This window comes from Medicago sativa, chromosome 5 (genome assembly GCF_051527215.1).
Source record: "Medicago sativa cultivar Bolivia chromosome 5, Bolivia_mono, whole genome shotgun sequence".
In the NCBI taxonomy this organism is placed as follows: Eukaryota; Viridiplantae; Streptophyta; class Magnoliopsida; order Fabales; family Fabaceae; genus Medicago; species Medicago sativa.
The window spans coordinates 1,361,592-1,431,792 of NC_140753.1; the positions used below are offsets into that span (position 1 = coordinate 1,361,592).

At 33.2% G+C, this 70,201-nt stretch overlaps 8 protein-coding genes, 3 long non-coding RNA genes and 1 pseudogene across 24 annotated transcripts; 4 read left to right on the forward strand and 8 right to left on the reverse strand.

The window, feature by feature from the left end:
* Positions 1-10,806: 10,806 nt before the first annotated feature.
* Positions 10,807-12,514, reverse strand: LOC146918945 (uncharacterized). Its single transcript, XM_085712191.1, has 4 exons — positions 12,370-12,514; positions 11,938-12,068; positions 11,294-11,578; positions 10,807-11,161 (listed from the first exon to the last, which is right to left on the reverse strand). The coding sequence occupies exons 1-4, from the start codon at positions 12,385-12,387 to the stop codon at positions 11,107-11,109; spliced, it is 489 nt and encodes a 162-aa protein (XP_085568317.1). The 5' UTR covers positions 12,388-12,514; the 3' UTR covers positions 10,807-11,106.
* A 5,348-nt stretch (positions 12,515-17,862) lies between these two features.
* LOC146918946 (serine/threonine-protein kinase 52-like) lies at positions 17,863-22,453 on the forward strand. 6 transcript variants are annotated; one of them, XM_085712192.1, is made up of 7 exons: positions 17,863-18,354; positions 18,893-19,246; positions 20,587-20,708; positions 20,835-21,043; positions 21,135-21,309; positions 21,692-21,826; positions 21,943-22,453. In XM_085712192.1, the coding sequence occupies exons 2-7, from the start codon at positions 18,922-18,924 to the stop codon at positions 22,147-22,149; spliced, it is 1,173 nt and encodes a 390-aa protein (XP_085568318.1). In that variant the 5' UTR covers positions 17,863-18,354; positions 18,893-18,921; the 3' UTR covers positions 22,150-22,453. The 6 variants fall into 6 exon arrangements, with proteins under 6 accessions (XP_085568318.1, XP_085568319.1, XP_085568321.1 ...); XM_085712193.1 differs by having other exon boundaries at positions 17,863-17,997; XM_085712195.1 differs by having other exon boundaries at positions 17,863-17,910.
* A 2,721-nt stretch (positions 22,454-25,174) lies between these two features.
* LOC146918947 (LOW protein: PPR containing-like protein) lies at positions 25,175-27,939 on the forward strand. The gene has a single exon (XM_085712189.1). It carries the CDS (start codon positions 25,376-25,378, stop codon positions 27,893-27,895), a length of 2,520 nt encoding a protein of 839 aa, XP_085568315.1. The 5' UTR covers positions 25,175-25,375; the 3' UTR covers positions 27,896-27,939.
* A 476-nt stretch (positions 27,940-28,415) lies between these two features.
* Positions 28,416-29,331, reverse strand: LOC146918948 (uncharacterized). Its single transcript, XM_085712190.1, has 2 exons — positions 28,922-29,331; positions 28,416-28,781 (listed from the first exon to the last, which is right to left on the reverse strand). Exons 1-2 carry the CDS (start codon positions 29,007-29,009, stop codon positions 28,552-28,554), a joined length of 318 nt encoding a protein of 105 aa, XP_085568316.1. The 5' UTR covers positions 29,010-29,331; the 3' UTR covers positions 28,416-28,551.
* A 2,040-nt stretch (positions 29,332-31,371) lies between these two features.
* On the reverse strand, positions 31,372-38,357 carry LOC146918949 (uncharacterized). Of its 7 annotated transcripts, none has more exons than XM_085712200.1 (9): positions 38,236-38,357; positions 38,064-38,128; positions 37,851-37,955; positions 36,988-37,051; positions 36,792-36,839; positions 34,479-34,616; positions 34,145-34,378; positions 32,849-33,013; positions 31,372-31,979 (listed from the first exon to the last, which is right to left on the reverse strand). In XM_085712200.1, exons 6-9 carry the CDS (start codon positions 34,612-34,614, stop codon positions 31,600-31,602), a joined length of 915 nt encoding a protein of 304 aa, XP_085568326.1. In that variant the 5' UTR covers positions 34,615-34,616; positions 36,792-36,839; positions 36,988-37,051; positions 37,851-37,955; positions 38,064-38,128; positions 38,236-38,357; the 3' UTR covers positions 31,372-31,599. The 7 variants fall into 7 exon arrangements, with proteins under 7 accessions (XP_085568326.1, XP_085568327.1, XP_085568331.1 ...); XM_085712201.1 differs by having other exon boundaries at positions 36,988-37,056; positions 38,230-38,333; XM_085712205.1 differs by having other exon boundaries at positions 37,908-37,955; positions 38,230-38,316.
* A 1,560-nt stretch (positions 38,358-39,917) lies between these two features.
* On the reverse strand, positions 39,918-43,202 carry LOC146918950 (protein RDM1-like). 2 transcript variants are annotated; one of them, XM_085712206.1, is made up of 3 exons: positions 43,047-43,202; positions 42,723-42,904; positions 39,918-40,542 (listed from the first exon to the last, which is right to left on the reverse strand). In XM_085712206.1, the coding sequence occupies exons 2-3, from the start codon at positions 42,889-42,891 to the stop codon at positions 40,163-40,165; spliced, it is 549 nt and encodes a 182-aa protein (XP_085568332.1). In that variant the 5' UTR covers positions 42,892-42,904; positions 43,047-43,202; the 3' UTR covers positions 39,918-40,162. The 2 variants fall into 2 exon arrangements, with proteins under 2 accessions (XP_085568332.1, XP_085568333.1); XM_085712207.1 differs by having other exon boundaries at positions 42,723-42,900; positions 43,047-43,168.
* Positions 43,203-44,776: 1,574 nt separating this feature from the next.
* LOC146918951 (uncharacterized) lies at positions 44,777-53,838 on the reverse strand. Its single transcript, XR_015011309.1, has 3 exons — positions 53,540-53,838; positions 52,559-52,789; positions 44,777-45,088 (listed from the first exon to the last, which is right to left on the reverse strand). It is a non-coding gene; the product is annotated as an uncharacterized LOC146918951 (long non-coding RNA).
* On the reverse strand, positions 45,269-46,849 carry LOC146918952 (uncharacterized). The gene is made up of 2 exons (XR_015010651.1): positions 46,619-46,849; positions 45,269-45,545 (listed from the first exon to the last, which is right to left on the reverse strand). It is a non-coding gene; the product is annotated as an uncharacterized LOC146918952 (long non-coding RNA).
* LOC146918953 (uncharacterized) lies at positions 50,354-51,934 on the reverse strand. The gene is made up of 2 exons (XR_015010652.1): positions 51,704-51,934; positions 50,354-50,630 (listed from the first exon to the last, which is right to left on the reverse strand). It is a non-coding gene; the product is annotated as an uncharacterized LOC146918953 (long non-coding RNA).
* A 2,979-nt stretch (positions 53,839-56,817) lies between the features above and the next one.
* LOC146918954 (Pentatricopeptide repeat (PPR) superfamily protein) lies at positions 56,818-58,746 on the forward strand. Its single transcript, XM_085712209.1, has one exon. It carries the CDS (start codon positions 56,854-56,856, stop codon positions 58,501-58,503), a length of 1,650 nt encoding a protein of 549 aa, XP_085568335.1. The 5' UTR covers positions 56,818-56,853; the 3' UTR covers positions 58,504-58,746.
* Positions 58,747-58,860: 114 nt separating this feature from the next.
* Positions 58,861-60,849, forward strand: LOC146918955 (triacylglycerol lipase 2-like; annotated as a pseudogene). The gene is made up of 6 exons (XR_015011310.1): positions 58,861-59,181; positions 59,345-59,447; positions 59,680-59,820; positions 60,204-60,314; positions 60,409-60,552; positions 60,667-60,849. The product of XR_015011310.1 is annotated as a triacylglycerol lipase 2-like (transcript).
* Positions 60,850-61,954: 1,105 nt separating this feature from the next.
* On the reverse strand, positions 61,955-69,937 carry ATSUV3 (ATP-dependent RNA helicase). Its single transcript, XM_085712208.1, has 16 exons — positions 69,750-69,937; positions 69,348-69,480; positions 68,874-68,995; positions 68,581-68,771; positions 68,236-68,376; positions 67,858-67,980; positions 65,968-66,045; positions 65,423-65,591; positions 64,485-64,597; positions 64,235-64,315; positions 63,459-63,524; positions 63,218-63,282; positions 63,030-63,075; positions 62,832-62,948; positions 62,369-62,460; positions 61,955-62,287 (listed from the first exon to the last, which is right to left on the reverse strand). The coding sequence occupies exons 1-16, from the start codon at positions 69,805-69,807 to the stop codon at positions 62,173-62,175; spliced, it is 1,710 nt and encodes a 569-aa protein (XP_085568334.1). The 5' UTR covers positions 69,808-69,937; the 3' UTR covers positions 61,955-62,172.
* Between the last annotated feature and the right edge of the window lie 264 nt (positions 69,938-70,201).

Here is a 70,201-nt window from a genome sequence, read left to right on the forward strand (position 1 = left end):
CAGAAACAACAAATGAAAACTCCGAATTTTCCCTCAAATCTAAACTGAAATCGAATCTTACTTATGTTCAGTGATTAAGAAAATCGTATCAAAAGACTAATTTCTATTAAATAATATTAGGATAATGCTTAATATTACTATCATCATTACAATTAATTTGACCATGAATAATCAATGTTTTTAGAAAATTATTATGGATGTTAAAACACTTTTTTTATTTACATTTGGTTCAATTTAGTCACCTTGTGGATGCCCCTCCGCTAAAAAGACAAAATATATTTTTTTTTGACCCAACAAAAAGACACACTGGCTGTGTTTGGTAACACAAAAAAGCTAGCTTATAGCTTCTTGGATTAGCTTATAAGCTTGTTGGATGAAAACGTGATGTGTTTGGTAACAAGCTTTTCTCATGAGCTTATAGCGTTTTTTGAGAAGCTATTTCAAGTAGCTTTTTAGCTTATAGCTGGTAGCTTTTTATATTTTCTTCCAAATTTAACCTTTTATTAATATAGTTTAATTTAATTTTAATTAAAAAAAACTACCCACATTCTTATTCAATTGCCCACGTTTAAAAAAAACTACCCACAATCTTTTTCAAATTTTCTTGTTCACTTTCTTTTTTACATACTCTTAATTCAATAATAAATAATTTTATATAAAATTTACAATAAAAGTTTAGAGTAAAATTCATTAAAAGAAAGTTTTGTTAAATAAAAAATGTCAATTGAATTCATAAATACATTTATCATTTGGGAGATGAAAATATTTTGAAATAAATTTAAACATTTAAAAAGAAATACATTAATTAATAAAAATTGTATATATGATTTATAAAAAAAAAGATTGTCCTTTTACGTCATTTTATATTTATCAGCCACTTGAACAGCTAATTTTACCAAACACTTTTTATTTTAATAAGCTAACTTTTCAGCTATAAGCTATCAGCTATCAGCCATCAGCTACCAGCTAGCTTTTCAGCTATCAGCTAGCTTATCAGCTATCAGCTAGCTTATAGCTTCTTTTTACCGAACACACCCAATATATTATAAGTTTATAACTCATTCTCCCATTCACGTAGATTATGGTCGGACCTAGCTTATCTTATTTCTCATATCATCACTAATAATTCTAATTCATTTTTTTTTTCGAACTAGGATTAATTCAAACCGTGGTCATAATTGTATAATCAACAATACATTATGCACCCAAGTGGATAAAACGTACGTGATGTGTAAATATCTATTAATGTGATTGGCATATTAATACTGGTCTTACACAACACACGTACTATTCCTACTACTGACAATCATCATTACTTCTAAGAATATACTACGGATCATGTTAGTTGATTATTGTCAAAATCATCACTAAGCTTCATCGACTTGTCCTATGAACTTCTTGGATTAAAGGTGTCTTCATCGATATGCATCATGTCTGATATCAACACATTACACATATGATAATATTAAATTAGGTTATTTTCTCATGTTATTATCTGCATCAACGTGTTCATGTCATATATATATGGTATCCGTGTCTGTGCTTAATAAGACTTTGACAAGTGGACGGTATGATCGTAATAAAACTACCAATGCATTTATGTTAGTGAGATGGGTGGTGCAAAATTTAAGCTGCTCACGAGTATGCCCTGCCTTATCATTCTGTTTCCAACTTCCACCGTTTATTCTCTTCCGTAGAGGTCCCCTTTAGTAGGGTATGTGGTCCCAAAGTGTGTAAGTCATACAGTTAAGTGTTCTCCTCACGTGATTTATCCTACCCACATCAATACAAAAGAGAAGAAAATAGGGGTATGGTGAAATAAATAATGATGAAAGAGTGGAGTGGTGAAATGTGTAAATGTGTTGGTTTCTTTTCCAACCTACTCCCTCCCCCACATTCCCTGAGATATGAAGTTCATGCGAATACGAAATCATAGTGTTGACTATTTGAGTAACATGCGTACTTTGTCTGTCACGTGCCATATGCCTGTCCATTGCACCTTAATTTAGAGCTTTTGAGATCCTCATCATTATATATAGTACTGCTACTACACTACACATTCACACAATTAACAAATGAAGACTTTAATTAGTCTTTCTATACAAATTACCATATTCAACGCAATCTAGATAAAAGGATTGATTTAAAAAATAGATTCTATTAAACAAATGGATTTGTCCTTATTGTCTAACTTAGTATTATACCTCAATCTCAATTGTTAATGAGTGTACCAAAACATTGTTTATTCTAAAGAAGTTGTCATGGAGTATATTAGAAACATACTCCCTCCGGTCACATTTATAAGCAAAAAACAACTTTTTAGGTACATTGAATGTACTTAAAAATGTGACCGGAGGGAAACATTGTTTATTCTAAAGAATGTATCTAACCACGTTTATAAACTAGATACATTAGTTATTCAATGTACTTAAAAAGTTGTTTTTTGCTTATAAATGTGACCGGAGGGAGTATATACTTAACTTTTTACCCCATGTGTCCCAAAATAAGCATTATAGTCCGACTTTACGTATATCAATATACTTCTTTCGGTCCTATTTATAAAAAGCATTTGACTTTTTTGATTCATTGCATAAATGATGTATTTGGTCTATATTCTAGACAAAATACATTAATTACACAATGAATCTAAAAAGTCAATTTTTTCTTATAAATAGGACCGGGGGAATACAATTTTAATCGTTAATATATTTAATTATATATTATAAAAAATTAAAATTTTGAAAATATTTACTGATCAAATGACATCGTATACACTAACATTTATCTTTATATATTAATAAAAAAAATATAGTCAAAATAGATTACATAAATAATACACATCATGATACCTTGAGACAAATGGTGTAATAGTTATTGATTAATTACCTTTTTAGAAACCTTAAAAACTACCCTTTAAACGCTTGCTAGCAAATATATTACCCTTATAGTCTAAGTCAATTGAAATTTAATTGTCTAGTTTTAATTCAATGGGCGAGATTATTCATTGGACACCAGATATTTTTTCTTCTCATGATATAATCATATTTAACGCGTCAAATACTAATTTTGAGTATCTCTTCCACCAAAATTTGGATTAATGATTTGTCATGAGAGTTTATTATCTTTTTCTATACCAAAGTTCAGTTAGTAAAAGAGTGATATTTGTCGTTTGGAAATAAAAATTTAATTACCTGATCATAGCTTCTTTCTAAGCACATGGCAATGGCAGTGGCACTCGCGAGGGTGAGGGGGTCAGGAACTCTAGCTTTGAAAAAACAATGAACATAGTACTATAGAATAAACGGGGTAGTTGGATTCTTTGTTTTTTAATTTGTGGATACCATTTGCCACATATTGGATATGAACAATATATTGGCCAAAAGTCTCAAATCAAAAAAATAAAATATGGGTGGAAGATCAAATATCAAGGATGGTGCAGGGTTGGTGTCAATTGTTTGTAACAGACAACAAAGGGATAATATGTTTCCTTGTGTCAGGAAGGATATATAAAAAAAATTAAAATCCATCAAATATATATTCATTTTCGAGAGTATATGCCAAAGGTATCGATACGATTTTTTTAATTTTTAGGTTGTATATATATGTATTGATTCATGTACGTTTCTGGACGAAGTTTCTGTAGGTACGCTAATTTTGTTCATATAGATTAGGTTGTCGTCTTCTACAAATCTCACTGTTTTCATTTTCAAGCTTAAAATAGTAGTATGTGTTTAATTATTGTGAGTTAAACTGTGAAAAAGGAGATATATATATTTTTAAAGACTGATTCAGTTAAAAATCATGTTGCCTATTGCGTATTATATGACCATACCAGTTGTTTCTTCTTTTGGCTGGTAATGTATGACCAACACTTCTTAGTCATTTTTTAAGATAAGTAAAACAGAAAATTATATTACTGCATGAGAGTAAAAAAGCAATTCAGACCATTACTATATAGATATGCAAAAGAGACTTGATAAGTTTTCTAAGCATCCCAACAAAAACAAATACCAATAAAAAAAGTAATAACATGTAGAGCTGTCAATTTTAGGAGTGGGAAGTGGAATTTGTCCTATGCTGAATCAAATAGAGTTTGTGCTGCTGATGGAGCCGGGTTGCAGTGCCTCCGGGTGTCTGGACTCTGGCGTAGTTTTGTGTTGTCTTCTCTCAATTGGTTGGATTTTATGCCTCATAGAGCGTTGGTGTTAGGTGCCTAGGGTTGGAAATGGGCTTACAAAAGCCTACAACCTGATTTAACCTGTTGAAGGTTGCTTTTTTGACAAGGAATACTTCCAATTGACACATGAAAATGACCTTAATGCCTCCAGCGGTTGTTAACTGCCGCTAGGATACACGCCGATCGTTTACTACCGCTGGTACCCAGCGGTTGTTAACTACCGCTGTGTTCGTGATATATTCACTCCAGTGGCCATATTCCAGACAGTCCCTCCATCATCACTATCACCATTTTTTCTCTCAAAATTTCACTCTCTCTCTAAGAAAACTCTACCAAATCATCCAAAATTTCTTCCACTAAATCACAAGTAAGTTATCACTTATGCTATTGTCATACATTTTAGTTAGTATATGTGTTTATATGTTTATAATTTTAGTTGTTGTTTAATTATTAAATTTTGAATATTTGTTTTTAATATAGTTATGTTGTAGATCTGAAATGCTATTAACATATATTATAAATACATGTTATAATGAAGTTATATTGATTGAATTTATAATGTTTTTTCGAATTTTATAAATTTTTTAGGGTTTGTTTAGCATTTTTAGGGTTTATGTCAAATTTTCACTACAGGTGTTTGAATGAGTTTTTCATTGATTATTTTTAATTTCTATGTGTGTAGATTTAAAACAATGGCCGGGTGGATCGACGTTCAAGCAGAATTCAACGGCGGAGAACCTCAGAGGTTGAAGGTTCGGTGCCTTGATGTAACGTTAAGAGGTCTCAAGGATCAACTGAATGAATTTTACCAAGGAGTCAACCCCAGAGACACAAGGAGGGTGCAAAATATTATGTATAAACGTCCAAAGCTTGACGAGGGGAGCGTATCATTCACTTGAGTGGAGTTAAAGAATGACGAAAACGTGACGAGCATGTTTTGGGAGCACACCAAGTTCCAGTGGATCGATATGCGGGTGACGTTGCTGAGATCAACTAAAGATATCATCAACAGCTTGATTCCGCCAGAAGATCGTCATTAGTTAGGGTAAGGTGCATTCAAACTACAACATTTGTCTCACCTCTGAAATGGGGTGATTCAAACTTGCCAAACGGCGAGGACTCAAGCATTTCGCTCCGCGTTCATGGTTTTCCTTTGAAAAGATTAAATTTTTGTGAGGCTTGCTTAGATGATGGTATTAAGTGTCTAGGAATGGACCTCATTTCGTTGGCACTTGAATGCCATCATCTAAATCAAGCCTGACAAAAATTTATTCTTTTCAAAGGAAAGCATGAATGTAGAGCGAAATGCTTGAGTCCTGTTGTTTGGCAAGTTTGAATTTACCCCATTTCAGAGGTAAGACAATTGTTGTAGTTGGAATGCACATTCCAATTGCAACAATTGTCTTACACTGGATGGGGCAATTCAAACTTGTTAATCGGCAGGACTCCAACATTCAATGAGCATCTTGAACGATGGTATTCAAGTGTCAAGGAATGGACCTCATTTCGTTGGCAATTGAATACCATCGTTCAAGATGTTCATCGAACGTTGGTGTAACATCCCAATATTTTCTACATGCTATTTTATAATTTTCTCGATTTTCTCCATTTAATTAATCAATTTGGTGTGACAATGATAAAATAATTATAATTGTTCTAAATATTTATTTATTATTTTGATGAGTTATTTTTATCAATAAGTCTATTTTATATTTAATTATTTGATGGTTTATTATCATTTCAATTATTTAATTTAAGAAGAAGTTTTTAGTGACTAGTCGATGGGAGTTGCAAGTGTGCTAAAATGTAGCTATACTAAGATGGAAACAAAGTCATGCCAAGTCAAACATTTGTATATAAATAATTAAAAATAATAATAATAGGGAACTAAAGAAGTGGTAGGGCTGGACGTGACTACGGTTAAATCATGTAACTTCTCTTCATATGTATTTGGTAATTCCACTCCCTATTTCTCTCAACTTTTATGTCATACGTTCCCATCTTTTTCTCAACTTCCACATCTTTATATTTCCCATACCAGTACACAATTTCATCTCACGTACAACATTGAACCAAGCTTTCTAAACTCAAAAATAAAGTCATTCTCCTGCCAACAATTGAAACTACAAGCTATCGGTTCTATTAAAGTCCTTCCATTTATTTATATAAACACTTCATCTTAATAGAAGTCTAGAGGTAAGAGCTATTCAATTGTCTGTTTCTTCCATTCTTTCTTCAATTCCTTTAATTTCATTCTAAATAAAGTCATCCTTTTGTTCTTCCATTAGCACTCTCTTCAGTGAAGAATAATTCATGAAGTCTTGTTCCAGAAATTGGGTAGATACTCTAAAAACATTAGGAAGTAGAGCATTTAAGGTAAGGGCTTTTTCCCCATACGTTCATACTAAGTGCTAGGGCTTTGTTATGAAATAGTGGTAGCAATTCTTGTCTTTTGAAAAGAAAAATAATTAAAAATGTATTTTAAGGTTAAAATTTAATCTTTTCTAAATGTGATTATTTAATTATGTTTTATATGATAATTGTGTGATGTGGAATGATAATTGTATTTTATTTTATTATGTTTATATGTTTTTGTGATGCTGAGAAAGACATGTTAGATTTTGATTAATTAAGGAAAATGAAAAGAGATGAAAATGTGAGTTTTATTGAAAAGATTGTTTTTGATCATGTTCATGGTGATGTGAGATATATAATTATTTTCTATGTGGTGCTTTGTGGCGGGTAAATATCATATTGCATTGTGGTGCCTAAGTGGCGGGATTTAGTTTGCATTTCTTAGTGGTGCCTAAGTGGCGGGATTTAGTTTTCATTATCATTATCATGCATGTCATATGCATCTGTGTGGTGCCTGTGTGGCGGGAATTGCAATTATATTCTGTGTGGATGCCTGTGTGGCGGGAATTGCAATTATATTTCTGTGTGGATGCCTTAGTGGCGGGAATTATATCCGGATCATATAGTTATAAGAGCATGCATTTTGCACATCATAGCATTGCATTGGGTCTATTATACCTCTGTGTGTTGATAAGTGATTAAACTGTTATATATATATAAAAGAAATGTGTATGAACTTTACCTTAAAGACTTAAATGTATTTTTCTTATTTCTTTTTGATTGATAAGTTTTGATATTATCTATTTTATGACATTGTTTCTGGTGCTTTGAGTATGAACCAATTTGGATAAGGAAATTGACCCTTACATTAATATAATGTTGTAGGTACCAAAGATGATATATGAAGTTTGATGTGTGATGAAAGCGTACGCGGGGACAAAAATTGGGTTTTTATTGAATTGTAATTTTAGAAGTAATTTTGAAGGATATTAGTTTAAGAATTTTAATTAAATTATGTTAAGAATTTTGTATAGGTTTTGCTAGAATATATATATTATTGATGAAATAAAAAAAAATAGTAGTGTTTTTCAGAAAAAGAAAATGATGTAAACGTAATGTCTTGGATGAAAAATCCGGGGCGTTACAGTTGGAGTCCTGCTGCTTAGCAAGTTTGAATTTGCCCCATTCAGTGGTAAGATAATTGTTGCAGTTGGAAGGTACATTCCATAATGTAATGTAATTGTTGACATACATGTCGTTTATGTAATGTAACGAAACCTCTATCGCAATATTTATTCGAATTCACGCTATCGCAATATTTATTCGAATTCACGCTATCGCAATATTTATTCGAATTCACTCTATCGCAATATTTCAAATAACATAAAATAATTTCTAAACAATTCCTAACATTTTCTAACACAATTCTACTCTAAACAACATAAAGCAAAACCTCGGCATAGAATGTACCTTACGTGTATTATGTCGCATAATGTGGAAAATTTGATGAATTTCAAACAATTGTTAAACGTTAACGCATTATCGGTTTGGTGTAATGTAACCGAATAATTGATAAACTATGAATAATTGATAAACTATGGATGTTGTTGTTTTGGTTTGATTTCCTCCGGAATTGTCGTTTGAAATTACAGGTCAAACAGGACACATTTCCTGGGCAAAACCAGTTACAGACTGCACTGATTCTGTAACTGGTGTGAGCGGTAGTTAACAACCGCTGGGTACCAGCGGCAGTTAACAGCCGGCGTGTATACCAGCGGCAGTTAACAACCGCTGGGGGTACTTTGGTCATTTCCATGTGTCAATAGGAAGTATTCTATGTCAGAAAAGCAACTCTCTAACCTGTTTATTTAAAAGGTTTTGAAAAAATCTATTTAAGTAAATAGGTCTGGTTTATTTCCACCCCAGGGTGCCCTCCTGTGTTTGGGAGCTTTTTGATTGATTGCTCACGACCTTCGGGTTTTTCTTTCTTTTTTTTTTTAATTCGTTTTATTGTTGGTGTTCTTATGTGTTCTTTTGGAGTTGGGTACTCCTTGTAAAGAATAATAATTTTCCCACCCCAACTTTTTTTCCTAAAGAAATTATCCTCAGAAAAATCTGGATCTTTTTTCTTAAAAAAATAAAGAAAACTCCAACAACATAACTTTTTAGAGAATTCTTTTTTTATAAAATTTTGAAAATTGAAATTGGGTCAAAAGTTGGGCCTTAATATACAATCCAACACAAACATATTAATAATTATGAGATTTGAGACTGATAAAGTATTTATCATTCTCCCTACTTTCAATTTATTCATTCATCTTCCTCATAATATTAATAAAGACTAATTTTATAAAATTAAACAAAATTAATTATGTTTCTAAATTTGTGTGAAATGATCAAGACGATTTATAATTTTGAACTGAAGTAACTTGTTAATGAAAACAGTTTGGCATAATTTGTTAAAAACTAGCTAATGAACCAAGAAGCACCTTAAAGTACTACGTGTAATCGAGACAGATTTAATAAATGAATTTATTTTTCTCATCTGAATCTTTGCGAAATACCTACTTACAATTAGGAGCGGGAATAGGTTAGGCCGAGTTAGACTTTGCAAGGTCTAAGTCTGGCCTATCAAAAATGCCTAAGCCTGCCTTGCGGCCTGTCAAAGACTTACTTTTTAGGCTTGAGTCTGACCTTCTGAAAGCCTAAGATGGCATGCTAGCCATTTTAAAAGTCTATTTTAATATGAACATCTTTAAATAAGTAAAATAATCTAAGGTTAAATAGACTAGCGAACTATTATAGCAATGAAATTAATCTCTCCCTTGATATTTAACATAAATTTTTAGAGAACTTTGTTATATATTAATATCATATTTTAATTCTAGTTTATAATAATACCTTTAAATATGCAAAAAAAAAAAATTAATGTAGACTAGTAAGTTTAAATTTCTGTAACGCTTAACAAATTTACACTTTAATTGAAAGTATAAAATATAATATAATAGTCAATAATATTATTCATAATTACTCCCTCCGTCCCAATTTATTTGACCCCTTAGCTCATTTCACACAGATTAAGAAAAATGTATAAATAAAGGGGAAAGTGGAATATATTGTATTGGGAATGATAAAAGTAGTATTATTTAGTGTTATATTGTATTGGGAATAATGAAAGTTGTATTGAAAATTGAAATGGGTCAGTTATTTTGGGACATTTTTTTTTAGAAAATGGGTCAGTTATTCCGGGACGGAGGGAGTACCTACTTCCTCCAGTCACTATTATAAGCAAATTTTCACTTTTTTGATACAGTGAATAATAAATGTATTTAGTCTTTATTATAGGCTAGATACATTAATTATTTAATGTATCTAAAAAGTTAAGTTTTGTTTATATTAGTGACCGGAGGGAGTATATAAGTCAGCCTAATAGGCTTTAAAGGCTTTTTTAATGTCATGTGACCTGACTTTTTAAGTTAAATAGACTACTAAAAAAGTTTAGTCTGAAATGATCTGTCATAGATTAGATCGTAGGTCTTTGTAAGTCAACCTGACCTATTCCTATCCTAACTTACAACCCACATAACGCCAATGAGAGGGTAAAGGCACCAATGACCAAGTATTTTTCTTAGTAAGAGCATCAAATTCATGCTTTATAAATATAATCCAAGCAGGATCTGCGATTAATTGTTTGATTATTGTGGGTTCAACATGGGTTATACATATGGTAGGATGAACTATAGGTGACGTGACACAATGTCGGTTTTACACCCATTCATAATATCATAGATGAAAATGACTCATAGTTTTTTTTGTTTTGTTTAGTGATAAATTCAGCATGACCATAGAAGTATAGAGGTAAATAAATAGAGACAACTCTCTAATTTGTTCAATGAACTTGTTATTGATTGATCATTGCATGAATGAATGTTTGAGCCTCTTTAATGCTTAATCACTTGGTGATGATCCATATTTATAAAGCTCTACATTTCGCTAGAAGCACACTTAATCACTTGGTGACTCATAGTTTTTCTTTAATGCTTAATCACTTGGTGATGATCCATATTTATAATGCTTAATCACTTGGTGTATATGCTTCTAGAAATAGTAAGATACCCTAATATGTATAGCTAGAACATTCTAAAAATATAAGGTTGTCCTAGTTATTATGTCTTTATTTTGTATTTTGTAGTATTCTTGAATGTTTACATGATATTTTTCACTTCTTAAAAGTTCCATAATATTCTTTATCATTCTCCATCATTCACATAATATAAGTTATAAACATTGTGGTGACTTTATTTCATTAGTTTATTATATTCAATACATAGAGATGCTGAAGTCGCATCATTAATTTTCCACTCTAAAGAGTGGACGAGGACTAAATCAAATACTAGATAAATTTACAAGTGTTACATAAATGAAACACAACCCAGAAAAACAAATTCTCTATACACAAACTGGACCTTCACATCTTGCATTTTCATATACCAAAAATTAAAGATGGAAGCAATCATCATATACAAATTGTGGCCACCAATATTTGTCAAGGAGGAAACAGAATCAGCAGCAGATCAGTTCCTGCCGGGATGCACGCCGACGGACTTCAATGTCTCAGCGATTCGAGGACTGCAACAAACCACATTCATAAATTAACATCTCTAAAAATTAATCTCTAAATATTTAAGTATCGAAATCACTTTAATTTTTTTATATAATCTTTAACAAAACGAGACCTTAGAACGGTTTATTTGAGTTTACCGGGTGAAAGGATTAGGGTGGACAGGATCATGGACAGTGGGCTTGCTGTCTTGAACATGAGCCATTTTCCTCAAGAAGGAGCCATTGATGAATTTATCAGCAGAGTTAATAGTGCGATCAGGATCATAAGCTTCTGGGAAAGATTCTCTTCTTTTCTTGTTCACATGAACATTTGGAGAACGTGCCAATTGTTGATAAGCAGTGTGTGCTGCAATTGTCAAAGCCACACCCACCATTCCACACACAATGTACACTGGTGCTAACTCTGCCTTCAGAGTGCTCAACCTACATGTACCATCATAAATTTACATACAAAAATAAGCATCTAATCATTTTTCGTACGCCTAGTTGGTTACTTCAATTCTTGTTGAAAATTGTGATTAATTCATGTACTGTAGTTGAATTAACCATATATTTGGCCGTGAATTCAATTAATTACTACTCAGTTAAATTGATGATGTTATTGAATGTGATTAATCAAGTGTTGTCTGAGTCTGAGTGTATAAAAAATGAGTGTCCATTTGACATTACTTTTTCTATAATCTCTTTCAAAAGAATATCATAAAACTTTGTAATGCTTTTTATATAAATACAAAAAATAATGTAGCTAAAAATGAAGTATAGATACATGAAATATTGCACACCTAGAAGTGGAATGAGCATCATGTGTAGCATCTATGGTTGTGGACATGGGTTTCAGTTTTGGAGTGGTGGAGGTAGCAAATGATCGCTTTCCAGCTCCTCCCAATTGAGTCAACATCAATCGCACATTCTTCTACATATATACCAAAATCAATGTTACAACATCAGTGGTATTTCTGATTCCAATTGAACTCATCAAAAAAAGATACAATGATTTTAAAGAAGGAAATGATTATACAAAATTTTCATTTCTGTATTTTTTTTGTCTGGTATCAATGCATCAACATATTTTGTTTTCTACAAGAACTGATAGTGTTCTTATCATAGATAGAGAACTTATCATAGAAGTAATATTGTAAAAACAAAAAGTAAAAATTGTTAAAATCATAACCGCACTTTGAAAAGAAAAATTGGAAAAGGGGATTGTTTTTTACCGCTGCCTTGAAAGCCATTTCTTGTTGTAGATGAAATCAAATAATAAATTAGATGAAATTATGTTTTTTTTTAGGTGAAAATGAAATGATGTTATTGTAGATCATAAACGATTTATATAGGACTTGAGAAATGTATAGGCCTCATTGTAACCAAACACATGGCTTCCCTTCCGCTAAAGTGATTTAAATCTTAGGGCTCATTGTGTCATAGTATTATAAATAAAGGAAATATTTATGACCGTAGAAGATAACATTCCTAGAAAAACACTTTTAATTTCTATTTATGAGCTTACTTTTGCCAAGTTTGAAATACTATCCAAATAGCTTGATGAATGTGGTTGTGGATAATGCAAAAGGCTATAGAATCGGCATAACCATTAACCACTAGGTAATTATATCAAACCAAATATCTCAAAGCTAAATATGAGAGAGGGTTGTCAACAAAGTAGTTTGATCTTCGATCTTTCAAACTACGTTGATGACCGCAAATTTCTCGGATCATATACATTGGTAACATAAGACATTTTAAATTAAAAGTAATAATAATAACAAGGTGACGACTTTGTGAAATATTTACGATTAATTGTAGTGCTTGTTTTATAGAAAGTGTACAAATAACGAATGGTTGATTATTAAAAAAAAAATGAGAATGGTTGAAAAACTTAATAAATTTTATATGAATTTGTCGTATAAAATATTATTTGAAGTACTTTAATAAACTTACAAATATACCTTATGAACTCGTGAGTTCATAAATAACCCAATTCATATATTTTATAGGTGTAAATTTTCTTTTCTCAATTTCTACGCTAAACCAATTTTAATCGACTGATTATTAAAGTTTAATTTTAATTTTAGAGTGAAGAGTCATTTTAGTCCTTGACAAAATGTGTAGGGATAAAATTACTCCACGACAAATAAAACTATCCTATTTAGTCCCTTTAAAAATTAAACCGGAACAATTTAATCCCTGAATCAATTTCTATCCGCCACATACGACCAATCACGATTTGAAAATAAGAAGTAAAAAAACTTGTTGGAGAAAAATACTAACATAGGACTAAATAAGGGCAGTTTTTATTGAGGACTAATTTTACCCTTAACATTTTATCAAGGACTAAAATGAGTCTTCACTCTGAATTTTACCACTTTTTTTTCAACTTTAACAATAACTACTTCTATATCTATTTACTTTGGAGCTAAAAAAATATCTAGATTATTTTTTCTCAATTCATTTTATCATTTTTCCGCTAACAAAAAAGATCTATTTAGTTTGGAGCTAAATAACTTGATACTAAATAGGGTTTAGTACCGTTCTCGTGGGCATCATTTAATTGGCAAAGACGTTGTAATTTACATGGGTCGGAATTTCAACTCCAAATTCTTTACTTATTCACCTTAAGGGGTGAATTTCTAATCATTAGGCTACTTAGAAAGATAGAAAGAAAAAAAAAGGTCAAGTCCCACTCTTGTGGATATTCTAAAATGTTGTGATTCATGAGGTTGAGTAACCAAACCCATCCAAATTAAAACCGAAAACCAATTTAAAAAATTGAAAAACGCACAAAACCAAATATTATTGGATGTTTTTGAATGTTATTGGATTAAAACCGCTTGTATCAAATCGAATTTTGGATTGATTTTTTAAAACCGGACCAACTGCATATTTCCATTTTTATAAATATGATATATTATATTAAGGTATTTATTTATTCTTTTAATACTACATATTAGTTTAATTTAATCTATTTTGTTACTATTTCATATGTTTCAAAGATAATCAATCAATGTTATTCTGCACTATTAATTTTTAATAAATTATATGTTATATTTTGTATTAAATTACTAATTAAAAAGTTACAATTAATAATTTGGATGTTCAAAAACCTATCCAAATCAAACCGCATTAAATTGGATTGGATTGATTGTTTATATTAGGTATCCAAACTGATCAAACCACATATAATTATATCTTTGGATCAGATGAGTTTTTGCGTCAAAACTGATCCAAATTGCACCATGAACACCAATAAACTCGACTAGTTTGAACTAATGGATAAAGAGTTAGGGGTCTTAGCTTAAAACCCAGATAAAGTAGAAAAAACAAATTTGAAAACTAACTACTAACATTTACCTTAAAATAAACGTGCTGATTTTTAAGGAAATGCTATGATTATTTGAAGTAACTGAAATAGCCCAAAAACACACACACACATATATATATGTGTGTGTGTGTGTGTGTGTGGGGGGGGGGGGGGGGGGGGGTGGGGATTAAATTAACAACCATGGAAAGCGAATGACAGTTAACTGACGTTGATGGTATTTTGATATTTTTAGGGAGTCAAAGAGCAATTTATGAAATTAAAAGACAAATTTTCTTGTTTGTTTTAACTTTGGGCCTTTATCCTTCTTATGTACCAATTTTTTGGAACTTACTTTTCAAACCACGTTTCTTAAAATTCACCCCATCCCGATTTGCCATCACGATTTTCGTATACAGAAAATATTTTCAAATATTTTCTTTTACTCCTAATCACTCAATTCACCCCATCCCGATTTGCCATCACGATTTTCGTATACAGAAAATATTTTCAAATATTTTCTTTTACTCCTAATCACTCACTATATATAAAAAAATATAGCAATTTTTACATATACAATGATATCAAATATTTTTGGTAGATAAGATTAAAATATGCTCTATCTAATATTGTTTCTATCGTAGTGGAGACGTTCATATTTTAATGAAATACAACTATTTTTCAATTAATAATTTAAATAATATCATGAAAACAATAAAGTAGTAAGTAAAATAGTTTAAATGATGATTATAAATGAAAAGATAAAACAACCTATATTGATGTATTCGTTTACATATTGTTATATTCAAATGTGAGAAACTTTTTTTGTCAAAAACAATGTGAGATTTTTTTTTTACTGTCGAGATTGATAAATCTAGAGTGTTTTTACTGTCGAGATTGATAAATCTAGAGTGGTATGTTTTTTTTAAGAAATTAGTGAAAGAGTTACAAGTCCTTTTTTTTCTTCTTCCAATCGTATAACCAAATCAAGGAGGTTAAAAGTATTTTTCGGACTAATTTTCCACTGTACACTTATTAAAAGACTACACAAAATTTAGAAATTTATTTTCTAAAACTGTAAATTTATATGAATATATACTTTGATAAATCTAGAGTGGTATGTTTTTTTAAGAAATTAGTGAAAGAGTTACAAGTCCTTTTTTTTTTTCTTCCAATCGTATAACCAAATCAAGGAGGTTAAAAGTATTTTTCGGACTAATTTTCCACTGTACACTTATTAAAAGACTACACAAAATTTAGAAATTTATTTTCTAAAACTGTAAATTTATATGAATATATACTTTTGAACAATATGTTTTTTTTTTTCAACGTCATATGGAGGATGAAGAAAATCTCTCCCATGTTTTCTTTGTCTATAAATAAAGTGGTAACTCACCTTAAACTGACACACAACTACGAGTAAAGACATATAATTTAACAATGTCAACATTGTCAATTGAGATAAATCTTATAAACAATACACCCTCTGGTCATTATTATAAATAAAAATATATATTTTAGATTCATTCAATTAATGAAGTATATAGTCTTTATTATAGACCACACATCACATACATCATTTAATGAATAAATCTAAAATGTTGATTTTCGTTTATAACAGTGATTGGAGGGTGTATATATTTTGAAACCAATTCACCAATATCCTTCGAGGAATGTTAGCAACACACGTTTCTCATGTGAATTTGGTGGGATCCATGTGTGTTTTTTTGAAGAATGGTGAAAAATGTGTGTTAAAGTGTATGTTGCTAACATTTCTCATATCCTTAAACCAGTTCATCAATCGAGAAGTGTTTATTGTGAGAGATGAGATGAACATTTGACATTCATCGGGTTAATATCACCTGGTATGATAAACTAATCATTAAACAATGCACCCACACCCTATCTCTTCATAGTCTCCTTCAAAAAATAATTTTACATAAACAAATTATCTACTAATTTTTTTTTTTTTAAATTTTACACTACCAAAAAAAAACCTAAACAAATTATCAATCTCAATCCAAAAAATTTAGTAGAAAAGTTTGACTCTCACAATCTTTCAAAAAATAAAGTTTGACTCTTACAACCAGGGACGGACCCAATATAGGGTCATATGTATGGTTTTAGCCACACTTCCAATTCCCTCATTTTTTAAATTATAAATAAACACACTTACACATGTGGCACAATACAATTACAATTAATAATGAGTGATCAATGACTAAATAACCGTCTTGTAACTTATAGAGAGAAATGTTCTTTTAACAATGATGCTATTTTAACTTATTTTCAACAAATAGATATAAAACAATTTTTATTGTAATTGTATTGTATCAAACAATGTTATTTCTTATTTTTAATATACTTTACATTATTTATTATTCGAAATATTAACCACATGTACATCAAATATCTAGATCCGTCTTTACTCACAACATAACAAGATCATGTTTACGGTAGAAGGTACCTACAAGAAATTAAAAGGAATCCCTAAAAAAAACAAAGAAATTAAAAGGAAAAAAATTCCTTACATACCTAAAATCTTTTCATATCATCAAAAAAGCAAATAATATTTAAAACCTTCCCTTCTAATAAAGTTATATATTGCTGTCAATGAATTGGATTCATGTCATATTTTTACTATTGTTTTGACAAATATGGCACACTTTCTTTGTTGAGGTAGATAGGAGATACATACATTGTAATCGTAAACCGTAATTGTAATCAACTTTATAGTACTCGTAGTAAAGTGAGTAAAACGACAGAAATTCCATGTAACCTGACAAAACAACATAGTAAGCAAAACAATGTGTCCTAGATTTGTCCTTGTTTAGTACAGATGCATTATAGAGAAAAAACCACCTGTCCTTTCCAACCGAAAATTAAGGAAAAAACAGAAAAGACTTGTCGTCAACGGACAAATAAAGACACAATTTAATAATCAAGATCTCATTCTCTCTATACATACATGCTTTTGATCGAGAAAAAAAATCATATATTTCCTGAAAAAACAAATATCATATCATATACTACTTCTATAAATACACATAATATGTTTTTTTAGGGGAATCATACACACAATGTTTTATTAATATCAGAATTTGGTTAAAAGTTTTAGACACATCATGTTATCACATTATTTAATGAGGTTTAAGTTGCGTGTCTTTAACATGATAAATGAGCAAAAAAAAAAATATTTGACTTTTTTTTTCAAATAGCCAATGACTTACGCATTTAATTGTGAAGAAGTAAAGTGTCCGGATTCGAACCCCAACCTTAAATATATTATACATTGTCCTTAATATCTGAGCTTAGCTTACGCGGACATTTTCTCCTTTATTTTACTCATCCAAATCCAAAACTTTTTATACACTAGGGATTTATATATATAAATTAAACTATTTCTAAAATGAAATATTTGTTGTTTGACTAAAGTATTATAATCAGAATTTGGAGCAAGGTAAATGTCTGGTTTGTTTGTGTTTTGCTTGTTATAGGCTTCTCTTCAAGGTGCCATTGTTTGAGGCTTTGAGCTATATTTGAAACGGTCTCTCTCTCTCTCTCTCTTACTCTGTTTTGCGCCACATTTTAGGGAAAACACCCGTTTCTTTCTGTGATCCTTATCGCTATTTTTTTTCATATTTGGGTTTATTTGCAAGTTGGTTTTGTTTTGTTTTTGTTTTTGTTTTTTGTTTTTGTGTGATTTTCACCTTCAAAATCTATCCTTTACCATTTCCAGTTTCATCATCATCATCATTCATATGAATATGAATGATAAAATGAACAAAATGTGTTGTTATGATCTCAAACTTTGATGATGTTGATGACAGCAACTTCTTCAATAGCTCATTTTGTCTCTTGTATCAAAAACCACAACTTTTGATTCTTACAAAAAGCTAAAAAGGTATCCAAATCCCACCCTTCACGCACCAATCCTTTTCTTTTTTCAATGGCCTTAAAATAAGTCAATTTTTCGTCTCTATTATGTAGCCTTGCGTGATTCTTAATCTGATTTTTGTTTTTGCCATCTTTTATTTGATGCTTTTGATGACAGTTTTATAGTTGTTAGCACCTTTCAATGTTTGTGCTTTGCCAGATACTCTTTTTTTTTTTTTTTTTTCTGATTAAAAAAAATGAATTTTCTATCTCATTTGTATTGGTGTTGGAATAATTTGAATTGGGATTTTTTATTATTATTCTGGTGAGAATTTTTCATAGTCAACAAAACAAATTGGTTGGTGAGGAGAAAATTCTGTGAAATTTGAATCATGTGAAGTCAATTGTTTAGGAAGGATATTTCAAAGAACATACTTTTGGGGTGCTCTGATCAATTTTTTATATATGCATGTGTATTTTAATCTCTTTATTTTTTTAAAAATAATAATTTTGCTGTTGATTTATTGATTTGTTTATTTATTTTTTATTTTTTTTTTGTGAAAAAGATCTGATTTTGAAGCTGCCATTGGTGAAGATGGATTTTGAAGGTGAAGGTGTTAGGACACCAAAGGTGGAATTGGAAGAAGGAGCAAAAAGTGTGATGAATTCAAAGATGAAGGGTGCTGGAAACCAAAGCAGTAAAGATATGATTTTCAGAGCTGATAGAATTGATCTCAAGAATTTGGATGCTCAATTGGAAAAGCACTTAAGCAGGGTTTGGTCAAGAAACACCAATGAGACAAAAAGGCCTAGAGAAGAATGGGAGGTTGAGTTGGCCAAATTGGATTTAAGGTATGTTGTTGCTCATGGTGCTTATGGTACTGTCTATAGAGGCACATATGATACTCAAGATGTTGCAGGTATTTCTTTGTACTATTTATATGAATTATATATTTTTTTTCGTTTTAAATTCAATATGTGATTCAATGTTTTCAAATACTGAAATGTTACGTGTTCTTGATTTAAGAATTGATTGGTTTACTCAGCTTGTGAGTCTGGCAGGAAATAGATTTCATGCGGTCATGAATTGACGCAGTCAAAAATCTCGGTCATTGATTGAAAATCGTGCGACTTGTATTTCAAGTTATGTTTTAAAAGCATATTTATTAGGGTTTAAATATAAGCTGTCCGGTTTTCATGCAATGGCTGTTATTGACTGGCTGCCTGAATGCAAGATTCCCCCCGACCACAGGGAATCAATGTTCGAGTTTGGAGCTTAATTTTCGCCGCAATAGATTGGATCTGTTATAATAAGATTATTAATTGAATGTTTGCATGAGTTTGTGATGTTGCAACTTAGAGAACATAACCCCCAAAATAGTGTTTGAAGTAACTAAAGATTTGTCGCGCGGCTGTCTTATGATTTGAGTTTGAACCGTTCTGACAATTTTTTATTGTCGTTATCTATTGGCCGAATTACACATCTGCATTTACATCAAACCACATTTTTTTAACAAAGTTGATTTTAAAGGTTGCAAAAGGTTTTGATAAACACATAATTGTTTGGATAGAAACCGTGATGAGAAAAACCGATTTTGGATGGATAGAGCATGTGTTTGGGAAGCTTCTTTTTCATGATGCTGCAATGTTGGTGAAACCATCATATCGCGGTTCCAAACACAGGGAGAATCGACTTTGATAGAATCGAGAAATTTTTGCTTTAGCATCAATACTATTTAAACAAAATTGATTCTTCCAAACTCACTTTTAAAATATCTTTACACAACACATTTAAATTTCTTTAACCTCGATTAGGTTAAAATCAATTCTTTTAACATCATTTCATTCCAAATCATTACTATTAAAGTCTAAAACAAACGAACCCTAGAGCTGCTTGCAAATATCCTATCAGCTAATGAAACTCGAGCTTATATTCACTTTATGTCAAACTGTACTTTTAGGAATAATCAAAACTAATTTGTGAGGAAAAGAAAAACTAGCTATTAAAGTCTAAAACAAACGAACCCTAGAGCTGCTTGCAAATATCCTACCAGCTAATGAAACTCGAGCTTATATTCACTTTATGTCAAACTGTACTTTTAGGAATAATCAAAACTAATTTGTGAGGAAAAGAAAAACTAGTAATGTGAGGAATATAGCAGTATGCTGCCAACTCTATTATCCTTTTGGGTCGGTAAGAGCATTGCAGAATAAGGAGATATTTTCTCTGACATTTGTATTGTCATCTTGAATTTTACAGTGAAAGTGTTGGATTGGGGTGAGGATGGTGCTGCCACCGCTGCAGAAACTGCCGCTTTACGTGCATCTTTTAGGCAGGAGGTTGCCGTCTGGCACAAACTCGACCATCCAAATGTCACTAAAGTAATTACTCACTCTTTCAAATCTCGTTTATTGAAATTAATGACTGCTACTGGATACAATTTTGTATTGGTGAATCATGAATAACTTTGTATATTAGTGATTGTTTTGTATTTAATTTTGCAACAGTTTGTTGGAGCTTCAATGGGAACTTCAAATCTCAAGATTCCTACAAAAAACTCTTCAACCAACAATCAAGAGAGCCTTCCTTCTAGGGCATGTTGCGTCATTGTCGAGTTTCTTCCTGGTGGAACACTGAAGCAATACTTGATAAGAAATAGGCGGAAGAAACTTGCGTATAGGATTGTGGTTCAGCTCGCTTTGGACCTCTCCAGAGGGTAAGTTTCCGTTTTTACTATCCCTACAGTCTAGAAACTGCAAATCTTATACTGATACAATGAAGGCTAATTCGGCCTCCCTTATATGCAGTCTTAGCTATCTACATTCGGAGAAGATTGTTCACCGTGATGTTAAGACGGAGAATATGTTGCTAGATGGTAACCGGAATCTAAAGATAGCTGATTTTGGAGTTGCTCGGGTTGAAGCTTTGAATCCATGTGACATGACTGGTGAAACTGGAACCCTTGGATACATGGCTCCTGAGGTATTAATGCTGCTTTGATAAATATTATATGATACGCGACTTTCTGTTTCCATGAGATTGCCTGTGTTTGGACAAGCGCTTATAGCATATAAGCTTATCAGATAAGTGCTTATGTATGTATATGTTATTTCCATAACAAAAGATAAAATAAAGTCAAACTGTTTTCATATAAGCTATCATGAAGAGACTATGGAAAACAGCTTGTGGACATGTCATAAGTTATTTGCATAATCTCTCCTAAGCAGTCTCACAATTGCTTATTGTAATTTTTTTGTGATTTCAATTTTTAAGTATACATATGCAAGTTGTATCTTACGAATTAATCGCATGGTTTGTTAGACAGGCACTTGAAATATTAATCCATGCATTACACAATGTGTAGGTTTTGGATGGTAAACCTTACAACAGGACATGTGATGTATACAGCTTTGGCATTTGCTTGTGGGAAATTTATTGCTGTGATATGCCTTATCCAGATCTAAGCTTTGCTGATGTGTCTTCCGCTGTCGTTCGTCAGGTATGATTACGTTTTCGGTGTCATTTGTGGAACATTCGAGTTCAGCCGTAACATATTTGTCTATTTTAATGTTACACGTGACATATGGATTTCATATTGATTGTGTTCTTGTGCAGAATTTACGACCAGAAATTCCAAGGTGTTGTCCAAGTGCATTGGCGAACATCATGCGGAAATGCTGGGATGCGAATCCGATCAAACGTCCGGAAATGAAGGATGTGGTGATAATGCTAGAAGCACTGGATACAAGCAAAGGTGGTGGAATGATTCCTGAAGATCAAAGTTCAGGTTGCTTTTGTTTTGCACCTCAAAGAGGTCCTTAATTTTCCAGAATCCTTGATCATTGTGTTCAAGAGATGAGGTGAAGTACAGAAGACTGGAAATCGGTATTTTATGGTTTTGCCAGTTTTTACAGTTTAACCGTTACCATTCTTTCCTGCGGAGGAGAGAATGGTTGTAAACAGAAAGGAAGATTAATTGGTTTTATTATTGACATTATTGGTTTTTTCCCTTTTCTTTCTTAACAAAGGCTGAAGTAGCTAATTTATTGCATTTTAGATGTTGTATGTAGTACTGAATATCTGGGTGCATTTATGCATGAAAAAGGGTTAAAATCTCTTACAAAAATCTCCCCAATCACTGGTTCTTGGCTATATAGAGTAATGTTTTCATGCAGTTTTTTTTCTCAAGTTTACTCAATTTTGTATCGAATGTCGTTATTTATTTGAAGAGCCAGGCCGACCCAATAATTTTCAATAGTTGGTGAGTCGTAAAGAAAATTTTAACGAGACATTTTTGTTTGCATATGAAGTCTTGTTTGTTTATAAAAACTACTAACAACTAATACTTTGTTGGTGGGGCCTAAAGTTAGGGTTTTGGTAGTCTTACCCTTAGGCCGATCTAGAACTATATTTGATACTCTTCCGATACTTTATATGAAGATTTTTTTAAAAGTATTTGGTCCTATTTATAAGAATTTTAAGTAATAACTACACCTTAACATTTTTGACATTTTCTTATAAAAATATGAATAATTTTTTTTTTTTTGTTGGAAATCTTTATAATAAAGACCAGAGGAGTAAGTTGTGATTTTGTGAGGGACTAGGTGGTTTCTGATTGAGACAATAGATGATGGAAAATTTAACATTTTATAATTTAGAGGTAAAATTAATAGCCTGAAACTCGTTGTCTATTTTACATGCACTTAATAGTGTATTTTAACATGTTTTTAGAAACTTTTTCTTATTAAATGACAAAAACATAAAGACGGATTCAATTGAGAAACTTTTGACAAAGATATGGATCAATTTAAAATATTAATGGAGTTAAAGACTAATTTGAGAGTGACTTACAGAGATAGAGAACAATTTAATAGTTTACTCTTTTGCAAATCTTTAGGGTATTTTTGTTGGGGAAGGGTTTGGTTCACAGGGATATGAATCATCTCCTTCACTTTAAAGTACATGTAAAGGGAGAGAGCTAGATGGAATTTTAACGATGGAAGGAGAGAATCTCCTTCGCTTTACATGTAAAGGGAGAGAGCTAGAAGGAATTTTAATGATGGGAGGAAAGGAAGGAAAAGGGGGGATTTTAATAGATGAGAAGTGTAAAATTACATTTTTACTATTTCATATTAAATAAAATGGTATTAAGTCTCTAGAACAAAAAAAAATGGTATTAAGTCTAAGAGCCGTGTTATGAGAACACATATTCTTGACATCATATCTAACATCAGATCAAATACATGATGGTCTCGTGAGTACATTATTCCTGAGGTTTGAAAAACAAGTGTAAAAAAAACATATACATCAACCTACAAAATAGTGTAGTTTGTTGAAATATGTGTAACAAAAATATTTTGACCAAAGTACTTTTGTGTAATCAAAGTATTTTTGTAAGCCTAAATATGTAACAAGCATTCTATAGATTCTAAATTCTTCACTTATGGAAGAGAGATAAAATTAACTTGGAGATATTTTCTTCCATTCTCTTAAGCTCTCATCCCTCCAAATAATTGAATTAAAAAGTAGTCAAATTTAAAATATTTTCCTCCTCTTCTCCATTCCCTCTAACCACACACTTTTAGGGGAAATACTTTTTTAGAGATGTATGTTTCACGCCACTTCAATTCACGCATAATTGATTTAGGACAATATCATTTCATCATATTTTAGAGACTATTAAGATTTAGAACACTCCCTCAAAAAAAAAAAAAATTTAGAACACCTTTTTTTTATAGATGTATGTTTCACGCCACTTCAATTCACGCATAATTGATTTAGGACAATATCATTTCATCCTATTTTAGAGACTATTAAGATTTAGAACACTCCCTCAAAAAAAAAAAGATTTAGAACACCTTTAGCATAAAAAAAAAAAAATACTTCAGCAAAAAAACAAATCAAGATTAGAAGATACTTGAATAGTCATCTCACGTTTACTATATCGTGCATATAAAAATAGTGGAGGAAGCTTATATATTGAGACCTAATTGTCACCCACACGTATTTTACATCTATATATAGGTCGTTTCTAACTTGCCACACATTTGATAAATACATTTCACTCGAATGAAATAGAGTTAAGGACACATATATTTTACAGCAAAAGATTGATAATTACCAAGAGGAGACATGCAAACAAGAACATAAACAACATGTCTATTATGGACACTGACACACTGATTTGGTACGAGATATGTTACTCTTGATTATATTGACACACTGATTATGGACACTAACACACTGATTTATTGCTGTTAATTTTTGCATATATCCATTTTATCATTTGTTGTCATCTCCAAAATTGAGGAGACCAAGAAATTTTGACTTTTCAATGGGTATCTCGATTAACTCTTTTAGATTAACTACAAGACTAATATCCGTTAAGGTGTTTAGATCGAAGTTTAAAGCTTTTTATTTATATCTCAAATGAAAAAATATATTCAACAACAACGATTAAACTTTATCCCACTAGGTAACAACAACAAAAAAATCTTATCCCACTATATGAGGTTGACTGCATGAATCAAGTTATATCATAATATTATATTATAAACTATATTTTAGTTCAATTCATTAATCTCCAAGTCTTTTTTAACAGTTTCTCCAACTTATTAAAAGATAAAAGATTGAAAACCCAATTTGATCTCTCACAATTTTCTCGCACCCTAATTCATTTCTTGACAAAAAAATAAACGCAACTTAGTACCTAACATCAACATTTTCATATCATGAGCAAATTAATCGCTAACTCATCATATGAAATGACTAATTTGTCAGCAATATGAACATGTTATACATTATTTTAGATTTATGTTTTGGTCGGGAACTGATTTAAACTTTGAGAAGATTGTGAGACTAAATTAAATCATCATTTAAGATAAGATAACAAAAATTCTATATTTTGAAAAACTAAATGCATATCTATTTGTTATTGAAGCAAAGATAATGAAAACATTAACAAACAACTGAACACCATACTTATAGAAATGGTTTCAAATTTCAGACAGACATATATGTTTTTCTTCAATTTGAAAAGATACTAGATATGATTGTGTTGTCTCACCCACCAAATCCAATACCAATGGCTACTACTACAACCCTTCATCAATCTTCATCTCTTCTCTCACTTCCCACAACAACACAAAAGCCCAAAAACTCATCACTTCAAACCTGTAAAACCCTCATTGAGCTCAAACAATTACACTGTAACATGTTAAAGAAAGGTGTTTTTAACATCAACAAGCTCATTGCTGCTTGCGTCCAAATGGGTACCCATGAAAGCTTAAACTATGCTCTCAATGCTTTCAAGGAAGATGAAGGAACCAAGTGTTCACTTTATACTTGTAATACTCTGATTAGAGGGTATGCTGCATCTGGGTTATGTAAAGAAGCAATTTTTATTTATCTTCATATGATAATAGTGATGGGTATTGTTCCTGATAAGTTCACTTTCCCATTTTTGCTTAGTGCATGTTCGAAGATCATGGCATTTTGTGAGGGTGTTCAGGTTCATGGGATGGTTGTTAAGATGGGTTTGGTGAAAGATTTGTTTGTTGCTAACTCTTTGATACATTTTTATGCGGAATGTGGGAAGGTTGATTTGGGACGAAAGGTGTTTGATGAAATGCTTGAGAGAAATGTTGTGTCGTGGACTAGTTTGATTAATGGGTATAGTGGGGTGGATATGGCTAAAGAGGCCGTGTGTTTGTTCTTTGAGATGGTTGAGGCAGGTGTTGAACCGAATCCTGTGACTATGGTTTGTGCTATATCTGCTTGTGCTAAGTTGAAGGATCTTGAATTGGGTAAAAAAGTATGCAATTTGATGACGAAGTTGGGGGTGAAATCTAATACGCTCGTGGTGAATGCACTGCTCGATATGTACATGAAATGCGGAGACATGTGCGCTGTAAGAGAAATTTTTGATGAATTTAGTGATAAGAATTTGGTTATGTACAATACTATCATGACGAATTATGTGCAACGTGGGCTGGCTGGTGAAGTGCTACTTGTTTTGGATGAAATGCTGCAGAAAGGACAGCGGCCAGATAAGGTGACTATGTTATCTACTATTGCAGCCTGTGCACAGTTAGGTGATCTTCCTGTTGGGAAGTCATCTCATGCTTATGTGTTCAGGAACGGACTAGAGAGTTGGGACAACATTTCTAATGCCATCATTGACATGTATATGAAATGTGGCAAAAGAGAAGCTGCTTGCAAAGTTTTTGACAGTATGTCAAACAAGACGGTGGTGACATGGAATTCGCTAATTGCAGGTTTGGTTAGAGACGGTGACTTGGAATTAGCTTTGAGAATCTTTGGTGAGATGCCAGAGAGTAATCTTGTATCTTGGAACACAATGATTGGTGCCATGGTTCAAGCAAGCATGTTTGAGGAAGCAATTGATTTGTTCAGGGAGATGCAAAACCAAGGGATTAAAGGAGATAAAGTGACAATGGTGGGTATTGCTTCTGCCTGTGGATATTTAGGAGCTCTTGATCTTGCTAAGTGGATCTATACTTACATCGAGAAAAATGACATTCACATTGACATGCAACTTGGCACGGCTTTGGTCGACATGTTTTCTAGATGTGGCGATCCTCTAAATGCTATGCGTGTTTTTGAAAATATGGAAAAATACGACGTGTCTGCCTGGACTGCAGCCATCAGAGTTAAGGCAGTGGAGGGAAATGCAAAAGGAGCGATTGAGCTTTTTAATGAGATGCTCAAACAAGATGTTAAAGCAGACGATTTTGTTTTTGTGGCACTATTGACAGCATGTAGTCATGCTGGATATGTGGACCAAGGGAGACAACTTTTTTGGTCAATGGAAAGAATCCACGGAGTAAGTCCTCAGATCGTCCACTATGGATGCATGGTTGATTTGCTTGGTCGAGCTGGGTTGTTGGAAGAAGCTTTTGATCTCATGAAAAGCATGCCAATGGAACCTAATGATGTTATATGGGGATCTTTTCTAGCAGCTTGTCGAAAACACAAAAATGTCAAATTTGCAAATTATGCAGATGAAAAGATAACTCAATTGGTCCCAGAAAAAGTTGGGATTCATGTGCTGCTATCCAATATCTATGCATCGGCTGGAAAATGGAATGATGTAGCAAGAGTGAGGCTGCAAATGAAAGAGAAAGGGTTCCAGAAAGTGGCTGGATCAAGCTCAATAGAAGTTCACGGACTGATTCGCGAGTTCACCTCTGGTGACGAATCACCCACTGAGAACAACCAAATTGGATTAATGCTACAGGAAATAAACTGTAGGCTAAGCCAGGTGGGGTATGTTCCTGATACAACCAATGTCTTCGTTGATGTTGATGAGCAGGAGAAAGAGCATTTGCTCAGCAGACATAGTGAAAAACTAGCCATGGCTTATGGATTAATCAATACCGGTAAAGGAATACCTATACGGGTAGTAAAAAATCTAAGAATGTGCTCTGATTGTCACTCATTTGCAAAATTAGTGTCAAAACTATACGGTAGGGAAATAACTGTTAGGGATAATAACAGGTATCATTTCTTCAAGGAAGGATTCTGTTCTTGTAGAGATTTTTGGTAGTATAGAATTACATATATGAAATTTTAACCTGGTTTACAAATAAACTCCACTCCTGTCAATTTAAGTTAAAAATGAACTGATCATATATAGTTTCTTAATTGATTTGCCTAATCCCATCCATAAGGTAGATGGAATGACCGAGCCTCGACTAGTCAGGATTGGGATCTGCTCCATGTAATTTTGATACATTGCTGCCCGTCTGATGAGCACATCTGCATATAAGTATGAGCCTGCATCACTTTCAAATGTGATTGGTCTGACAGTGGAAAAGTGTAACAATGTGCCTTAAAACAGAACTATTATTTTCATGTTGATTTCCCTGAAATCCTAAATCAGTAACATTGTTTCCCTCAACTAACTGACTTCTTTCTACTACACTTACACTTGTGAATGCAATGATTTCTCCATGCCCTCTTCAATTTGAGGCTGACTGTATGGTTAAGTAAAATAATCGACAAACACTTAATTAAAACAATCAACCAAACAATTAAGCAAAATTATAAACAATGATGTGAAAATGTCAAACGGAAAAGTAACAAGACCAATAATATTTTTCTAATTAAGCAGCAAATTCAGAGAAGAACATTAATAAAACAACCAGAAGCTGGAATTGTAAATTATACTCTTAATTAAACTATATTAAAACATATTAATAATTAATTAAAATCTTTTTTAAGGAATGGTCCTCCTAAGCGATCGTGCCACAAACACTCTTCATCAACATTGCATTTTTTCAAAAATTTCTCAATCTCAGGTGGAGGGTTCAAATTCCACTTTAGTGCACGTTCATAGCGTTCTAGTCTAGTCATACCAAAACATGGTCCATACTTTGTATCCATGTCAAATTGCCGCAACATCATCTCTTCCCTATTGTATTCAGGACCATCTGACAATAATTAAATAAATAATACTAATCAAATTTTATAAGGTCAACTAATAATCGTTGTAGTATAATCTTAGTTGACAAGCAAATAATATATCATTATTTGTGCAATAACAGCTAGTACTAGAGATTACATTTGTTACCTTGGGATTTAGTGGTGACACGAGATTTCTTATTTGATTTGGATGGCTTATTCAAAGTCTTCTTTTTCACTTTGAAGAAGTTCTTCATCTTTCTCCTTTTGATTCCCCTCAACCTATTTCTCTCAAAAAAAGTTCTTCATCTTTCTCCTTTTTCCCCTCAACCTATTTCTCTCAAAAAAATTGTTTGGTCTTTTCAAATATATACACACCTATCTTTTCTCGCAAGTTAGGTTTGGATAGATTTAAAAATAAAAAATAAAAGTCGCAAGTTAGTATTGGCAAAAAAATCCACTTCTTGTTAATCACAAACAAAGAGATACATAACAATGTTTAGTTCAATTTTAACACCAAAAAAAGTTTTCTTAAAAAAACACAAAAAAAAAGTTTAGTTCAATAAAAAAAACAGCAATTTTTAGTTATTGTTTGCGCTACAAATCACCACATAGATTCTCGCCATATTTATTATTTATTTTCCCTCAAAAAAATATATTTTTTATTTATTTAATTTTGAAACTTAACAACTATCAAAAATATATACAATCTTACTTCATTCTAATTATTTGACACGTCAAGATCTTTCGCGTCTTTTATTTCAACCCCCTTGTTATTTTTCTCTTTAAAAGTTGTCGATTAAATCAAATTAAAGTAAATTCAGCCAATTAAAACAAACCTACTTCCAAGAAAAACAAATTTTCTTATAATAACTCACTTTCCAAACAAATATAACTATAATATTCATTTTCCAAACAAATTTTCCCACGATAACTCTTTTTTTCTGCTAAATATACAGAGTAAAAAACATTCTCCAATAAAAATTAATACTCTTTCTATTCATTAATTATGCAACTTAATTACCAGCAAAAACACAATTATGTATTATTTGATTTTTTTTACTCTATTGTGTCTTTTTGTAACAAAAAAAAAAAAAAATTTTAGATGGGAGAGAAAGTAAAAAATTGTGGTAATTTTGTAACAAAAAAAAACTTTTTTAAGGGAAAAAAAATTCTCTTTTATATAGTTGTATCTAAACAAACTAAATTATTTAAAAAACAATGATTTTTATTACGATAAACAAACACAAAATAGATTCTGGTTTTTTATAAAATCACTAAAAAAATATTCAAATTATTAAATGTCAAAATCACTTATATTTCAATCCGTAACAAAAAGACCATATGAGAATGTTTGTTATAACTTTCTTAAGAAACAAAATCACTTTTTAATTTTTATACCTCATAAAAAATTAGTTATTAAAAAAAACTTTAAAGAGTGTTGCAACCATTTGTTAGAATTAAAAAAATAAGCATAATATTGTATCTGTTTGTTATAATTTTTTTAAAATATATTTCTTGCAGAGGGAAGAGAAAATATGTATCAAAAGATGAAGATAATTTTGTAGCAATAAATCACTTTTATATAGTTGTACCCAAAAAAAAGTAAATTATTTTTTTAAAGAAGTGGTTTTTATTTCGATAAACAACCACAAAATTGATTCTTCTTTTTTTTAAAATCTCTTAAAATGTGTGTTAGTAATCATGTTTGATGTCATAAACACCTTTGAACCTACCACCTCAATGTTAAAATCTCTTTTGATGTCATAAGCATTTTTTTAACAAAGTTGGTTGAAAAAAATGGATAACCGTGTAAATATCACATAACTCAAAAGACCAATTTATAACAAAGAAAAACTTAAATGACTAATTTGTAACAAAAATTGTAATAAAATCCTTGGATGAAGTCTCATAAGTCCTAGCTCAACTGGCAAATATGCCGAAATTGTTAGGTCGGACGTCATGACCGGGGTTTGAACCCCGGCACCTTGACATGTGTGTGTGTGAGTTTATGATGGCTTTGCCATTTCGTCTATCTACAAAAACAAAAACAAAAACAAAAACAAAAAAAAAAAAAAATCCTTGGATGAATGTTCCATGTTCTCTAGTTAATCCTCCACAACCATTGGCGTTCTTGTGTAATCCATCAATTTAAATTTATAAGTACACCTTCACTTGGAGGTTCCCATTTCACATGCAGATTTTCTTCCAAATATCCTGAAGGTGCAACCAATAGCAATCATTTGCACTTGACTTGATAGATAAGGAAGTCAATTGATTGAAAAGTAGATCATTCTGATCCCTTCCATAATGCATGAATAATGATTCTAAAAAAAACTCTCAATTCCAAGGTGTATTTTCGAAGAATTTCACTCAAATTATTAGCAAGAGTTTGAGATGTATTTCTAGAAAAGAAAACTTTATTTATGGAGGTTCACCTTCTGGCTAGAATGATAGCAAAAATCATTAAGTGGGAGATTGATACTACATGAAATAAACTACAGGCTAAGCCAGGTGAGGCATGTTCCTGACACAAGCAATGTCTTACTTGATATTGATGAGCAGGAGAAAGAGCATTTAGTCAGCAGACATAGTGAAAACCTAGCCATGGCTTATGAATTAATCAAAACAGTATCAGCATTTACTAAAACCCTGTTTGTTTAAATCATGTTAAAAAAAAATTTTCAACAAAATTCACAACATGCTGTAATTTGATGTAGGTCATACAAAATTTTCAATCCAGGATTGTAACCAAGACTCGAATATCATTAGCAGTGTCTTGGGGACAAATACTGAGATGCAGCCATGTATTTAAAAGGAAAATAGTCTAAAACAAAAAATGAGGCTTCATGATGTGGCCTGTAATGTTGGGAAAATGGAATCAACAAAACCATTATGCATTGGGTCCTTCTTCCAGAGATTAGCAAGATGAAAATGCGATGACACTTGGCGATGGACTTGTTCCATGAGCCAGATAGTGGCTTCAGCTTTGCATGGATGAATTATGTCATCTAAGCGCCTATACTCATCCTCGCTGCCAATTCTCATTTGATCCCATTGCTTAAGGATAATATTTGTGAGGTAATGAAGAGGCTGTCCATATAGCTTCTTAATTGATTGTCCTAATCCCATCCATGAGGTAAATGGAATGACTGAGCCTCGACTACTCGGGATTGGGATCTGCTCCATGTAATCCTGGTACATTGCTGCCCGTCTGATGAGTACATCTGCATATAAGCATGAGTCCGCATGACTTTCAAAAGTAATTGGTCTGACAGTACAAAAGTGCAACAATGTGCCATAAAACAGAACTATAGACTCGTTTGAATACATAAAACTGTGAAGTGATTTTCATTCTGTAACTTTGATATACTTAAATGCCAATATATGATATATCCTTAAAGGGCATATCATCTAGGGATGGCAAAAGTTAAAAGACTACTCAGACCAGGACCCATACTTGCACGGGAAGTAGCAATAATGCATATATACACACAACCAGACCCATTACACACATTTGTCAACTATGGCATCCTATAATGCATTGATCAATTTATGTGACAACTAGTTCAACATAATTGCTATTATATAAAGAGCGATTTTTTTGGGTCAAAAACACATAAAACTCAATCAAAAATTAATTCAAGATAATCTAATTACTCATTATAAAACATTACAAATTTAACCATGTAACTTCTTTAAAAATCAATTCAAATACTTATTATAGAACATAACCATATTGTGTATGTATAGAAACGGTTGGGTACTATAGTATCCATACCATTACTTGCATTTGTATACATAACCACCATGTTTTATAGATAATTATCTATTATCTATGTCCGGACCCATACATATTTGATTCGTAAAATCTTCATCCATTGGGGGTAATTTTCATGGGTACTAAGAGGGTTCAAGTCCCAATGCCATGCACTACCACATGATTTATTATTAGCATCAGAAAATGACTCAAGTGTTAATTCAGCAAAAATGTCTAAATATAAAAAGGACAAAATTGAAGGGCATGGATATTTTTTTATAATGCGAGAGAATTCAAGGGAAATATATTACAAATAGAAGATGCAAAATGGAATACCTGAGGAGTTGATATCTATAGAGGGTATTGAGATTGGACTCTGAGTTGTTGGAAGATTGGGAATGGAACTTGCGAGAAGGCCATTGCTGGTGAAGTATGGCAAAGAAGAGTTCAGTGCTGGTGGAAATGACATCTTCATTGCAATAGAAGAACACTCTTTTCTTCCTGCTCAACAGAAACATGCATAATTATAAAAAAATAAAAAAAAATAAAACCTACAAGGGTAAAACTGAACACAAAAAGCATAGATTCAGAAACAGTACAGTTTGTGTTTTTTCAAATAAAATGAAATTGATGGAGAAAACAAGAATTTAGAGCTCAGCTCCACTGAATCAATGTCCACAGTCCACACTAAAAAAAACCTCACTCACAGTCAGAGGAATCCATGCCTTCAACTTAACCATTTCGATGGCTGTTCTACTATTCTTCTAACTTCAAACACATCATTGGCCACTATGTATATACATATAAAATGCGGAATTTCATAGAATACTTATAAAATTAAGAAAATAATTGTTTTGTAATATTATCTTTGTTTATAAATAAATTATTTGCACAGGACACGCTAATTTCTAGGCATATTTTAAAACTATTTATGTAGATGATACAGTATTTATTTAAAATTAAATCTTAATTAAGTTGGTTGGGCATGACACTTCAAAAAGAAAAATTTCAGTTAGAGCAAACATTTTATTACAGTTAAACTCTATACAATAGGCCTTTGACAATAAAGTCTCACACCACATGTTAGATTAGTTGGGAGTAATACCAAGAAAATAACCTTAGTTTGATTGGTTTCTCCTCGATTTCAAAACACAATTGCATTTGAGATTTTCATCATAAGAGCACCAGCAGGCAAAATCAAAGAGGATTTCTTGAAATAAATGTGAGTGACGGAAGTAATAATGATAGCAAGCACTAAAGGATAATCTTTCAAAAAGGACACAAGGCAAGAAAATGAATTTGAAGTATTGTTTGGGGAAGTGTTGAAGATGAATCTTTCCAAAATAACACTTCAACAGGGAGATTTTGGATCAGAAGTATTTTTTTTCTGTATTGGTTTTCAAATGCTGCCAAATATCGACTACATAATATTGACATGGCAAGATAGGATCTCCAATATCAATATATCCTCAACGAGTTACAAGCTGATAAGCATGTAATACCGGCCATTTGGAAATATACTGTATTAAGCACTCCAATGAGTTTGCATATAAAAATGTTGTTACCTTAATAAATAATGAACTCGTATGCAAATTAATAAATACACAATTAGAACCTAACCAATCTTTTTACCTTTAACTTCCTCAAGATGAGTGATAGAACGAATTTCTGATTCCCCCGGGGATAAATGATGGTTTTCTCCGATAGTATGTCCGCCTGATACCAAAGATCGTCCAAATAATCTTACAGTAGATATGTTACGATTGATAAATGAAGTTTCTTGCTCCTTAGAATAATATGACAGAGGTGTGGACATTGAATGTGTACTTGTCTCAACATACATGGCTGGTCCAGATAAATGATTCCCTGTGGCATGGGAATCATTGAATGAAAATAGCAAGAAATATAACCAAATGGAAGAACTTCAGTGGTTATAACTCAGATTAATAGTAATATTTAACAATACCATCATTAGCGTGACGAGGCATCTTTTCACCTTCAGTAGAGATCTTGGATCTGCTAGGACGTTTTTGATTTAAAATCAATCTTCTTTTTGAACGCGCTTCTAGTGAACGTTTTTTCAAATATTGTTGTTCATCCATGGCTGTGCACACACAAAAAAAATCAATAAGAAAGCTTGAAATGAGCAAAACCTAATACAATAAAACAGATTAATATTAAACACATGCATGCATATAAGCAATAAATTGTCTAAAGCTGTTCCTATTTACCATATTTAAATGCCTGGACTAATGTTCAATCATTTCATAGTGAACTAATACTCATTCATTTAACAAATTAACCTTATCAAGTTTGACTAAAATGTTGCACAGAAAGAGTAATTGCACAAATTTCATAGTTTGACTAATTTGTGCAATGTGTTTAGAGAGAAACTATGAAATCTATTCAGATTTTCTCTTCTTTTGATTTTTCTGAATAATGCAACAAGCAACAATCTATTTATAGATTGTTCTATGTAGAGCTAAGAGTCTAACTAACTAACAACTGTCAGTTAGTTAGTTACAACCAGTTATGAGTCAGTTACAACTTACAAGGGAATGTATTAGATGTGGCAAAGACTACGTAAGCTCTTGTGAGCTTGAGTTTGACTATTCCTTTAATAACCCTTGACATCTAACGTGAAAATAATTAAAAGAATAAAATCCGTAATATCTATAGCAGCTTCCGTTAAGATTATAGTCGGTGATATAACGGGGCCTGCATTTTGTATTGGGATTTTAAAATTGCTAATTTTGATTGAAATGGTTTCATGTTTCTGCAAGACAAGATTTTGATTGTGCATGCGTACATTGTAGAGTAAAAATATTAAAAGTATATGGTTTATGTTAAATATCAGTTCCTTTTGTACTTTCAGTTTCAGGTTTCAATATCATGTACATGTGCTGCATGTTAACCGTTTTGACACTTATTTTGAGGAACACCTAACTGAAGTCAAAGGTGATGTGAAATAGCTATGGAACACTGAGAATGATACTCAGAAAACTCTAAACAGCAATTTGAAATGCTAAAACAATACACTAGTGATTTAAATGCGGACAGTTGATTTAGATACATGGGGAAAATTTTTAAAACAATCAAGTGAGTCATATGAAGAATGTCTACCTTTAGTTTTATGTCTCTCCTAAAAATCTGATAAATGTTTTGCTCAACAATATTTTAGCCCAAATCAATGTATAGTTTCATAAATTTTAATACATTAAATTAAATTACCTTCTAAAGCATAGCAGCCGACCTCCAAAACTATATCGCGGAATAACATATTCATAAATACTCATCAAAATTCGTTGCTACTAATATTTTAAACATAATAAAGCAAATAAGTTCTAGCCGCCAAGGCTCAAAATAACACATCTCTGTGACCATTCTTCCCCTCCCCTGATTGCTGAGACTCTTCTCCCCTGTTTTCTACAACTATGCGCCAACAGTCCACTCTATTATGGCCTTATCTCACTGATATGATCATTGAGGATGATATACTAATTTGGAGGGATTTGCTAATTTGGCCGGGGCTGATGAGCCAACAACAGTCACTGGGGGCCAAACAAGAATTCAGAACCAAGTTTCCCCTATAGACACACAAAACGTAGAGGAACAAAAAGAGGATACACAATAGAATGCACGTGATAATAATGAGAAAGTGCTTGAACGTGATGATGGGGAAGATCTTGAGCGTGATGATGATTATAGTGATGCCATTTGAGGAATCACCTGTGTATTTAATTAAATGCTTAGATGTGTCATTTGAACCTTGGAGGCTAGAACTTATTTGCTATTTTTCTTTAGATTATGTTTGAAATATTAGTAGCAATGAACTTTGATGATTATTTATGAATGTGTTCTGTTTTGTGCATTCTGCTATTTTTTTATAGTATTGCTTCCCTAGACTTCAATGTACCGGCCATAGCGTTTTGGGGGTCGACCGCTACGCTATCTGCTAAAAACACTAAGATGGCAATTTCAAAATGAAATATCCTGAATTCTAGTTAAATAATTACTAATCAGCACAGAAAATGCTAAATACAACCTATGCATACGAAACAAACAAACAACAACAAGTTTTATTACACTAAATGGGGTCGGCTACATGGATCAAATTAACCATAATGTTATCGGAGGCCGCTATAGATATTACAAACTTTTGTTCTTTTAATTATTCTTAATAGTTTCACTTATAGTTTTTCTAGGTCTTCATCTGTCTATGCGCACGAAAACTCAATAAAACAAGGGGGGATCAAGTTAATTGTGAAATGTAGCTTACTTGATGGTGGCACCAATGAAATGCTTGATTGCTTCACCAGCTACAACCCTGTTGACCAAAGTCAAGTGCATGGAAATGGATATTTCAATATCAATTTAAATAAATAAATTAAAAGTAATGACTAAAATGGAACCAACCAAACAGAGAGAATCGGGGGAAAAAAGAGAAAAAATACAACTTTGGACAGAAATTGAACCTCATAGAAGGAAAACCAAATGGTCTGAGCAGTGTAACCCTAAACCTTCGATAGAATCTTGTTTCTGCACTGCGGCGAAAGAAGAAATTATTACCGAGTGAAGTTAATTAATGGACTATTAATGGACCAATTAGTTTGCATGGTGGTAATGTACTCGGCCGAGTTAGACTTTGCAAGGCCCAAATTTGGTGTGTACAAAAAGTTTAAGGCCGAAGTCTCAACTATTAACTCGATTTTGGGCCTGAGTATGACATTTTTAAATATAAATATGTTTCGTTTTGTTGTTCAACTCTGCCATATGGCAGTCACCCATTGAATGTTGACGTGTCAATCCAGTGCCACATGACACCAAATAAGAAATGACATGAAATTTGGATGAGAACATGGCACCCGGGAGCACAAAAATTACAAGGTCATAATATAAAAAAAAAAAAAAAAGTAAATTATAAAGACAAAAACCAAAAAGTGATCTTATTACACAGACCAAAAATATAAATTACCCTTAAGTAAATAATCTAACATACCATGAAATAAATTCATGAATTAGTAAATCAATGAAACTAAGTTCTATCTTGAGATATAACATGACAATTTAGAGAATTTAACTTTATATGACATCATATTTTAATTCTATTTTACAACAACCAAGTGGTTTGACTCAAGTGCTTAATGAGCTTCATCTAAGATCGAATCGTTCGGGAGAACCTAAGCTTGATTCCTGAGTGGAATGATTCTTAGCTAGACTTTACTCAACTTCTAGCCAAACACCGAGTTACCAGGGTCCCCTACTCCTCGAACCAGCGGGTTAACACAAAAAAAAAAAAAATCATTTTATAACTATATATGTGGGATTCTTAACACACCTCTCTAAAAACAGGGGAAACAGTTTGCATTCCAGTCAACTCTGAAATGTAGCTTACTTGATGGTGGCGCCAACGAAATTCTTGATTGCTTCACCAGTTACGAACCTGTTGACAAAATTGGAGTGCATGGAAATGGAGATTTCATACGAAATTAATTGAAAGTAAATTACTAAAATGGAAATAATAAAACAGAGAGAAGAGAAAGAATAGAACCATGAAGAGGATTGAACCTCAGTAGAAGGAAAACCAAATGGTCTGAAATGTGTAACCCTAAACCTCTGCATCGAAAGAAGAAATTATTGGCTAATGAAGTTTAATTAATGGACCATTAATGGACCAATTAAGACATAGCTATTAGCTTGCATGGTGGTAAACGTACTTAGACCTTTGGAAGGCTCGAGTATGATATATGTCCAAAAAGTTCAAAGCCGAAGTCTCCTCTCATCTATTGCTTCCTTTTTGGAATCTGAAAAAGAATATCTGGGAATACTTGTTAACATGACAAATGATCATTGTAAATATCAAGAATTTTATTTTTAATCCTTACAAAAAATATCGCATTTTTAAATTTTTTTAACATTTTCTTTTAGCATTTTTAAGGACCAAAAACACTAACAAAAAAGTTTTGCGAAGGATTAAATTGTTAATAACTTTTTTACAAGGACTAAAAATGTTAACAGAAAAATTTAAAGGATTAAAGAGTGATTTTTTTTGGTAGGAATTAAAAACAAAATTATGAATATTTATATGAATCGTTTACTTAATTCACCCTTTTTAAATATATATGTTTCGTTTTGTTAATCGTCTACATGATAGTTAGTCATCGAATGCTGACATGTCAATCCAGTGTCACATAATACAAAAAATGACATGATATACCATGTTAGCGTGTCACAACATCTAACTTAAATGAGAACATCACATAATGACTACAACAATGAGAGTTTTAAAATACAAAGACATTATTTATTTTTTAAAAAAATTACAAAAGATTAAAACCGAAAAGTGATCTTATTAAGAGATAAAAAATATAAGTTACCCTTAAGTAAATAATGTAAATATCTTTGATAGACTAATGAGTTTTTTTGGTAACTAATAAATCAATGAAATTAATTTTTATTTTGAGTTTTTTTTTCTTGCTCAAAAAACTTTTTTTACATCATATTTCAATTCTATTTTATAAACCAAGTGATTAAAGTGGTTAATGAACTCCGTCTTAGTACAAACTGGCTGAAACAACCCGAGTTCAATTCTTGAGTGGGATAATTCTCGACTAGACTAGACTATTGTTCATTTTTTGATCACTTATATACATTTTTCTTAATCATTATAAAATGGTTAAATATGTCGTTCGTTATAGTGCAGAGGGAATGGTATATAAATCTTAGAAAACCTTTTACAAAATAGGTTTGTAAGTTGAAAATTATCCTCACTTAAACTTATGTTCAAGTCATATATCATGGAGCTCTTGACTGACACACCTTTCTCTCACGCCCATAAATAGACATCTAGAGCATGACAAAGTTCTCTAATAGTGAATGCTCCAAAAGATCTTGGACAAACTCTAATATCATTTTAGAATTTAGATCGAATCAAACTCCATCACTGCAAAAAAAGACTTGTAGAGTGAAATTTGCTTATACTTATAAATATAGGGGATTTCTTTCCCCACCTTTCCCTCTTCTCGCGCACTCCATTCGGATTATAAAATCCGAAAAATGGAGGGTTTTTAGGGTGTTTTAACATGTTTTGGATGGTGTTTAACTCTTTCGGATTATAAAAGCGCGTGAGAAGAGAGTAGGGTGAAAAAAGTAACAACCATATACTTATGTTCAAGAAATATCTCAAAGTTCAACGCATGTAACTGGTGTGACTCACAGTTCAACACACTAGTTAAATACAAGGAAAACAGAAATCTCTCAATAAGCAAAGGAATCAGAGTCAAAGCCTCAAAGGCCTGAAAAACCAGTTTGATTTAAAATGGGAAAGCAGTATGGATTTCTATTTATATTGAATGATATGATATTAGCAATTGCAGTGACGAACATTCACAACAACACGCTGTAATTTGAGGCGGTTCATATACAATCTTCAGTCACATTGTGACCAAGACTGGAATATCATTAACAGCATCCTGTGAGACAAATACTTTGATGTAGCTGTCTGTGTATTAAAATGAACAATAGTCTAAACTCTAAAGCATAAAGTTAAGATGAAAGGATCAAGGATCTGGTTCAATTTCGCTTTACCAATAGGAAAATAAAACAAACGATTTGCAGGCTTACAGTACAAAGCCTCTAAACAAAATGGTTTCAAGATGTGTCCTCCAATTTTGGGAAAATGGAATCAACAAACCCATGGTACATTGGGTCCTTTTTCCAGAGATCAGCAATATGAAAATGTGATGAGGTTTGCCGATGGATTTCTTCCATGAGCCAGATGGTTGATTCTGCTTTGCGCGGATGAATTATGTCGTCCAAGGGCTTATATTCGTCCTCACTGCCGATTCTCAATTGGTCCCATTGCTTAAGGAGGATATTTGTGAGGTAATGAAGAGGCTGTCCATATAGCTGCTTGATCGATCTACCTAATCCCATCCATGAAGTACACGGGATGAGAGAGCCTCGACTACTTGGGATTGGGATATGCTTCATGTAATCCTGATACATTGCCGCCCGTCTTGTGAGTGCATCTGTGTATAATCACGACTTTTTAAAAAAGTGAATTTGTAGGAATAGGAAGCAAACTAAGATTAAAAAATAAATTGAGAAAGCCACACTCATGCTATCTAGAAACCAATAAGACAAAGGGGATTAAGGTGAAGGCCAGTATTGAGAAGTAAAAACAAATTAAGTTTTATAAAAATTGTAACAGCTATGAATTATTAGCAATTAATTCAGAATATCACAAGGTCTTTCAAACTTCAATGTGATTAGTAATGAAAATAAATTATGTGTTCTCTCAGCTGATACATTTAAAGCAATCCTCAATGTAAATATTTTGAACACAGTGATACAAAAAATGAAAAACTCCTTATCAAAATGCAACACATTATTGACATTGAAACAACACAAAAGCATTGCATAGAAAAGTATCCCCTGACAATCACAAATACTAAGCAACACATTATTGACATTGAAACAACACAAAAGCATTGCATAGAAAAGTATCCCCTGACAATCACAAATACTAAACATCATATAAGAAAGTACTAACATGTGAGAAAAACAAAACAATGTATCATAATATAGTTCAACTATCTGACCATTTAAAGTTACCCCTTCTGCGTCACAGTGAGAACTTAGCAGGTTAGGTGATTGTGCTTTCTGGGGTTTACAGTTTTCAATAAGGCGCAAAGCCTAAGGCATGCCTTTGACTACTCTGGTCTGACCAGGGAAAAATGTAACAACATACCATAAAAGAGAACAGTAAATCCATATATCAATACATTTCTATCCAGAATTACAGCCAGGATTCTATGCTTATTTGAGCAGGTAAGAAATACAGAAAGAAGGGAAAATAGATAGGAATATAAATGATATAGAGGATGCACTGTATCTTTGACGCCTCCAAGAGATCAAAAGCGACGAGGAGGAGTGTGAATGAGTTACAGCTATCCCAGTTTTCGCAGTAGAAAACAACGGTGAAGTGACTTTCATTCTCCAATTGTAATCTACCAAATGTTATTACATGATTGATCACCAAGGGTAATACCAGCTTTACCGAATGCATACTGCAGTCCAGCCTACAACAGATTGCAATGCTAGCACAAGTGGAATTGGTTGGCCCCCTCCTTATGATGATTGGACTAAGCTCAATTGTGATGGTACGGTGGCAAATAACGGAACCAAAGTTGGCTATTGAGGGATTATTCACAACAATAAAGGCGAATACATTCTTGGATTTTTGATGAATTTGGGGGGAAAATCTGTCATCATGGCAGAATTTCCTGGTATTTACTATGGTTTAAAGCTACTTGATGAGAAAGGTTTTTCCAAAATTGTGGTTGAAACCGATTTGTTAGAGGCCTCGAGTACTATGCAAGCTGGATGTATTTCTAATCATCCGTGCTGGGCTACTTCAAAAGTAGTTTGGAAACTAGTAAAGCAGATCGGACGTGTGTAGGGAAAGCATATCCTCTGTGAGGCGAATCAAGTCGCAGATGCTTTCAGCAAAGAGAATTTGAATCAATCGATGCATATGCATATTTTTGTCAATGTTCCTACGTTTTGTTATTCTGAGTTTGTAGCTGATAATTAAAGTACCCTGTTTGCTAGTGGTTTATAATTTCGTTTCCTCGGGTTATCCCCCTTTTGTTCATAAAAAAAGGGAAATATCATATAGGGATATCTATTGGTAGGATCTATATAAAATATTACACTATTTGTCCTAATACCCATATTTTTTAAAATACCCGAGTTCAAACTCATAAAATTACCTTCATACAACTTTAACTCTTGTAGCCACAACCTATGGGCACCTCACTCGGCCGGCCGAGATTTGAACTTTGGTTCGCCAAGTTGTGGTTCGCCAAGTTGTGGGAGTCTAACCCCTGCCGTTAGACCCAACCCCTGATTTAGACCCAACCCCTGATGGTATACATCCCGACCGTTACTCACATTTTAGAGTATTTTTTGTAACTAATTAATTTACTTGATAGATTAGTACAACATAAATGCAATTGCAATACAAACATTAACTAAGAAAAATGAATCATCTATTGTATGAGACATGATTTAACTAGACTAGATTAAAAAAGTTTGAAATTCAAAAAGTAAAACGCAATAAATAGGTTGTGCATGCGATTCCTACAACTTGAATTGAAAGAGAAACTGATATGAAATCAAAAATTGAAAGGGAGTAGAATAATACCTAGAGAGTTGACATCTGAAGATGGATTTGGAAGCGGAATGTGAATGGTGGCGGTGGCGCCATTAGGGGTTCCACTTCCATTTGGTGAATCATCATTATCATCAGAAGAAGAAGAAGAAGAATCTGATACATCAATTTCATCTTCATCCCATGGAAATGGCCTCTTCATCCTTCCTTCCTTCCTGCTCAACATGCAAAATAAGCTTAATAAGTTAAGATTATTTATAACAATCAATCAAGTAAATTCAATTTCAAAAAAGGAGAAAAACTTATATTACTACTATATAATTGAGCTGAGAAAGAAAAGAAAAGAAAAGAGCTTACAAAATGATTGATTATTTGGAGTCAGAAATTGATGAGACTGAGAATGAGCATCGAACTTCACACAAATAACACTGTCTCTGCCTCTGTCCCTCACACCGTAGGGTTTGTAGTCTACGTGTCACACAAACGCGCTTTCCTCTTTCGCACTCATGATTTGTCTCCAAATGGCGAAACGGTATGTAAAAATAAAGAAAAAATGGCGAAACGATGTATTTAAGTTATTTATTAATAAAACAATAAAGTTATAATACATTCTAATTCAAACACGTCGTTTCGCTACTTCTTTCTATTTATACATTATTTTACAATTTTGAATACGGATGAATGAGAGGATAACGTATATGTTATTTAAAAGACATAAAGTAGAAAAAGCACGTATTTAATTAAAGTGGCATTGCTTGGTGAGGAATGAAAGTTCTCTATGATAGTTCTAATCCCTTTATATTATAAATAGTTTACGACGTCTCATCTCTTAGAAGATTGAAGGTATTATTTTGAACTTCGTTCAAGTGGATTCTGTAACTATATTGATAGAGTTGTTTATGAGATTTTGAGTGTCATGTGTGAATTATGATAACAATATCTTATTTCGTATGAATGTGCGCGTGTGCTTGTATGTATGTGAGTGTGTATCTTGAATTTTAATATATATATATATATATATATATATATATATATATATATATATATATATATATATATATAGTCTTCTCTTCAATATAAGAGACGTGCAAAAATTAGTCATTGGTTTTTTTAATTCAAATTGAAGTGAAATACAGTCCAATAAAAGATAAGTTAAAGTTAATAAAAGTAAGGATAGATGTATCTATCAACTCAAATAATGATGTGTCATCCACATCATACTAAAAAGTGGTGAAATAATGCGTTTGAGTTATTTGTTTAGGAAAAAAAAAGGTTTAAATGCATTCCAATTCAAATGCGTCGTTTCGCTACTTCTTTCTTTTTATATATTATTTTACAATTTTGTATACGAATGATGGAGAAGATGACATGTACGTTATTTAAAAAACATAAAGTAGAAAACGTGCATGTTTAATTAATTTTCATAAAGTAATATATAATTTATAAAATAATAAATTATCAAATTAATATTTTTTTGACAAACAAAATTTGCTCAAGAAAAATAGTACTTACCCATATTTTCTTTACTCTCTCTTTTCTCCTTCACAAACATTAGACGTTTTTACTTTTCTCCTTCTTAATCTATCGAGGGGTGATTTAAGATCAATTTTGATATAAAATCACCCCTCTAAATAATTGTTGTCTTTTCCACATATTTTCAATCTTACTTCGTTTGTTTTTTTCGTCGTCTTTTCACGACTATGTCTATTTTGATTTTTTGTCTTTGTGCAATGTGTTTTTTATTTCTCGTCTTAGTACGGTGTTTATTTTATTCAGGCTGAAAGATTAACTTTGAGCAAATGTAAATTCAATCAATGATTTTGATGTCGTCAACGATGCAGATCTGAAGACTTGAATTTGTTCCCATATTCATCATATTGTATTATTCTATTAACATGATGTTGTGAGTTTGTTCGCATATTCATCCTTTTTATTTTTAGCGACTTTAAATTTGTACTGTATCAACATAGTCAATCCATTTAAATGAACAAATATCGTTTATTTTTGTCAAAACAAATTTACTCTAAAAACACGTTTTTTTTAAGCAAATAGGGTCGAAGCCCAACTCTAAGAACACGTAAGCCACCCTCAAGTTGCATTGATCGGTGAGGAAAGGAAGCTTTCTATGACGGTTCTAATCCCTTTTATGTGAAAAACTAGATTGATGACCCGTGCACCGCACAGGTCGTATTGATTGTATAATACACTTTGTATTGTATAAAGTATATCATAAAAATAAAAAAAATTAAAAAAAAAGTTGATGTTGTAACTTCCCTTCCGTCTATTCCTTGTTAATCACATAATTAATCACATATTCCAGCTTGAAACACCTTAAATTCATCCTTTAATTATACTCACAACCACAGTGTCTATCTGAAGTTGTTAGCGCCTGCAAGACACTACAAAGAGACAAAAGTATGAGTAAAAGACATGTTTAGAGATTTAAACAAACACATAATATGCTTCATTATCAAATCTGTAACACCCCGTTTTCCCAACTTAAAAATTTCATTAAAATTATCAGAGTTCATCAACATAACGGAGCATCACATACATCAATACACCATTTAACAACAATATAATAATGGGAAAATACTATTTATTTAAGCAACCTGTCTTTATAAAATTCAATAATCAAATGCAGCGGAAATTTAGTTCGCAACGTCACATAAAATCTTGGCATAAAAGGCCACAACTTAACATCTCAAATAGTCTTCATAAAATGTTCAACATTTATTAAACAAAATACGTAACAAGGAAAACAATCATCAGACACCCCCATCCCGTTACGTATCAGAGCATCCTAGACGACACGAAGTGAGGAGTCTACTCACGAACACAGCTAGTCTTTATTACCTGCACATTACCCACGGTCGAGGCAACATATACGCAGAAGGGGTGAGATTTCACATTCATTAAAAACAAATAATAATTCATAAAAGATAACCAACAGCATATGTCTAACATTAATATCATCATTTAGCCATCATTTAACGAGGTTAAGTAATCCACAACTTCATAGTTATTCGAAGGTAACATATTCATCTTAATTCACTCCATTTACATCATTATAAATAATGGGACAGCAACAACAGCATCAAAATGGCAACATCATCACAATATTCATCATTCATTTTTAGTTATGATGACTCTACAATGCAACAACAACATCAACAACAACTTAGACAACAACAACATGCATGTGGTACCACCAGGGCATTAAGCCCCCATCGCTAAGGTCATATTTGGACCGTCGGGCATTAAGCCCCCATCGCTAAGGTCATAAAAACCTGTCAGGCATTAAGCCCCCATCGCCGACTATGCAACAACTCGACTCTAAATGCAACAATCTCATTTTTAATGTTAATTTAATTAGCAATTGATCCACATCAGTTCATTACATCAAAACAGCATCACTGGAACATCGTGTTTAGCAACATCATCTATAATATAATCATCAGGAACTAATTCATCAAAGATACGGGCGAAAGGACACAATTTCGCACAACATCAGGTCTGTACTGCACTAACTCGCAGTTGCGAGCTAAACAACTCGCAGTGGCGAGTTCAACGGGGCAACTCGCAGTTGCGTACAACATTGCTCGCAGTGGCGAGCTAAAAGGGTTACTCGCAGGTGCGAGTAGGAACGCTCGCAGTTGCGAGCGATGACAGAACAGGGTTCTGTCGGAGCTCTGCAACACATCTCAGCACTCGAATTCTCACTACCCAGCCCTCTAATTCATCACCAATCAGCATCTAAACGTGTTCTATGACTAATTAACATCTGTCTACATCAAACTACATCAAAATTCACCTAATTCTTCCACTTTTAATGATTTTTGACCTAATCCCAATCCCTTAAACCTACAACAATTGATCACTTCTATGAATTAAAACTTGTTAATAATGAGAGTTAGTCTCACCCTTACCTTAGATTATGATTCTGAAATCCAACAGCCGCGTTCTTCGTTCTTTAGGGTTCTCTCTGGTTTTCTCTTCTTTCTCTCTTCTTTCCTCTGTTGTACGCGTTCTAATTTTCTCTCCCAATTACAGACTTTTATTCTTTCCCTAATTGCTCTTCTCACCACAACTTACTCTTTCCCCTAGTAATTTAATTATTTCTACTAATAACAATATTTCTCCCCCACTTAAGAAAATACTTATATTATTAACATATCTTCTACCAATATATATATATATACATATATATAATAATTCACATAATATTCTAATAAAAAAAGCCATAAATCGCTTAAATATTAATTATGAAAAAGTGGGCGTTACAACTCTCCCCCACTTAGAATATTAACGTCCTCGTAAACGTACCTTGTTCAAACAACTCTGGGTAAGATTCTCGCATCTTACTCTCCAACTCCCAAGTCAAACTTTCACCGGCTGCTCCTTCCCAAACAACCTTCACAAGAGGTATCTCCTTGCCTCTAAGCCTCTTCACTTCTCTATCCTCTATTCTCACCGGTAGGGTCTCGATTGTAAGGTTATCCCTTACCTGCACATCATCTCTTGGAATCACATGGGATGGATCCGGCACATACTTCCGAAGTTGCGATACATGAAACACATCATGCAAGTTCGAAAGATGTGGTGGCAAACCCACCCTATAAGCAACCATTCCGACCCTTTCTGAAATCTGATACGGGCCAATAAACCTCGGAGTCAACTTCTTTGACTTCAATGCACGTCCAACACCCGTCACCGGAGTGACTCTCAAAAACACATGGTCTCCTTCTTGAAACTCAAGATCCTTCCTGCGCTTATCATGATAACTTTTCTGTCTATCCTGTGATTCTTTCATCTTTTCTCTGATTAACTTCACCTTCTCAGTAGTCTGTTGGACAATCTCTGGTCCCAATACCACACTCTCACCGGATTCAAACCAACACAACGGAGTTCTGCATCTCCGACCATACAATGCTTCGAAGGGTGCCATTCCAATACTAGCGTGGTAACTGTTGTTGTACGTGAATTCTATCAGGGGTAGATAACTATCCCAAGTTCCACCTTGCTCAAGCACACAAACTCTCAACAAATCTTCCAGCGACTGAATTGTCCTTTCCGATTGTCCATCCGTCTGCGGGTGGTATGCTGAACTTAACTTCAAATTAGTGCCCAAGGCCTCATGCAAACTCTTCCAGAACCTCGATGTAAACCTCGGATCTCTATCCGACACAATGCTTGATGGGACACCATGTAGCTTCACGACATCTCTAACATAAATCTCTGCTAGCTGGGACACAGGAAAAGTAATATTAATCGGAATGAAATGAGCCGACTTCGTCAATCTATCTACGATCACCCAAATTGCATCATTCCCTTTGTTGGTATTCGGCAAACTCGTCACAAAATCCATGGATATACTATCCCATTTCCATTCCGGAATCTCTAGCGGTGTCAATAACCCAGCAGGTTTCTGATGCTCAACTTTTGACTTCTGACAAGTCAAACATGCATACACAAATTGTGCCACATCGCGCTTCAAACCTGACCACCAAAACATTTTCTTCAAATCTTGATACATTTTAGCAGCTCCTGGATGAATACTCAAACTGCTTCTATGGCCTTCCTCAAGGATCATCTTCTTCATCTCATCATTATCAGGAATACAAATTCTTCCTCGAAACCTCAACACTCCTTGGTCATCAACCTTAAAGTCACTGTCTACAGCAGGATCGGTTGCGACCATTAAATCCACCAACTTCACATCTACTTTCTGCGCCTCTCTGATACTATCCAGAAATTCATTGTTGATCTTTAACATCCCCAATTTCACACTCCTTGGCGACATCTCGCAAACCAAACTCAAGTCTCTGAACTGTTCAAGCAATTCCATCTCTTTAACCATCAGTGCCGACAAGTGTAAAGTCTTCCTACTCAAGGCATCTGCAACAACATTAGCTTTACCCGGATGATAATTCAAACTAAAGTCATAATCTTTCAACAATTCGAGCCACCTTCGCTGTCTCATATTCAATTCCTTCTGATCAAACAAATACTTCAAGCTCTTGTGATCACTAAACACCTCAAATCTCGAACCATACAAGTAATGTCTCCAAATCTTAAGTGCAAATACAACTGCAGCTAATTCAAGGTCATGAGTAGGGTAGTTTCGTTCATGAGTCCTCAACTGTCTTGATGCATACGCAACCACCCTACCATCTTGCATAAGTACACCTCCCAAACCCAACTTGGACGCATCACAATACACTACAAAAGGTTCATCAGGTTTCGGCAAGATCAAAATCGGAGCCGTCGTCAAACGCTTCTTCAATTCGTTAAAACTGTTCTCGCAATGAATATCCCACACAAAGGTTTTACCTTTACACGTCAACTGCGTTAACGGAAGTGCTAACTTAGAAAATCCTTCAATAAATCGTCGGTAGTAACCCGCTAAACCCAAAAAGCTTCTAATCTCTGTAACTGACTTCGGAGTCTCCCATTGTGATACCGCTTCAACTTTAGATGGATCAACTGCAATACCACTACCAGAAACAACATGGCCAAGAAAACTTACTTCCTTCAACCAGAACTCGCACTTAGACAATTTAGCATACAACTTCTTTTCTTTCAGCACTTGCAAGACAATCTTCAAATGCTCAGCATGTTCTTCCTCCGTCTTAGAATAAATCAGAATATCATCAATGAACACAACCACGAAGCGATCCAAAAATGCATGAAAAATGCGATTCATATACTCCATAAATACACCAGGTGCATTACTAACACCAAAAGGCATCACCTTATATTCATAATGTCCATATCGCGTCCTAAAAGCCGTCTTCTGCATATCTTCATCTCTTACTTTAATCTGGTGATAACCCGACCTCAAGTCAATCTTGCTGAACACACGTGCACCCACTAACTGATCCATCAAGTCATCAATTCTTGGAAGTGGATACCTATTCTTTATAGTTACTTTGTTCAACTGTCGATAATCAATACACAACCTCATACTGCCATCTTTCTTCTTAACCAGTAACACTGGAGCTCCCCAAGGTGAAACACTTGGTCTAATAAACTTCTTGTCGAGTAGATCTTCTAACTGTTTCTTCAACTCAGCCAGCTCAGAAGCTGACATACGGTAAGGTGCCATAGACACAGGCTTCGTTCCTGGAACCAGATCAATAGAAAATTCAACCTCTCTCTCCGGCGGCAGACACTTCCTGATGTGCCGGTAAGATCAATCAACAATCTCTTCAGGAAAACTTCGAAAAATCCTCACGCAATTTGCAACTTATCACTCACTGCTTGATTTTCAATAAACTGTGACGCCATCAACGAACCATCAAAATTCCATCACGTGCTAACTGCTTCAGCTGCTTAGTAGACAAAACTCTGCTCCACTTTCTTCTTCGGCGGAAGAAAATACACTAACTTACTAAAACAACTAATGTGAACATGGTTGTACTCCAACCAGTTCATACTAGGGATTGCGCAACAAACAACAAACAACAATTAGGACAACATAATGACAGTACAAAAACTGTCACCTGACACAACGCGACTCAACTACTTGGCCGGACGGACCGACCTGCTCTGATACCAATTGTAACACCCCGTTTTCCCAACTTAAAAATTTCATTAAAATTATCAGAGTTCATCAACATAACGGAGCATCACATACATCAATACACCATTTAACAACAATATAATAATGGGAAAATACTATTTATTTAAGCAACCTGTCTTTATAAAATTCAATAATCAAATGCAGCGGAAATTTAGTTCGCAACGTCACATAAAATCTTGGCATAAAAGGCCACAACTTAACATCTCAAATAGTCTTCATAAAATGTTCAACATTTATTAAACAAAATACGTAACAAGGAAAACAATCATCAGACACCCCCATCCCGTTACGTATCAGAGCATCCTAGACGACACGAAGTGAGGAGTCTACTCACGAACACAGCTAGTCTTTATTACCTGCACATTACCCACGGTCGAGGCAACATATACGCAGAAGGGGTGAGATTTCACATTCATTAAAAACAAATAATAATTCATAAAAGATAACCAACAGCATATGTCTAACATTAATATCATCATTTAGCCATCATTTAACGAGGTTAAGTAATCCACAACTTCATAGTTATTCGAAGGTAACATATTCATCTTAATTCACTCCATTTACATCATTATAAATAATGGGACAGCAACAACAGCATCAAAATGGCAACATCATCACAATATTCATCATTCATTTTTAGTTATGATGACTCTACAATGCAACAACAACATCAACAACAACTTAGACAACAACAACATGCATGTGGTACCACCAGGGCATTAAGCCCCCATCGCTAAGGTCATATTTGGACCGTCGGGCATTAAGCCCCCATCGCTAAGGTCATAAAAACCTGTCAGGCATTAAGCCCCCATCGCCGACTATGCAACAACTCGACTCTAAATGCAACAATCTCATTTTTAATGTTAATTTAATTAGCAATTGATCCACATCAGTTCATTACATCAAAACAGCATCACTGGAACATCGTGTTTAGCAACATCATCTATAATATAATCATCAGGAACTAATTCATCAAAGATACGGGCGAAAGGACACAATTTCGCACAACATCAGGTCTGTACTGCACTAACTCGCAGTTGCGAGCTAAACAACTCGCAGTGGCGAGTTCAACGGGGCAACTCGCAGTTGCGTACAACATTGCTCGCAGTGGCGAGCTAAAAGGGTTACTCGCAGGTGCGAGTAGGAACGCTCGCAGTTGCGAGCGATGACAGAACAGGGTTCTGTCGGAGCTCTGCAACACATCTCAGCACTCGAATTCTCACTACCCAGCCCTCTAATTCATCACCAATCAGCATCTAAACGTGTTCTATGACTAATTAACATCTGTCTACATCAAACTACATCAAAATTCACCTAATTCTTCCACTTTTAATGATTTTTGACCTAATCCCAATCCCTTAAACCTACAACAATTGATCACTTCTATGAATTAAAACTTGTTAATAATGAGAGTTAGTCTCACCCTTACCTTAGATTATGATTCTGAAATCCAACAGCCGCGTTCTTCGTTCTTTAGGGTTCTCTCTGGTTTTCTCTTCTTTCTCTCTTCTTTCCTCTGTTGTACGCGTTCTAATTTTCTCTCCCAATTACAGACTTTTATTCTTTCCCTAATTGCTCTTCTCACCACAACTTACTCTTTCCCCTAGTAATTTAATTATTTCTACTAATAACAATATTTCTCCCCCACTTAAGAAAATACTTATATTATTAACATATCTTCTACCAATATATATATATACATATATATAATAATTCACATAATATTCTAATAAAAAAAGCCATAAATCGCTTAAATATTAATTATGAAAAAGTGGGCGTTACAAAATCACAATGCATAATTATGAAAAGGCAACATTTCTTTGTTGCAAGTTAAAATTCTGCCAACTAAATTCATGTATCATTCTAAACTCTCAACTAAACAAATGGATTATATCAAATTCAACTTAACATATAGCCTGCGAACAAAAAAATTAGTGGAAAGAGAAACAGAGGACGGAGTTTGTTTTGCTAGGGTTCATCTTAAGCAACAATATTAGAAAAAGGTAAGATAAAAGGTTTAGTTACTTAGTATATAATGCAACATACCATTCTAAACTGGCAATGAGAAATCAAATATAGGTGCGCATACTTCACATATAAAAAATTGAGAGAAATAATCATAAAACCAAACTCTAAAAGACTCCCGAAATATTAAAAAATGGGACTCTCAATTTAATACAATGAACCCCATTTAAGTAAACCACAACATCATCTACTCATGAGATGTCTCTAAATAAAAGAAAATAAATCAAACCACAAAATTTAAAATCAATTGACGTGTTACTTGCTAGAAACTCAGCCTCCATCTTGCATGTGTTGGTCACCGTTAGTCCATTACAACCTTAATCATAAGCCTTCCAGTTAGAAACTTGATATGCACAATGTAAAAAAAATTGTAACATTTCATATGGTTGACTCAAACCTCCAGCCATTGGAAAATATATCACGCTCATATTCAATTAGCATCTGCATAGACTATACCAAAGCATCCCATGAGTGTAGACATATGAGCACCCTATACCAAAGCAGCCCATGAGTGTAGACATATGAGTACAGCTGATTTTTGCAAGTTGTTTCTTATCAGCATATTAGTTTTAACAAATTCTGCGTTTAATACTTGAAATCTATGTATATGTAAAATCTAATCCATGTCAAATTTCATTTCTTGTTGAAGAAAATAAACCGCTTAATTAAGAAAGAAACTGTGAGAATAACTCTTACAAATTAGACATAAGTTTATAAGTGAATGAAAGACCATGGTCACACCATATATTTGTGTCGTGTAGAGAAAAAAATCCATAACTCATCACAATTTTATTTAAACTACATACCTAGATAGAGAGCTAGTACAAACAATTTTGCTGTTGAGATCATGCTTTGTGAGAAGTTAAAAATAATGTAGGAACTAAATTTTTCATGAGAATCTATGTCTAAATTATTTTAATTGATTAATTGAAGAGTATGTTGAGTTTAATTTCCGCAGATTCACACATGCATCAATCTAACACATGGTAGCCATATTCAAAAAACAAAAAATCCAAATTCTAGTGAACCAAAGTACCCAAAACTAATGACCTTACCACAAACAACGGTAAATCTGGGAAATAGATCACAGAGATTATATATATGCATAGGAGTATTGACCTTACCACAACAAACTTAAAAGATAAATAAATGGCAAAGAAAGAAGGAAACTGAAAAACCAGAACCAAAAAATAAGAATCACAGAGATTATATATGCATAGGAGTATTGAGCATAAATTACCTTATTGTGAAAAGAGGAACGAAATTCGAACAAAGGGAATATTGAAGTAGTAATGGGTGTATAGGAGAAAATGAAGAAGGTAATATTGAAGGAAAGGTTTGTAAGAAGAAGGAATAAAATAGGTGTCAAGTGGAATAGGAACAAAATCAATGGGAAGAAGAAGGACCGAAGCAGTAATGAGTATTGTGGGGAATGAGAAAAACAATAGGTGCATTGGCAGAATGAGAATATATTGGAAAAAGAAGAAATATTAGTGTGCATTAATTAGTCTGATTATGGGAGATACAAAGTAGGCTTTGTGAGAGAAATCGAAGTGGAATCAACGTAAAAATGATAGGCAGAATTTGAATTTCAAATTGAACATATAGAAGGAGGGAAGTATTTTAGGGTTTAGAGGATTAGCATTAAATGATAGGTAATTAGAGGGAAATTTTAGGTTTAGTTGTAGCTAGACGTAATAAGCTTTACTAATAAGGGATTAAGGATGTTAAGTCTCATCTCTAAGAAGGATGAGTTTTTTATTTTATAATAATCTAGCATGACTATAGCTACACTCATTCCTATATTGGATTCGCTCCCTGGTCTTCGGTATAAAAAAATATGCAAAAAATTCATCATTAGTTTTTTAATACTGTTAAAGATTGTTAAAGTTGATATCAAATCAAAATTACTTTGTATCCGTCAACTCAAATAATGATGTGGCGTTCGCGTTAATAATCCACAACATGCTAAAAATTAACACATTACCCTTAATTTTAGTGTTGGATTTGATTTTAGAAATTGCAAAACTTTATAGACTAATGAAATTACGCAATTAAAAAAAGGCTTAAATATGATTTTCGTCCTTGTAATATAGTCGTGTTTTGATTTTCGTCCCTGTCAAAAAAAAAAGTTTGAATTACGTCCTTGTAAAAAAAATTTGTTCGAAAATGGTCTCTCGCCCTACTGTTCAGCTGACTTGGCATGGTATTCGCCACGTGGCAGTTGTTGACTGTGCAACTTTTGCCACGTGGCGGTCCACGTAATTAAAAAATAAAAATAAAATTCTGAAAATTATTTATTTAAATTAAAAAAATCTGAAAATAAATTTAAAAATAATAAAAAATTTCCAAAAAAATCAGAAAATTATAAAAAATTTCCAAAAAATCTAAAAATAAATTTAAAAATCATAAAAAATTTCCGAAAAAATCTGAAAATTATAAAAAATTTCCGAAAAATCTAAAAATAAATTTAAAAATCATAAAAAATTTCCGAAAAAATCTGAAAATTATAAAAAATTTCCGAAAAATCTGAAAATAAATTTAAAAATCATAAAAAAATCGGAAAATAAAATTTTTCGAAAACTTAATTTTTTGACAAAAAACTGTCAGAATTAAAAAATTTGAAAAAAATGTGAAAATTTAATTTTCGAAAAATAGATTTTTTAATTTGAAAATTATATATTAAATTTTTTTGAAAACAATAAGAATTAAATTTTCCAAAAATAAATTATAATTTAAAAAAAAATCTAATTTCTTGTTCTTTTATGAAAATTCTAATTTAAAAAAAAAATTCAGAAATTTCAGAATATATAATATTCAAAAAAATTAATTTTATTTTGAAACTTATACAAAAAAAATACATTCAGAAAATTATTTTAATATTTTAAAATTTATTTTCAGAATTTTTATATTTTTTAAATATATTTTCATATTTTTAAAAATAAATTTCAGAATTTTGAAAATATTTTTTTAAAATTTAATATTCATAAAATTTTATTTTCAGATTTTTATCCGGAATTTTTTATGATTTTTAAATTTATTTTCATATTTTTCAGATTTTTTCGGAAATTTTTTATGATTTTTAGATTTTTCACAATTTTTTTATAATTTTCTGATTTTTTTCGGAAATTTTTTATTATTTTAAAATTTATTTTCGGATTTTTTAAATTTAAATAAATAATTTTCAGAATTTTATTTTTATTTTTATTTTTTAATTATGTGGACCGCAACGTCAGCGCCACGTGGCAAAAGTTGCACAGTCAGCAACTGCCACGTGGCGAATAACATGCCAAGTCAGCTGAACAGTGGGGCCAGGGACTATTTTCAAACAAAATTTTGTTTACAGGGACGTAATTCAAACTTTTTTTTTACTAGGGACGAAAATCAAAACACGCTCATATTACTGGGACGAAAATCATATTTAAGCCTTAAAAAAAAGAGTACCAAACAAAAAATGAGAGGACCAAAATCTAAAAATTGATCAAACAAAGAGACCAAAGCTACAATATTGCCTTTTAAATTAATAAACTGTATAAAATAGAGTTTAATTGTAGTGCTTTGACAGCGCAAATGCACTTTACACAGTCATCTAATAGAATTTTGCCACATTATGCCTTTCCAAAATAGGTTAGTTGAATTAATTAATTCAGAAAACCATCATTTTCACTTCTCAGTTCTCTGCTTCTCCGCTCTATTGTTCTCCATCTCTTCAATCACAGTCTTGATGATCGATCTCGGCGTTTGACGACATCTGACGTTGTTTTAATGCACTGTAAGTAATTGAGGAATAAAGGGCAAAGTAATTGAAGGAGCGGTTGATTGCTTGGAACAGAAAAAATAAGACAGTGGTTGATATTAACCTCATTGGAACAGAAAGGTAGAAGATCCACCGCTTTCTTTCCCACACATCAGTCGTTATCCCCCAATTTCTAATACACACATGTTAATGCTCATCATATAACCAAATAATAATACACCATCTCCAATTCCAAAATCTCACATCTCTATGAAGGGTGCCTTGATTGCAATGCATCGTCGGTTGTGTGAAGTTCCGGAGAGGATGGTTTGCACGACCTACACATTTACTTTTTCTAAAATTAATTTTTGATTCTATTAAAGAATATGACGTGGCTGAATTTTATTGGATGACAATGTAAAGTATACTTTACACGGTCAGAACACTCCAATTAAACTCTATAAAATATCGCTCTCTTTTCTCATAAAAATTATAATTTTTTCTTCAATTTATTCTCTAAGTATATCAACGTAATAATAAGTATATACTACATGTCAATAACAAAAAATTATTAAAATAAAAATCTCAATAACGATTAACAAATACTAAATTGATATTATATATTTTTTATTTTTAGATAAAAATGATAAATATTATTTGAAACTCACCTACACAAATTTGGGGTTTCAAACTATGTGAAAATGAAAATATATTTAGAAATTTAAAAGTTAGACACTTTTTGGGCATCACTATTTGTAAACTGAACTGAGGTTTTAGGGTTTAGACCACACCACAAATCAAACCTTCATAGCTTCAAAATGTTGTCAAAGTACAGAATCCTCCACCACCTCACTCGCCACCTTTCTCCAAGAATCACCACTGCTCGCAGTTCCAATTTCTTCATCAACCCTTTCTGCACTGTGGTGGTTAACTCTTCTGAATCTCCTGAACTTCCACCATGGGTCATGTTCTCCGATAACCCAACCCCTTCAAACTCCGACGACGATTTCGTTATCCCTTCTCTCGCTCATTGGGTTGATTCCAGCATCCTTCAAACCAAACCCAAACTCTTTGCAAAACCATCTTTGGAAGAAAGCATCCACCTTGAAGATGTTCAAAAAATCAGCACTTTTCTTAAGGAACAGCGTCATTCATCTTATGACCATGTTGCTCAAGCGCTCGACGGTAGTAGTTTTCAGGTTTCCAACAATTTGGTTATGCAGATTTTGAAGAGATTCGGAAATGATTGGGTTGCGGCATATGGTTTTTTCATTTGGGCGAAAAAACAAACACCTTATGTGCATTCTCCTGAAGTGTACAATTTGATGGTTGATATATTGGGGAAAGCTAAGGAATTTGATCTCATGTGGAAATTAGTGAAGGAAATGCGAGGATTTGAAGGGTATGTGAGCTTGGATACAATGAGTAAGGTAATGAGGAGGTTTGCAAAGGCTCAGAGGCATGAAGAAGCTGTGAAAGCGTTTCGCAGAATGGGTGAGTATGGTGTCGAAAAGGATACAGCTGCGCTGAATAAGCTCTTGGATGCTTTGGTGAAAGGACAAAGTATTGAAATTGCTCATAATGTTCTTGATGAGTTTAAGAGTTCCGTTCCGTTGAGTTCTCCGTCGTTCAATATTTTGATAAATGGGTGGTGCAAAGTTAGAAACTTTGAGAAAGCGCGGAAAGTGATGGAGGACAGGAAGGAACATGGGTTTGAGCCGAATGTTTTTACATATAATAATTTCATTGAATCTTATTGTCATGATAAGGATTTTCGCAAAGTTGATGATGTTTTGGAGGAGATGAGGGGAAATGGTTGTCCTCCGAATGCTGTGACTTATACTATTCTGTTGCTTGGTTACGGGAAGGCAGGGCAATTGAGCAAAGCTTTGGAGGAATATGAAAGAATGAAGAAGGATGGAATTGTGCCCGACACTCCATTTTATAGCTCATTGATGTACATTCTTGGCAAAGCTGGTAGGTTAAAGGATGCTTGTGAGGTTTTTGAGGATATGCCTAAGCAAGGGGTTGTGAGAGATGTGGTGACATACAATACTATGATTAGTACTGCTTGTGCACACTCAAAGGAAGAAACTGCTCTTAGGTTGCTTAAAGAAATGGAAGAAACATCGTGCAAGCCGGATCTTCAGACTTACCATCCTTTACTCAAGATGTGCTGCAAAAAGAAGAGGATGAAGGTGCTCAAGTTTTTGCTGGATCACATGTTTAAAAATGATCTAAGCCCTGATCGGGGAACTTATACGCTTCTGGTGCAGAGTTTGTCTAATAGCGGAAAACTTGTGGAGGCTTGCACATTCTTTGAGGAGATGGTCTCAAAGGGATTTACTCCAATGGAGACCACAGTCAAGCTATTGACACGAAAGCTCGAGATTAAGAGCATGTTAATGGAGAAAAATCACATTGAGGAATTGATGGCGGGACATGTTCTGGGGGAACAAAATGTTTAGTGCACTTTTAGCACAAGATTTACTTGAAGAGGACTTGTTGGCTCAAGCTGGATCATAGTTGATCCCGTGAGTAAACTGTTGGTGATTGGTGGATCAATAGAATTTTTCTTTTGTAAGCCTTAGTTTAAGGGTGGAATAAATCTATAGAATTTTTTCCTTCCGGTGTTTTTATTCTGTTTTCTGTTCATATAAATAGTGCCTGAATTAAGAAGATTAATACATCAGAAAATACAAGATGGCAAAGTCATCACTCTCAATAACACTTGTGATTCTGTTCTGTGGTTTAACTCTTGCATCAAGGACAAAAATCTTACCCTAAAGCACTATTACTGCATTGGCACCAGAACTCAATGATGGTGTATGCTTTTGTAAGCCTTAGTTTTAAGGATAGAATAAATATAAATTTATAGTATTTTTTCCTTCCTGTGTTTCTATTCTGTTTTCTGTTCATATAAATAATGCCTGAATTAAGAAGATTAATACATCAGAAAATACATGATGGCAAAGTCATCAGTATCACTCTCAATAACACTTGTGATTCTCTTCTGTGGCTTAACTCTTGCATCAAGAACAAAAATCTTACCCTTAAGCACTATTACTGCATTGGCACCAGAACTCAATGATGGTGTATGCTCGTCACTATTGAAGACACAAGGCTATGCTTGTGAAGAACACTTGGTACTGTGTATTGCTTTCACATGTTTCTGTTTTTTTATTAGAAATCAGCAACATTTTGAGCAAAAAGTATCTTCTAACCAGCTACTATGTATATAATTGCTTTTAGAGCAAGTAATAGCTTCTAACTAGCTTCTATATGTTATATGTATGTAATTGTTTTTAGGTGACAACAAAAGATGGTTATGTTCTTAACATGCAAAGAATTCTACCAAAGAAGGAAACCTGGAAATAGTATACCAGTTATGCTACAACATGGACTATTCATGGTTAGTGGTGGTTACTATAACTATAGGCTGGATTGATTTATTTGAGTTTATATATTACTGACATAAACATGTGTGATACTGTTTAGGAGAGCTTATAAAAATAGCTTATGTCATGGCCATAAGTTGTTTTCATTCTCAAGGAGAGTTTACGAAAACAGTTTGACTTTAGTTTATCTTTTGTTATTAAAATAGTTTATGCATAAGCATTTATATGATTGGTGTGTTTTTGTAGGATGGTGTGACATGGTTGTTGCTACCACCAAGTCAATCTCTTGCATTTCTGTTGGCAGATAATGGATTTGATATTTGGATTGCTAACACACGAGGAACCAAATATAGTCATGGACATACATCATTTTCTAATAACAACTCGGTTATTTTTTTTTTTTTTTTTTTACTATATTACATGGTTTTAAGTCGCGGTTACACTACAAACCTTGTGGAAAAATGCAGTCAATGTGGTCAAAATTGCAGTTGCGGTGCCATTGTGAAGATCTCAAAATCCTTTATGTTGTGGCCCCTTAATCCGTTGCAGACCACAATTTAAAAGAATATGTTGCTGCATTTCTCTGGTCATGAAATTTGATTCCATTGAATATCCAAAATCATCCGTGGAATTATAAGACGCTCTCAACTTAGACTCTGGAATTTTTAATATTTCAAACCAGTCCTCGAAATTGAAAATCTCGGATCATGTTAGTACTTTTAGGTAGTCCAATTTGATTCCATTGCTAATATCAGGTTTCAAATATTTAGGATTATTGGAATTGGTCATGGGATGAATTAGTTGCATATGATCTTCCAGCAACATTCCAGTATGTGCATGATCAAACTGGACAAAAACTACACTACGTTGGTCACTCACAGGTGATTTAATTGGTTAATTTTTGTAAGTTTTTACCTCTTCATATATATAATTCAATGTAATGAGTAATGAAGATTGTTGAATTCCTTTTTGTAGGGAACTTTGGTTGCATTGGCTGCTTTTTCCAAAGATCAACAATTGGACAAGTTGAGATCATCTGCCTTACTTTGACCAATTGCTTATGTTGATTAGATAACCTCACCTGTAGCAAAAAATGCTGCTGACCATTTCATTGCAGAGGTAACACTTGTTGATAAATGCATTGTTTCTTTTTCACAAATTGAAACAAAATAGATATAATCGTTGTTCAAAATTCAAATATTAACATTGAAAATTTGTATTTCTTCTTAACAGTCACTGTACAAATTGAGAATTTTCGAATTTAGCCTTAAAGGGTAAGTAAGTTTCTTCTTAACAGAGTCTGTCTAATAGCGGAAAACTTGTGGAGGCTTGCACATTCTTTGAGGAGATGGTCTCGAAGGGATTTAATCCAATGGAGATCACAGTCAGGCTATTGATGCGAAAGCTCGAGATTAAGAGCAAGTTAAAGGAGAAAGATCAGATTGAGGAATTGATGGCGGGACATGTTCTGGGTGAACAAAATGTTTAGTGCACTTTTAGCACAAGATTCACTAGAAGAGGACTTGTTGGCTCAGGCTGGATCATGGTTGATCCCATGAGTAGACTGTTGGTGATTGGTGGATCTATAGAATTTTTCTTTTGTAAGCCTTAGTTTAAGAGTAGAATAGATCTACACTAGATACACCCTTTCCTCAGTTGGCATGTAATTGCACTTATGAAAATCAATGGTTAATGGAGTTTTGACTCCCTGCACTTTTGAAAGGACTGTTTGGATAGTTGGCCTAGTACTGATATTTATGCGCCATACATACCCTTGGTTTTTATCATTAATGTTCCACCAAGATTTATTCAATTGCATTGCATTGCATTGCATTGCATTGTTGTAAAATTAATCCCTTAAAAGCATCTTCTCATCTAGAAAAGTCATCAATTTTGGTTTCCAAGTGTAGCAGGAGTGTTTTTTAATTTTTTAATTTATAAATCGAGTTCAATGGCTTAGAATCTTGACCTCGAAGGGTCCGATTGGTTCAACGTAGGGGAGGAAAGAGATTTTGAAATAGATGAATTTTAATTAAATATATGTTTGGTTTGCAAGAGGAGGGGATATATTTCTAATCTAATTCCTTTTTACCGCAAAAATAAGAGTAGAGAACGAAGAAGAAACAAGAAAAAGTTAGTTAGTTGATCTCTAGAATGAAGGCTTCCTCACCTAATGCATATATCTTCTCTAAATTGTAATGCTAGAAAGGTTCCGTGTTGATTTATAAGCCAGGAGAACGTAACTGAGAGGATTATAATAAAAGCAAAATAAATGGTTTATTTATAGTCACACTTAAATTATTTCAGCATAGATTACACGAAAGGAATGAGTTAAGTTTGCTTCTTTTAAAAAAATGGTAGCAACGTAAACAAAATAAATAAAATAGAGCCATATGAAGATAGAACATACAAGATGAAAAGATCAAAATAACAGTACCAGGATGAAGAAATAACGAGGGAACGTAATAATATGAGGAAGAAATGAGGTAATAATTTGACAGAGAAGAAAAAAAAACTCAAGTAAAAAAAAAAAGGGATAATTTAATCTTACTATGCAAATTTAATTTGTAGTACAACAACAGGTCATGATAAAAATAAGAAAGAATCGCCCAAGGGGTTACAAAAGAACCTAGAATATACAACAACCAAAAAAAAAAGATACTGTTTTCTGAAACTTTTACAATGCTAAGCATACAAATGAGGGCAGGGGTCATATTCCTGGTATGGAAAGGGCATAACTTATAAATGCTGCCTCAAGTTTTGGGATAACAGAGAATTTGACACTTTACGCAAAGGCAACCGTCTAGCCATTGGCTTCTGCCACCCGTATCTATCAAGGAATTCCTCAATCAGCCTATAAAATCAAATTGTTAATATATAGTTCAAGGATAAAATTGGACAAATTGGTATATCACGAAGACTAAGCAATACGCACATGCTGCAAAGGGCCTTCTGAGATTTAGCCAGCTCATGGTCTGGGAAAGAATCTTCCAACCTAAAACTCAACCAAACATAGAGATCCAAGACCTGCAGTTTTAGCACCAATAAAAACTCACAAATATACTCAGAAGCTAACTAGTTCAAAATGAATTAAAATAGGGATTATAAACATTTTCCATCCAAGTAAATGAAGGTAAACAATTGGCAACTCTGTATGGTGGTCATGGTTGTTAAACTGGTGGCTGAAGTTATGAAATTGTACACGACCATGACCATTTATTGGACCTTGACAGTTAGGTATGTCTGGCTTTCAATGCACATACATTACAAATCTCTTCGAAGTGAAAGCTACTATGGGGTTTTGTTGGTGAAATGGATGTTCACTGTCTCATAGATAGTAAACCAAACAAGCTTAATGTTGTGTCAGAGGATATAAAAATTAAAGCAACAGTAAAAACCTTGTGGATGGATTCCAGGTCCTTAAGAGCTTGAGGCGTCGTGGGTACTTTCAATGTTCCTGGTGTAAATATTTCTCGAAGTCGGACAAGGCCTTTCTTCGCATAATTCTCTACAAACTGGTACAACATGCATCATGTCAATTTTTTTACCATTCAAACTAACATCAACATATTTGACACTTACTAAATGTTAATTACCTGTGTCAGGCCTTGAGATGAAATCTCATCGTCCATGTCAGCTGGACTGAGTATTATGGAAATCAGTAAAAATGAAACAGAAAAGGTTAAATTATATAAAATACAGACGCCCTAATCTATTAGAACCGTCCTTAAGATGTGGGTATTGCATTGCAAACACGAAATTTTCGGAAAAGATACGAACATACCTGATACAAAAAAGGTATTTATCACGCAATTCAAGGGGAAACTCATCAACAACAGCAGCCACTTTCTGGTGCCAATACATACAAACAACACCCACAACAAAGCAATTAGAAGGGAAATCAGTAAACAATCAAATAATTGAGGGATATTAGATAAATGATACAGTAGTACTAATGAAGAGCAATATGACATTGATATGAAATGTTAATGATTCAATGACAAAGCAGCTATTCAAAGACATACCAATACTTGGTCACAATTAACAATGAAATACTTTTCAGATAATTTGGCATTGTCAACAAAATGCTCCTGCAATATAAAAGAGATAGTAAATATGTATTTTTGGGCAATAATACATTCTAATGTTAAGAAATCTAGGGAAATTCAACTTTGACAGTTTGACAGATGAAGAGAACAATATGTTTGTTAACACCTGCCCATTTACTATTTAATAATTATTAATCACATAATCCCTCTGGTCTTAATTATAAGCACTTTTCACTTTTTAAGTTCATTGAATAAATGATGTATGTGGTCTATATTATAGACCACATACATCATTTATTCATTGAACCTAAAAAATGAAAAGTTACTTATAATTGAGCTGGAGGGAGTATTTCTCTTTGTACTTGCAGTCTTGCTTTGACAACCATTAAAACTATGTACCTCACAAATTTCTAGTTATATAGTAAGTGTATGTGGTTCTACCGTGTAAGTGTAGTTATATAGTAATTTCTACTTATAATTGTTGGTGTATGAATTGTTGTGTTCTCATTTAAAAGTGATTTTAAAGTAAAATGGATTATATTTGGAGACAATAACAAAGAAAGTGATTAACACATTCTATGGGGCAAAAAATACTCATAATAGTTCCGAACAGGCGAGATTAATTGATTTTAGTGGCTAAATCAATTTGAACTCAAAAGAGTCTAAAATGTATTATTACGGAATTATGTTTCATACACTTAAATTTGTGTTTGATGGTTTCCGACGTGCAACTAAACAAGCACAAAACTCACCAATACTTGATAGAAACCAGCTTGGGGGTGTAACCGTGAATACATATACAACAGTTCATAGGAGGGAAGTAGTCCAGCACGCTGCATCAGAATATATATTACACAAATCATCAATGAAAGAATTGAAATAAGTAAACAAAATTCAGATAAAGGTGTATACTTACTAGAAGCTTTCTCTATTTTCAGTTTCTCCTACACTACATACATATTTAGTAGTACAGAGTAATTAGGCATTTCGTAGTCAGGTTACCTCCAAAATGGGCGATGGAGAGTCTAATGCTGAATGAAGCAAACATAGATCATCTTCTGACATGCATGTTACTTCTCCTAGAGGGAAATTTGAACCATATCTACCAGCTCTCCCTGCATGAATATACGCATTCAAGTGAAGTGAAAATAATGTATGATGCACAATCAAATATACAGGACATATTACTCCAAATCTTCACATTATTATAATAGAATATAAAAATAAAATCTGCTAGAACAGTAAATAATAGAGATTTGTCTTTAGTGATCATTTTTAAAACCTGAAGTTTATGCTAAATCATTTGTCCAAAATAAACATTAAAAACGAATTGATTCAAATATATAAAATAAGACAGAAAAATCAAAATTAATAGAGTCTAGCTCCCTCAAGGAGAAACAATAGGCTGAGTTGAGTAGAGTGAGAGAAGAGAGGTGAAAAAAGGGCATGTTGAAGCCCGCGGAGATTAGGAATAAAAATAAACTTAAACCGGAAGTTAAATCTTTTTTATAATGCTGCAAAGATTTTTCCAGGGCGCGTATAGACTGTCCCACATAGAATCTTGACAAAAACATAAATAACTTTGCTGCATTATCCAAAATAATCAGCATTCCAAGGTATGCCATAAAAAGAAAGAATGTTTTGACATCTGCTTATGCAAGCTAAATTAGTTCATTTAAATTCACTACACAACAGGTATAGCTGGGCAGCCTCATATTAAAATATAAGGGTAGAAAAATTATGAAGGCTATCCACAGCTCAAAAGTTGATTTGACATTTACAGAATCACCCAAAAAAAAATTCCCTTTACTCTTATTGGACATAAATATATCTATTTATTGACAAAAAAACATAAATGATCAGAGTTATCATATATCAGTTACAGTCATTTAATCAAATTCTGGAGCAATGGCAATCTGCTTCAAATAATTACATACTACCTGCAATCTGTTTGATCTCAGGAACAGTCAGATCTCGCATCTGAAAACCATCAAACTTCTGCATTGTTGAAAAAATTATCCTAGAGATGTTTAGATTAAGGCCCATTCCAATGGCATCACTGGCGACAAGAACATCAAACTCGCTACTTGCATCATTGAACATGCTTGCCTGCAGTCCTAATGAAACTTTGAACTCAGCAAATCCTTGGCAGATGGGGACAATACAAAGGAAAGGTGAAACATTTATCAACATATCTTGATAAATATAGCAAGTTAATCATGGTAAGCCTGTAAAGTGCACAGGAAAGGAGAAGGAATTTCCCAACAAAACCATGAAATAACACTAAAACCATATAAACTGATAATAGCCAGCATGAAGGTTTTTGTCTGAATTAGAAATACAAAAGACGCAAAAGAACAAGACAGAGGGAAAATATTATTGTTTTGGGATGTAAACGTTAAAACCTAAAGATCAAATTCCCATGAAACATGTGTAATTCAAAAGGGAAGCCTAAAACTTCTAAGAAAAAGGTGGGAGCTCACACCTGTCTTGTTCGAGTCTCTGGTGGCAGTGAACCATATACTACCGAACAAAGATGTTTTCCTTCTCTCTCAATTCGCTTCTGAGCAATATGAATGTCAACTTTAACAAGTTAGTCCACAGTACATAAACAAAATTTCCCAAATGCAATTAAATTTGTTGAATTCGAAATAGGTTAGCAGTCTGCCTTTTTATTTTATTTTTTGAACAGAAAATTTTATTAATAATGCAACAATCCGAATACAAGACATTATCGAATTGGGCCACTACAAGAAAACAAGTACTGCTATAGCAGTAAACACCCAAAAGCAACAAAGAAATACAACAAGCACCTAAATAACATAAAACTCCAACACAAGGCAACCCACGATGCCAATATCCACCACCATGCTGTTGCAAACAAACACCAAAGAACCTCCCACATAAACCCCAAAGCAACACCACATTATGTTACAATACATCTCCCGGATTCCAATTCAAATTCCCAGGTTCCAAATCACCTATTCAAACAATCAGTAGGATCAAAAGATCCCACCCCACATAACTCTTCTCTTCTTCCCAGTCACCAACCGCCCGATCCACAGACTTATTCCCCTAACACCAATTGAGCGAAATCCCGTTACTATCAACCCCAAACACCTCTGCCTCAGCACAGACCCTCTGATCCTCGTCCTAACCAACTAGACATCCCAAGTCGAACTACTCTCTCCCTACTCCTCATCCTTCCTACACTCTTCAATCTTCTTCAACAACCCATCATTAAAAGCCACACCCTCAGACACAATCATCACCCTTTCGTGACCTAGTAAGGGAACGAAACACCAACACGGTTTGAGAGAGAGTCTGCACAAAACAACAAAACCCCAGTCCGCCGGATATGACACCATTAACAAACCCAAATCTAGAATTTAGAATTTGATTCCTGATCTTGAAGCAAAAGCGATCGGCCCACCAAAACTCAAAAATAGATTGCAAAGGCAGTCAACAATGGTGGTGCAGTGGCGCAATGAACAGAAACAAATCACTGAAGGAGTCCAGATTCAGTGTTACTGTTTGTCGAAAAACCAGTTCAGGCGGAAGAGAGTCACCAGAGGCAGCTAGATAACGAACCAGTCGCGGCGGCACCGGCTACATAAACCACCTATTCAAAGCTATAAATCACCTATTCAAACTCCTATAACAGCCACCGCCACCAAATAGCCAGATACCCACGACAACAAACAGCCCGCAAGCAACTTATAGATGAACCACCAAACGAGCTTCTAGTCTACAATCCTCCAATTGTTGAATCACCATAAAACGTGCTGTGAAATGAATAGACACGGATATGGTTGCTGGTAGAAGAAAGCATAGAACGGGAAGGAAAGATGAACATGAACTAATGATTAAAAGATTGTTGAAGCAAAGTCGAGAAAAAATATTATATCCCATCATTCCCACCTTCTTCTGAACGAAGTCGAGAAAAAATAACGATTTAAAGATTGTTAAAGCGATTAAACCTTCTCTAGCGGATAGAATTCTGGCAATTTATCTATTATCTCCATTTCATATATTCATTAGCAGAAATAGCACCAGCAACATGATTATAGAGACACTTTAAATTGTAATGTTCAATTAGATGCTAAAAGATTGGAGTGAATTAAGATCTGATTCTAGTTGTGAACTATATCATAGTAGAGATAAGACAATCACAATCAAGTGCTAGCTAAATTTTTTAGTGGGTCCATGTCATAGAAAAAATGCAGAGTGCATAAGGAAATTTATAATTAAAGTTGCAAACTGATTACTGTTCAGAGCACCAAAATAGTAAAACAATAAAATATGTTCACGTGAATTTTCTACATGTATCTCCCGTATCTCGTACTAAATAAAGTGAAAAGATGTTAAAGTTTACCTTCAATTTGTATATATCCCGGCGTGAAAAGGTAACTATGCAATCGCCATTTCTTACATCAGACAAGGATCGAAGAGGAACCTTCATTGGGACTAAAGGTGACAACCTCTCATAATATTGAACCTGCAGTGCATATGAAGAAAAAAAATCCGTCGGAGAGATTCAAACTGCATTTTAATAAAACTAGTATAAAACATCATGAGCAAGCAGAGAGCCTCGAGAACAGTTTTTACCATAATGGCGAATTCATGGGAATGAAATTACTGTAACCAATAATTTATCTATAGTTTATTTGTCCCATTCCCACCCCCTATCCCAAAAAAGAAAATGTTTTTATAGATTATTCAGAGACTCAATGGGGAACATAAGTTTCAATACCTCAAGCTCATCACCAGTAATATCCAAAATCTCCTGAATAAGAGGAACAGCAGCTGGATCACCACAGAGGTGAAGTTCATCGGCAGCAATGCCTAACAAAGCACGTGTAAAAGAATAGCCCCTTGTATTACACCCCAACATCTAAATGCAGAAAGAGAGATAAAGGTTAACATAGAAAATTATCACAATAACAAGCATAAGGTGAAAAACCTATACATGCTTATATTTTCATAAAGTAACAAGACACGAAAAAATGACCAGCAACGCTCACAAAGCCATCTATGTTTTCCACAATGCAGATGCTTCAATCATGAATAAATTATTTTAAATGAAAATTTAACTTGCCTGAATTTCATCAATAACAGCACATTTATAGTCAGTTGATACATCAGCCATTTCAACTGTAACAGCCTTATGATGTGCACCCTCAACTTCATCTCTCTCCTGACCTGTTATGAGATCACAAGGAACATTTGCCTTGTTCAACCGCTTTGCTACCTCCCAAGCCAACAATCTTAAAGGGCCACAATATATTCCTACAAAGCAAAAACGAAACTGCTAAATTACTCAGCTTACCATATTTTGATCAACATTACAGATTAACCATTGCCATTTCAAAAGATTGAGAAGCAATTTACCAGAAGCACTCGACTGAAGTTGCTTCAGTGCTTGATATGTTTTACCGCTATTAGTAGGACCAACATGTAGGAAAACCCTGCGACGTTTCCTCCTGGCCAGCGGATACCATGTATGAGGGCAACTAAAACAAACAGAAATTGATCATCAGCATTTACAACTACCAAATGTAAACTAAAAATTACACAATATAATCTGGCATTACATAGCACAATAAAGAGTATAAAAAAGATAGCACACATCAATTCAACGGCAATGAAACATGTCTACAGAATTATAAATAAATCAAAGTTTATTTAACAACCTTTGAGATAAAGAAAAAACAAACAAATTTATTTCCAAACTAATATAACATGTCACATTGAATCTCTGCAGCACCAAAACTACTGATCAAAGGCGTATCCGGTGTGTGACACGTGTCAGTGTCCGTGCTTCATAGCATTGAATACCTATGGAACATACATGCATATACTTACGTCATGTCGGTAATTTCATTTCGGATGGAACCAGAAGCATAACTGCGACTATATGGATGTACACTGTTTAAAGCAGCACCTAAACATTCAAATTTGGGTTGAAAGTATGGGCAAAATTGGTCCTTATAATTACCTGATATACCAACATAATAGCAATACGTAAGATACATTGGAATTTAAACATAATCCAAAAAAAAAATAAAAAATGAATTAGCAATATGAATATACGTAGTTTCATACCCTGATTCTGGACATGAAAATAAATTATTTAAAGTTGAAGGGAAAAAAAAAATAAAACATTGGAAAACACTTGATTATGATTAATTAAAGCATGTGCTATATAGTTAAGTATAATGGAATTGAGAAAAAAATGATTAGACGTTGAAATTAGGAGGAGCTCACCGGTAAGAGAGCGAGCGAGGAGGTTGGAGTTGCGGCGAAGAAGAAGAAAGGAAGCCATTGTTGTTGGAAATTGAAGTCAAATAGAATGAAATAATATCATATCATATCATATCATGCGATAACGGTGCCGCCGGTGCTGGTGGTGGATGGATTTCCGAACCTCACTCTACGCCTCTTCAAGCAACGTTAATTGTTTTTGGTTGGACCAAGCAACATTAATTTTTTTAATTAATTAATTAGCAAATTATTTTTTCTTAAAGAAAAATTAGCAAATAAATTGTTCTCTCAAAAAAAAAATAGCTAATAAATTATAAACTTGCATGTTAACAATTGATCAACAAAAAAAATATTATAAACTTACATGTCGATTTAGAATGACTTATTTTTGAGCTTATATAAAACAACATATGCAAATAAATAAGTTTATATATATTATTTATAAGTTTGTCAAA

Excerpts from the sequence above, each read along its gene's own strand:
- LOC146918945 (XM_085712191.1), bottom strand. Across the intron at positions 11,579-11,937 it reads GATGCTCATTCCACTTCTAG|GTTGAGCACTCTGAAGGCAG; the intron begins GTGTGCAATATT and ends TGGTACATGTAG. Across the intron at positions 11,162-11,293 it reads CACCCTAATCCTTTCACCCG|TCCTCGAATCGCTGAGACAT; the intron begins GTAAACTCAAAT and ends GGTTTGTTGCAG.
- LOC146918946 (XM_085712192.1), top strand. The coding sequence starts at position 18,922 with ATGGATTTTGAAGGTGAAGGTGTTAGGACACCAAAGGTGGAATTGGAA. Across the intron at positions 21,310-21,691 it reads TTGGATACATGGCTCCTGAG|GTTTTGGATGGTAAACCTTA; the intron begins GTATTAATGCTG and ends CACAATGTGTAG. Across the intron at positions 21,827-21,942 it reads CTTCCGCTGTCGTTCGTCAG|AATTTACGACCAGAAATTCC; the intron begins GTATGATTACGT and ends GTTCTTGTGCAG.
- LOC146918947 (XM_085712189.1), top strand. The coding sequence starts at position 25,376 with ATGATTGTGTTGTCTCACCCACCAAATCCAATACCAATGGCTACTACT.
- LOC146918948 (XM_085712190.1), bottom strand. The coding sequence starts at position 29,009 with ATGAAGAACTTCTTCAAAGTGAAAAAGAAGACTTTGAATAAGCCATCC. Across the intron at positions 28,782-28,921 it reads TGTCACCACTAAATCCCAAG|ATGGTCCTGAATACAATAGG; the intron begins GTAACAAATGTA and ends AATTATTGTCAG.
- LOC146918949 (XM_085712200.1), bottom strand. The coding sequence starts at position 34,614 with ATGGATGAACAACAATATTTGAAAAAACGTTCACTAGAAGCGCGTTCA. Across the intron at positions 34,379-34,478 it reads GCCTCGTCACGCTAATGATG|GGAATCATTTATCTGGACCA; the intron begins GTATTGTTAAAT and ends CCCATGCCACAG. Across the intron at positions 33,014-34,144 it reads TCATCTTGAGGAAGTTAAAG|GAAGAAAAGAGTGTTCTTCT; the intron begins GTAAAAAGATTG and ends TCTGTTGAGCAG.
- LOC146918950 (XM_085712206.1), bottom strand. The coding sequence starts at position 42,891 with ATGAAGAGGCCATTTCCATGGGATGAAGATGAAATTGATGTATCAGAT. Across the intron at positions 40,543-42,722 it reads TTCAGATGTCAACTCTCTAG|ATGCACTCACAAGACGGGCG; the intron begins GTATTATTCTAC and ends GATTATACACAG.
- LOC146918954 (XM_085712209.1), top strand. The coding sequence starts at position 56,854 with ATGTTGTCAAAGTACAGAATCCTCCACCACCTCACTCGCCACCTTTCT.
- ATSUV3 (XM_085712208.1), bottom strand. The coding sequence starts at position 69,807 with ATGGCTTCCTTTCTTCTTCTTCGCCGCAACTCCAACCTCCTCGCTCGC. Across the intron at positions 68,377-68,580 it reads CTGTTATTGATGAAATTCAG|ATGTTGGGGTGTAATACAAG; the intron begins GCAAGTTAAATT and ends TTCTGCATTTAG. Across the intron at positions 63,283-63,458 it reads TTAATTGTGACCAAGTATTG|AAAGTGGCTGCTGTTGTTGA; the intron begins GTATGTCTTTGA and ends TATTGGCACCAG.